General features: G+C 46.5%; 1 protein-coding gene, 1 long non-coding RNA gene and 1 pseudogene across 3 annotated transcripts; 1 reads left to right on the top strand and 2 right to left on the bottom strand.

Moving 5' to 3' along the window:
* The first annotated feature begins 10,543 nt into the window (after window positions 1–10,543).
* Window positions 10,544–12,567, top strand: LOC101696847 (ribosomal oxygenase 2 pseudogene; annotated as a pseudogene).
* Window positions 12,568–16,175: 3,608 nt separating this feature from the next.
* Window positions 16,176–31,777, bottom strand: Gprc5a (G protein-coupled receptor class C group 5 member A). 2 transcript variants are annotated; one of them, XM_004845855.4, is made up of 4 exons: window positions 31,621–31,777; window positions 19,329–20,257; window positions 17,373–17,431; window positions 16,176–17,091 (listed from the first exon to the last, which is right to left on the bottom strand). In XM_004845855.4, exons 2-4 carry the CDS (start codon window positions 20,248–20,250, stop codon window positions 16,999–17,001), a joined length of 1,074 nt encoding a protein of 357 aa, XP_004845912.1. In that variant the 5' UTR covers window positions 20,251–20,257; window positions 31,621–31,777; the 3' UTR covers window positions 16,176–16,998. The 2 variants fall into 2 exon arrangements, with proteins under 2 accessions (XP_004845912.1, XP_087070202.1); XM_087214076.1 differs by lacking the exon at window positions 17,373–17,431.
* Window positions 31,778–39,698: 7,921 nt separating this feature from the next.
* On the bottom strand, window positions 39,699–46,372 carry LOC110349433 (uncharacterized). The gene is made up of 3 exons (XR_002395380.2): window positions 46,000–46,372; window positions 43,973–44,152; window positions 39,699–43,646 (listed from the first exon to the last, which is right to left on the bottom strand). It is a non-coding gene; the product is annotated as an uncharacterized LOC110349433 (long non-coding RNA).
* Between the last annotated feature and the right edge of the window lie 24,807 nt (window positions 46,373–71,179).

Genomic DNA, 71,179 nt, shown 5'->3' on the forward strand with positions numbered 1-71,179 from the left:
AGATCAACGCTGCTCCAGCCGTGCTGGAAAATGTGATCCCTGTGGCCATTTAACAAAACACCCTCTCAGGTTTGGAACCAAGTGGGAAAAGTTAATAAAAAGTCTCCAGTCAAGCTGGCCATGGTGGCCAGAGGATTGTTGCAAATTTGAAGCCAACCTGAGCTACATAGTGAGTTCAAGGCCAGCCTAAATTATATAGCGAAACCCTTGCCTCAAAAAGCACCAAAACAAAAAAAAGCAAAAAGTCACCAATCAAGGAGCCAGTCATGGTGGTGCACACCTATAATCCCAGCTACTCAGAAGGCTGAGGCATAAAGACTACAAATTTGAGGCCAGCCTGGGGAACTTATTGAGACCCTGTCTCTAAAAAAATAAATAGAGCAAGGATATATAGATCAGCACTCTCCAAGTTCAGTTCCCAGTACCACCAGGGGGAAAAAAAGCAATCAAAAAATAGAGTCTTTCATTGCTCAATCACTTTGCATACCACTGTCAACCCTCATAAACCCACGAGAGGGACATGAGAAGGGTGTGACAGCCACACAAGCCTGGGAGCCACAACCTCCTGGGAAACAATTGCCCCTCTTACACAACAACATGGGGTCTTAGGGCAGACAAACCACATCAGCCTGTTTTCATAAGATTTTGACATGTTATTCACTCATGGACTTTTGAGTAAATTTTGATTTTTTAAAAATATTGTGTCAGATATGATTTCTCTAGATGACTGATTTTTTGTTGTTGTTGTTGTTATCTTGAATTCTGTGCCCAAGATGAGTCCCTTCCCCTGGTCCCAGCCCCACTGATAAGATTTGTTTCATGGAAAAGAATATAACTGGACCTGCACGTTAGAATCACTGTGACAGCTTTAAATGCTGTCTCTGGCCAGGCCTTACCATGGACCAGTTAAATCAGAATTCCTAGGAGTAGAACCCAGTAGAACCCATAGCTTTTAAAATCTTTCCAGGTGATTGTTTTGCAGCCAGAGTTGCAAACCATTGCCTTAAAGAGGTGTTTTGGATTTGATGTAAGGAATGAGGAAGGAAGCAGGAAAAGTTAGCACATTGGTTTGGTTCCCTAAGTGCATGATGATTCCAATTTCTAAAGGCCGTAACCCAGGAGGACGGTTAGGAGGAAAAACAGATATGAAAATAGAGAGGACAGCAAATGAGTTTATTTTGAACAAGTTGAGTTTGAAGTAGAGATGCAGAGACAGATCAGTATGTGGCTGTGGAGTTACAATAAAAACAGAGAGCTTGAAAATGCAGAGATGTAGTGCAAGGTGAAATTGTACAGGTCGCACATGAAAAGGGCCCACACGTGCCTCCTGGTGGAGCCGGCTGCCCAATCCGAAAGGGGCTCCCTCCTGATGCCTCTCTCCATAAGTGGCTTCCCTGTTGACCCTAGGGGGTCCCCCACAAGATCCCTCCAGAGGGGGAACCTGAGTACTGTTTGCAGAACCACTTAAGATAGCTCTGAATGAATCAGCCAAGGGAACGTACCTAGCTAGATTCTTCCTACGGGTTTGGGTTCCAGGATGAAAAGGCAGCTCCTAGGACTGGCCAGGAAGACTGATGGATGTGTTACAGCACAAAAGGCTCAGCACAGGTTGGGAGCCAATTAGTCAAGGCAAGGCGATGGCAGGGAAAGAACTTTATTATGATGATCTAGCTGACCCAGAAATGGAGCAGCATCTTGTCCTAAAGGGCCATCTTCCCTGGAGGCTGATTTAGAGGTGGTTCATAGGGAAGACAGGTGATTACAGGCTGGTGGGTGCCTTCTCTTACAGGGAGGTATGTGTGGCCAGATGAGGCACGTCTGATCCTAGTCATCATGCTTTTTGGTTCTGCAACTCTAAAGAGCAAAGATCACACTATTGCCTCAGGCTATTCTTGTCACTCACTGATCAGTTTGCTCATGTGCAGTTCCTGACACATTACACAAAGGACAGACTAAAAGACAGAACCTTACCTCAAGGTTCTTGCTAATCACCAAACTCATGGTAATGAAAGAAAACACAAGAGATAGATAAAGTTAAAATCTGCTCTCACTGCTTTGCTTCAGATCCACAAAAGAGGACAAGTGTGGCTAACTAACCAGTGCCTCCCCCAAACTGCCTAATCTGAAGAATCAGCTGGGATGCTTCTTACAGATATAAACTCTCAAACTCAACCAGATTTACTAAATCAGAACCTCCAGGAGAAGGTCCTGAGACTCTCCATTTGGGATAATTACCTATTGTGCCAACCTGAATAAGAAACATCCAGCTGATTGGCTTAGCACGGTTCTGGGTTTGACTTAGTGGATTTACTAAAGATGGAAGACCCGCTCTGGGTGTGAGTGCCACCAACCAATAGACTTGTCGCCTGAATGGAATAAACAAAGGGAAAAGAAGGAAGGCTCGCTTCTGTTTCTTCAGAGGACCTCCAGTCTTTGCCTTCTCCTTGGATGTCAGTCTTCTGGCTTCCAGTGCAGACTCTTCAGCTTCAGCATGAGATATGGACTCATATGAGGCTCTACAGTGAGCCCCAGGCCTTTGGCTTTTGACTAGATCCTCCAGATCTCCAGCCGGAAGACAGCCCTTTTGAACTCTTCCACATCTACCCATGCAGGCAGCCATTGTAACCCAATCTTGTAAATCTTTATATATAGATTTTATATTAAATCTGTGTCTCTACTGAGCACTGACTGGTAGTAAATTATTTTTTAAATTTTAATCGACATGTAGTATTTGTACTGTGTGACGTTCCAATGCATATATACAATGTGTAATAACCAGATCAGGGTAATTGTCATATCTCCTCAGTCCTTTAGAGACTATTTTTAGCAAGTGCCCAGGTGATTTTTAAGTCTGTGAGTTTTGGGAAACCATTTTCCCATTGACAAGGATAGGGTTCTGGTCTGGTTTGTACCTAAGACCATCCAAGCTTTTCTAATTTGGGTGGGAAGGCAGAAAGCGATCAGCCTGCTATGGTATGATCAGTGAAAAGAGTTTATGAATCAGCCCTGTCCCTGGGGACATTTGGCTTCCAATCTGCATCTTCTACCCGTCCACTGCCTTGTCGAGTGTAGGGTTCAGCATGCCTGCCTCCCCCACATCAGCCCACGCTGACCCTGGGCTCCTCTCCAACCGCAATTCGGGGAAATAGATTGTTTGAAAAGGAAAATATTGCCAGAAGGAGCTTATGTCTCAAAACTTCAGGAAGATAAATCCTCTCTAAGCTTATTTAGCTGGCACGTCTCCATTTCCAGTTTGGTTTATATAATGGAAAGGGTCCTTGTTCATCTATTTTGGTTCAAGTCAGTTTAGAAAATTAATGCATTTGAGGGGAAAAACACAACTGATACTTGGGAGGGGTCAATCTAAAATGCTTCTCTCTCTTTCTCTCTTTTTCCCCCTTCAAGGGGTGCTTTTCTCTTTTTCATATTTGAAGTTTGTTCTTGTGCAGTTCTCTTAGGAAACTGCACTTTCCCAAGCTTAACAAAGAAAAGCCTAAGGGAAATAAACTGGGACGTGATAAAATGTACTCAGCCCAAAAAGTAAAGAATTTCCTTTCTTTCCTCCCAGCCTCAGGCTTATGAGCTGCTTCTATCACATTGGATTTAAGTGTTCTTATTTAGAAACAAAACAAAACCAAACCAAAAACTGATGGCCGATCAGCTGAATTTCATCAAAATTATTTGAATACAAATTGGTATTTGAGTCACTGGAGCAGATAAGAGAAATCTGTGAGTTGCATTCTCTGTTTAGGAAGCCATAATTCTGATTAGCTTGTGATTTTTTTCTTCTAAGTATTCTTTTCCCCGCAAAGTTCACATTCAAGCTATGTATGCAGGCACTGAAAGAGGCCCAGAGAATATAGAAGAAAACAAAATAACATCCTATATTCCTGAAACAGAAGAGTGGGAGAAAAGTAAGTCAACAAACAGACACAAATTTTCTCTGAAGATCCACTACTGTGGGAGTTCAGCTGTATTCGTCAGCTTCTCATTGCTGTGACAAAATCTGAGAAAAGCACCTTATGAGGAGAGAGGATTTCTTTTGGCTCATGTTTCAGAGATTTTAGTCCATGTTCGCTTCCCACCCCCTGTCACCTGGGGCCTGTGAGAGGGCGGAATATCACTTCAAGGAGCATGTGGTGGAGGAGACCTGGTCACCTCAGAGCAGCAGGAGACCAAATGAGGGGGCAGTGTCCCCATCAAGGAGGTCCCCCCTGGCCCAGCCACCCAGCCACTAGGCCCCATGCCTTAAAGGTCCCATCACCTCTCAACAGCACCACAGACTGGCAACCACACCTTCAATGCAGGACCTTTAAGATCAAAACCCTAACAGCAGTATTAAATTGACGGATCATAAGAGGCCTCACCAAGTGAGGAACCTCTGAGCTAAGACGGCCATGAAGAGAAAGAGTTTCGAGAAGATTCCAGTGGGAGGCAGGTAGAGCTGAATTCCCTCTAGGGAAGGGCTGAGAGGAAGACTTGGCTTTGCAGTGAGTAGCTGAAAGCATGGCCCATTAAAAGAATCTAACTTGAAGGTCAGAAAGCAAGAAGGGATGCTAACAAGAGAGAGACAGACAGACAGACAGGCATATGGTGGGCTTCTCCAAGACATCTGTTCCGTTGGGCTGGAGCAGCAGGGCAGGGCAGAGGTGGTCAGAGCCTCAGGCTGGCTGTCCCTAGCAATGAGCAGCACTGGCCATTTACCCCATGTGTCTTTGAACATCTGTATGGTTTAAGAACCCCATAAAGAGAGGGGGTTTGGGAGCCCTACTTAATTAAGTCTTTAGGCCTGAACCAAACTGAGTGTTGTGAAAATCTACTTGGGCCTAACTTCCACTACGCACGTAGGTTATGTTACCTAATTTCTTCACTCTATGAATTCAAACTAGACCACACCCCTGGCTGAAGGAACATCTGGAGAAAAAGGAGGGATCCTGGAAACTGAAAAGGGAGGTAATGCCATTTGTTGGTGATAAAATCCAAAGAGGACATGAAAACTGAAGTCCCAGGGCTAGGTCATTCCTCCCAAGGCAGGGACAGATGGTGGCAGCAGTCTTGTGCAGCCACACAATTTACAGTCTTGTTTTGCTACTGATTTGAATGGAAATATTTTTTATTTGGCATGATAATATGTATGTACATGTACAGTGAATATAATGGAAGGGTACTGGCTTCATCTCACTTGTAGAAATGACTTTGTACCTTATAATTAATCTGATCTACGTGTATGGGGCGAGTGGGCTGCAGGTTCACACACAGCACCAGCAGACACTTCATGCACAAACCAGATATTTCTGAGATTCTCCAAGAGCATGAAAAGTTCTCCACTGCTGCTTTATACAAGATAATCATTTTTCTTTCTACCCTCTAATTTTCTCTTAAAATTAAGTTCAAAAGACACATGTGCACACATACACACACACACACACACACACACACACACACACGAGCTTAACCCTGGTGACTGAGAGAGATACACAGATGCCAATTTGGTGTGTTTGGCGTTGCCACCAGGCTTTTCAGGAAAAGGAAGGGACAGAGGACCCAGCCAGTGCCTTTGGGGACAGGGGTGACAGCACACTCAGAGGAACCACCTTGTGTGCATGCCAGTGTCTGTGCCTCTGGAAGCCGCTTCCTCTCACCCCATCCTGCCTCTTTCAGGAAGCAGGGCCTTCTGGGAGCATAGAGGAAATGCAGCCACAATAACTGGAAGCGGATTTAATGATGAGGCCAAATCCATCTGCCCACTTTTACAGACAGCTCATGACACTCAGGGAACTGTAATGTAATATGTTCCTGAATTTTTGTTCTTTTTCAGCTTAACATTTTTTTCTTGATTATTTTGCCAGGTCCCTGGCTTTACAACTCTTCCTCCTACTCGGCAGCTCTCTCCTGTCCTTCACTCCCCTCCCAGCTGCTCTGCTGAGGCAGCCCTGGGTCCCTCCCTTCCCTCCCCATAGGTAACTGCATCAGGTGCCCCTTGGCCTTCATCTTGCTTCCCGGGTTCATGAGCTTGGACTCCAGATGACTAAACACACTACACAGGTTCAACCCACAAACCTTTTTGATTTTGCTGAGTAACACAAACCATAGGGTTCTTGCTTATGCCATTAATCACCTTCAAAGAACAATATAGACCGGTTTGGTGGTGTTCTTGTCATTGTACTTTCAAAAAAAAATTGTAGCTTTTGTCTTAAGAATCTAATCAGGCAGCATTTCAGGCATTAACTATATGTACCTGAAAGTAGAGCACACTGATTTTTATAAGATTCAAGTACCTTTGTGGAGGATTCTATGTTATCCCTATGTCCATGATGATGTTAAATATAACATGTACTCTATTTGCACAGCACCGTCCTTTCTAAATCAAGGCTGGGAAGAGGAAAATGTTCTGTAAAACACAAGCACCAGCCAGAGGGTAGATTATGACATCCAATAACCACACTTCCTGAAAGGCGAAGACCCATCAGAGAGCAAAGAGCATTTCCATTTTCACCTGAAGGGCAAAGGAATTGCTTGGGCTGGAGGGGGATGAGGAGTAAGCTAAAGAGTAAAACCCATAACCTGTGTGTGCAAAATCCAAGGGGAAACGTGAATAAACTCTCTGGCTGCACTGGCTTTTAACTGCTTGCTTTTAGTTGACTTTGAAAATCACTGATTTTGGAGGTCATGCATCCAAGCAATGTATAATTACTCTCCCCCTAACTGCTCTGCTGTGGGTACTGGAACACCTCAGCCATGTGGGTCATGGTGGTAACTGTCGCCCAGGTTACTTTAGGGGGACTTGAAGGCTGCTTTTGTTGGAACCACCAACTCTTCACTTGGGCCTTTGCAGGTATCTGACGGGTGATATCAGAGGACCAAAAACTCCACCCAAGATCATGCTGATGCCTCCATTTTTAAACGTGCGTCCCATGAAGAGCTATGAAGATTTAGTCTTTACCTCCAGTCACCTTTCCATGCCTCAGACCACTGGCTTCTTCAGCCCATAAGTGCCTGCTGAGCCCTATCCTGGGACAGATTTGAGCCTGGCTCTCCCATGCCACACACCTGGCCACCGTGTGAATAAACTCTCCCTTCTGCAAAACTTGACTGGCATACTGCATGGTGGGCAAAACAAGCCTAGTTTGGTCACACATGGTCCTTATACTCAAATACCAAGAATAAGAACTTGGCGGGTCCAAACCCTAAGAGTTATGAGGCTCTTTGAACCTGTTGGGTCCAGGTTTGCTCCAAACACAGAGTTCCCTACATGGTCTCCAACACAGCATCTCTGAGCTTGAACATTGCTAGTGAGAGAGAAGCAACACAGTTTTGAGCCACTGAGGCACCTGCTATGCTGGGATTATTAAAGACACCTGAGAAGCAGCACATTGCCACTACTTAGCCTCCTTGTGCTTCAGTCTGCAGGTGTTAAATAAGAGGGGAATGGCAATAATAATAACTCATAAGGTTTTCTGTGTATTCAGTTGTATTATATAATAACACTGAAAACAGAGCCCGGCACAGAATGAGCACACAGCAAATATTAGCCTCGATGATGACAGTGTGCTTTCCAGTACCTGCTCCTTTCTGGGTTAACTCTCCAGCCGCATCAACCAGTCTGTAGATCACAGAGTTTTAAAATAGCTCTTCTGCTAAATGCTCCTCCACAACAGGGAGATACACAGAAATGGATTTAATATTCTGATGCAGCGTAATGTTCATGCCCAGTTCAGCGGGAACAGGACAGGCCTTGACCTAGACTTCACCACGGTATCAATGCTGCCTGTGGCTGCTCTGACTTTCTGGTGGCTGCAGCTCAACACTGGCTCTCAGCAGTCTTACCAACATCTAAAACTACCCAGTCTTTTTCATAAAAGCTGCTGCCAGACCAAGCCTCTCCAACATATATTTATATAACTATTTGGAGGGCATGAATTCATTTACATCTATTAAGCTAAATTCCTGGTTTGCTATCGTCATTCTAGCTTACTGCAACACATTTGTGTTCTGGTTTTATTATTCAGTCTTTCCTAACTTTTTTCATATCCAAACTATGATAAGGAAGTGTTATTTTATCCAAATGACGGATAGATGTATTATCCAGACATACCCAAAGGTACAGGCTTACAGATACCACTGGAGACACTGACCTAATAAAGGATTGACCTGTGACTCCACCTAACTTAATGACCTTTATCCCTGCCTTTTGCTGTCTTGCTCATAAAGATAGCATGCTAAACTCAAAACATACTTTTCCTAGGGCTGAAGATGTAGCTCAGTGGTAGAGTACTACATAGCATGCACAAAGCCCTGAGTTCGGACCCCAGCACCACACACACACACACACACACACACACACACACACACACACTCTCTCTCTCTCTCTCTCTCTCACAGATCTAGAATTATTCTTCCTTAGAGGAAAGTAGTATCTTTACAGAATTGCAAGATATGGTGCTGGGCCCTAGCACAGCTACATGGAGTATTTTTGGTTTTGGTTTTGTTTCTGTGCTTGTTCTAGGATGTGTTAGTTTTGTTGTGTTGTGATATCAAGGACTGAACCCAGGGCCTTTGCCCTGAACTATATTCCCAGCCCTTTTTATTTTGAGACAGGCTCTCACTAAGTTACTAAATTGCCTAGGCAGGGCTCAAACTCAAGATCCTCCTGTCTCAGCCTCTTAAGACTGCTGGGATTATAGGCATGCATCATCACAGCCAACCAAGGGCGATTTCTGGTTTTTTGTTTTGTTTTGTTTTGTTAGCTGAGTTGACCAATCCAGCTGCATTGATAGATCACAATATGGGAGAAGGCCTGAATGACAAGGCCCTGGGACAGGACAGTCGGTGAGACACAGAGCTGGAAACCAAATCCCATTAGTTTCACCTTCATGGCTGCTGAAGACCATGGCTGGATTTGGTGTTTCAGACACGGACTGGGACAAACAGCACAGGCTAAGTCACTGCAGCCCAGCAGTCACTTTAAGGCCTTCCCAGGATGGCCTTGCATCTGCTCCCACAGGCTTCACAGGAGCGAGGATGACGGAGGAGTGCACCCCCAGAGGGAGCTGTGGCTTCACACAGAGGAAGAGAAGGGATCTGAGCGTGGGTTTTGTTTTTTGGGGTTTTTTTTGGGGGGGGGGGTATGGGCATCGAATTCAGGTCCTTGTGCTTTCGAGGCAGGTGGTGGAACCACTGAACTAAATCCCCAGCCCTGGATGTAGGTTTTGATTCAATGTGGGATGGAAGGTTATCACACTGGCAGGTGAGCTCTGCACATTACTTTGGTTTTTGTTTTGTTTTGTTTTGTTTGGTACCGGGGATTGAACCCAGGTCCTTGCGCTTGTGCAGCAAGTGGCGAAACCACTGAGCTAAATCCCCAGCCCTGCATTACTTTGTAATCCTGCCCTTGACAGCCCACTTGCCCTGAAAGCACATGTTCAACGGACTTGGGGGCTGTGGGAGGGACAGGGATTCACCAGGAAACACTGGTCCCCACCCGGCCTGTTCTGCAGCTCACATGCAGAGGGGAGAAGGTGACCAGAGGGGCAAAGAAAAATGAGGGGAATGTTTAAAATACGTCATGGTCAGGTTATTGGATTCTTTACTCAAATACTTCCTTGGGCAAAGTGTCTGCCGTACAAGTGTTGGCCGTAGAAAGATCGGAGAATCATAAATCTAGATCTGGTTGTATTAACTCCATGAGCTCTGAGTTTCCTATGAAACCAAGGCCACAGAGGCACCAAGGGGAAGGTTTCCGTCCCCTCCCCAGACTCCAAGAGTATAGCACTGGAGTGTTCCACTCTGAAGCATCAAGAAAACTGCCCAAATCTAGAGGATGCAGAAATAATTAGGGTCGGGCACCATTACAGCTGCCTCCCATTGTACGCTTAGGAGCTGAGAAGGGAATTGTCTTGCTCAGGATCAAAGGGATTCCAGAAAACAGCCACAGGTCGGACCATAGAATTTCCAAAGCCAGCAACCTACAAACCGGAAGCTGATTCCCAGAGCCTGGATGGCAGCAGTCAACTGGAGACAGATTTTCCTGAAGCGGTCACCTCCCATTCCGCGTGTAAGATTAGAGCGGGCCATCAGCAAATCCGCAGACCCGAGCAGCAACAGAAGGAAGTGGGCAAGGAAGGAGAAGAGCAGCAGGACCGAATTCCATGCTCAGCTGTCACAAAATCCAGAAATGAAGGAAACTCAGGCTGCATGGCGGAAATTGAGTTTCACTGCTGCATTTGCAGGGCCAGGCTGCGCTCTTGGCTTTGGGACCCTTCTCCTGGACAAAAGCCAGTTCTCTCGACACATAAATACTCAGTGACGATAGCACCGCCAGCAGCTGAGGCCGTGATCTGTAAAGGTGCCAGATCCGCACGCAAATGGGCTGGAAATACCTCGGCGAGGGTCACAAAACTAAGACAACGGACAGCGAGAGCAAATTCTTAAAGACGGAGGGAGGGGAGCGCGAACAGCTCGTAAACGCAACCCTTTTAGAACTGGACGTGCAGCCCCGCCCCGCCCCGCCCCGCCCCGCCCCGCCCCGCCCCGGCCGCCGCCGCCCGCTGCGCTCTTGGCTGCGGGGAGCGGGACGAAGCGGCGCGGCAGGCCCGGGTGGCACATCGCGCGGGTCGCCAGGAGGCGGACCTGTGGGAGGGACCGCGGGGTTCGCTCCAGGAGGCCCCAGGCCCGACCGCCCGGCCAGGGGTTGCGGAGCCAGGGACGCGCACCGGCTCAAATGTTAATTCTACTTACTCAGTCTTCAGTGTAGCCGAGTTACAATGGCAAGAGAGAAGAAGAAAACAGCATTCGTGCAATTCTAATAACGCAACAAAGTAGGAGCCTTGGCCTTTATAAATCTGCATTTCCTCCTTGTTTTGTCTTGAACGCAGAACAATGCCAAAGAAAGTGAAGCCTACCGAGAATGGGAAGGAAGAGGGGCCTGTTCCCAGGAAACAGGTGAAGGTGGGGACTGTTGGTGGGGCTTCCACCTTAAACTTGGATGGCCCCAGTGGTCTCTTCGAAAGTTGAATCTCACCCATCAAGACAGAGACTCTTTTCAAGGAATTCTGGGAGAAGAAGCCCCTCCTCATTCAGAGGGATGACCCTGCACCAGCCACGTATTACCCATCTCTCTTCAGGCTAGCGGATTTGAAGAGTCTGTGCAGCCAGGGTTTGTACTGCGGAAGAGATGGGAATGTCTGCCATGTGTCAATGGGAAAAAGGTTTTAAACAAAGATGGCAAAGTGCACTTTCTTCAGCTGAGAAAAGGGCAACAATTCAGTTTCACCAACCTCAGATTCAAGGATGAGCTTTGGAGCGTCCAGGAGAGGCTAGAATGTTACTTTGGCTCCTTGGTCGGCTCAGATGTGTGCATACCCCCTGCAGGATCTCAGGGCCTACCTCCACATTATGACGATGTCGAGGTTTTCATCCTGCAGCTGGAGGCAGAGAAGCTCTGGCGGCTCTACCCGCCCACAGTGGCCCTGGCACGCGAGTACAGTGTGGAGCATGAGGCCCGGCTTGGTGCGGACACATGAGTTCACACTGAAGCCAGGTGATTTGTTGTACTTTCCCAGAGGGCCCACTCATCAGGCAGACACTCCTCCAGGCCTGGCCCACTCTACTCACGTGACCATCAGCACATACCAGAACAATTCATGGGGAGATTTCCTTTTGGGCACCGTTTCAGGGCTTGTGTTTGATACTGCAAAGGCAGATGTGGAGTTACGGAGTGAGTGGAATACCACGGCAGCTGCTAACGCAGGTGGAAACATCAACTGTTGCAACAAGATTAAGTAGCTTTCTGAGGACTCTTGCAGAACAACTGGAGGGCACTAAAGAACTGCTTTCATCAGATGTGAAGAAGGATTTTGTAATACACAGACTTCCCCCTTACTTCGTAGGCGATGGAACAGAGTTGTCAACACCAGGTGGAAAGTTACCGAGGTCACAGCATAGTGAGACTGCAATTTAGAGACCACATCATCCTCACAGTAGGGCCAGATCAGAATCGATCCGATGAAGCTCAAGAAAAGATGGTTTACACCTATCATTCTCTAAAGAACAGGAGACACACACACACATGATGGGAAATGAGGAATCAGAGTCTCATGGACTTCGCTTTCCTTTCTCACATGTGAATGCACTGAAGCAAATTTGGAACAGTTCAGCTATTTCTGTCAAGGACCTGAAACTAACTACAGGTGAGGAAAAGGAGAACTTGGTATTATCCCTCTGGACAGAATGTTTAATACAAATACTTTAGTGCCTTTCCGGAAGCAAACAGGGAAGATGGAAGTGCCAGGTAGATACTGTTGTGTTGAGTCCACCCACAAAATAAGAGTACTGGCCATACACATGACCCAAGAAGAGAATATCACCATCCCTTACCTTGCAGCGTGTCTGTTAGACATACTTGTACTAAAGGGCACGTGGGAGAAAAAAACGTGAAATACTAGGTGTCCCAGAATGTGACCAAACCATGCTTTTGAAAGTTATTTAATCCAATGTGTTAGGAAAGGCACAACTCCAATAAATGTGTCATGTAGAAAAAATAAATAAATAAATAATAAATAAATAAAATTGGACGTGTTTGCCTCTCACATCTCTGCTTCACGCCCTTCCCAGTAAAGCAGCTTTCCACGTCTGTTTTTTGAGAGGCTTTAAATCCTGAGAGTTGAAGGCTGAGGTTTTACCGCCATCTAGTGGTATTGAGAGGTATGGCAGCTTTGGACGCGGCCTACAGGGAGCCCAAGGCCCAAGGTCTTGCTTGTTCTCATCTGAGGAAGATAGAGGTTGTTGAGCTTTACTTCATTATCACCCATTTAGTTCAAAAGAGATGTCGCTCTTGTTCTAAGCTATCAATCAACTGAAGTCACCGAAGGACCTGGCTGGGCTAAATCTTCACTTTCTAACCTCCCCTCTCCTGAGTAAGAAATCCTCTTCATTCTCAATGTAATGATTCTCAGATGCTGAAACCCCAACCCCTGAAGTGTCCCCACGTTAACAAAAGAGCTTATTTGTATGCAGAAATGTGACACCCGAAAACAAGCAAACAGCCCTGTGGGGTGACAAGCGCTGCTCAAACAGGGAGCTTTCTTCTGCCCCCTGAAGGGACAAGAGTTCAGTGAGGCAGTGGCCTATGTGCTCCAACCCCGGACACCACTGTGCCTCACAAGAGACAAACATTTGCAGAGATGGAGATGGGTGCTGGTCCCGGGTCTCCTCCAGTGTGTGAAGAAGTTGGCCTGAGGAGGGAGGCTGGGACGGCACAAAGGCCTGGCAGGCTCTGTTCCCTGAGGAGACTCAGAGCATTGCGTGCTTTTACCATTCATTCATCCCTCCTTTCTTGATTGATGGTTGAAGACCAGAGAAAGAAAGACCAAAAAGATATAATGCTATGCACTCATTGGGTTCTTGAGCACCATTCCAGGCTTATAACACCCTCCTGAGGCAGGTCATAGAAATTCCAGTCTACCCTGCCTTAACCTGGCCATAAACTTCCTGACTTACTGTTATGATTTAGATCCAAACTGTCCCCCAAAAGACTCGTGTTCAGAGGCAGAGCTTTAGAAGGTGATTGGACTATGGGGGGGCACTGACTTGCTGTTGGAAGGTGGGACTTGGTTGGACTTGGTTCATCTTCCTCCCTGGTTCCTGCCTTTTCTGTCTGTACTTTCTGACTGCCATGGTGTGAGCAGTCAGACCTTTCACCATGCCCTTCCTGTCTTGGAGCCAGTCACCCATGGACTGACTCCTCTAAAACCCATGAGGCAAAATAAACCTCTTTCTTTAAGTTTCAGATGCAGGTATTGTGTCTCAAAGACGAGGAAGTAACAGGCACTCACCTTGTCTGACTGTCAGTCATACGGCCCTCCTTATTCCACAGGGCTCCTACCCCATGCCCTGAAATGCCTCACAGAAGGACCCAGGAGAATCTGAACAGACAGCCCATGCTGGCTTCCCTCCCACCCGTCTCTCAGCAGTGTTGTTATTAATCATTCCTGTGCAGTGAAGTCTCCATGAACCCCAGAAGGACAGGGTTCAGAGAGCTCCTGGACACCTGGACACATGGGGTCCCCAGAGGGACCAGAGAGGGGAGCCTTGGGCTCCTTCCTTATACGTCATGCCACACATCTCCTGATCTGTGTCCTTTGTAATGTCCTTCACAGCAAGCCGGGAAATATGTCTCCCTACCACTCAAGCAGCTTAATTGAAACTCCCACGTACAGCTGTGGGTCAGAGGTACAAGTAGAACAACCAACGTGGGGCTTGGGATTGGTGTGTGGGAGGGGCTTGGGCGCTGAACCCCACCTGTGGAATCCGACCCTGTCTCCAGAAGAGGAGCGTCTGAACTTAATTGAGTCAGAGGACGCCCCCAACCGATACCTGCTCCAGCTTTGCTTGCTTGCTGGTGGGAGAATCCTCACGCCTTTTAACATCACAGAACTCTCGAGTCGATTGGCGAGTCAAGAGGAGGAAAGCTGTACTCTTCCCTACACAAAAGGGACTGTGTATTTCTCAGGGTCCTGCTCTGTGTCAGATGGCGAAGGGGAAGCCGCAGTGCTGTCTCCTGGTGACGACTCACTGGGTCCTGGTTTCTTGCAAATTGGCACAGTCTAGAAGGATCTGTATGACTGGCCAGTCCCCTTCTCAGTAAATACTCAAGGAAGGGCCAGTGGTTTAGCTCAGTGGCGCCACACCTGCCTTGCAAGTGCAAGGTCCTGAGTTTGGCCCCCAGTACTGGAAAAAATAAATACATACATACATACATACATACATACTCAAAAAAGCTAATGTTACTGCAAAGTCTATCAACTAAATCTTTGTGGAATGTAAGCACCCCTAATCTATAATTCATCATGTCATTAATTCATCTCACCTCCGTCCCACATCGGGTTTTTTCTTTTGTTGTTCTTGTTTTGTTGCTGTTGTTGTTGTGTTGGCTTTTTGCGTGGTTGGTTGTTTTTCGTTTTGGTTTGTTTTGGTTTTGGGGGTGGGGGGCGTTGAGACAGGATCTCACTATGTAGCCCAGGCTGGCCTTGAACTCACTATGTAGCCCAGGTTGGCCTCAAACTCACAGCAATCCTCCTACCTCAGCCTCCTGAGTGCTGGGATTGTACACGTGCATCACTACACTCTGCTGTTGTTTTATGCTTGAGACACAGTCTCACTAGGTCATCCAGGCTGATCTCAAACTGCAGATCCTCCTGCCTCAGCCTCCAGAGTACTAGGATTACAGCATATGCCACCACACCCACTGGTCTTTTTCTTCTCCTTCTCCTTCTCCTTCTCCTTCTCTTCCTTCTCCATCTCCTCCTTCTTCTTTTGATGAAAAACAGAATGTCAGGCTCTTTGTGGGTAACTTTCTAATTTAGCTACAAATTTGTAAATGTCATTTGGTTTCTATGCATAGGGATTTTCTTTTTCTTCACTAAAGAGAGATATCTTCTGCTTCATAGAGCTATTTCTTGGATTAAGTAAATATGTTTGCTTGTTTGTTTTTTCCTCCTGTAGGTTGAAGCCAGGATCTTTGCGCTGAACTACAGTACATACCTGGCCCTTTTCAAATTTTTTTAAATGTTGAGACAGGGTCTCACTCAGTTGCCCAGGCTGGCCTCAAACTTTTGATCCTCCTGCCTCAGCCTGCCAGGGTGCTGGGATTAGACTGCACCACCACGCCCAGCTAGAAATGGTATTTTTGAGGTACCATGTCTGCCAAGAGACATTGTGAGCCAATTCTACCAACCAAGAGCTCTGGATATGCCCTCTCCTGTGAGCAAACCTCAGATAAAACATGAGATTGGCTGTGAGGTGGCCCTGTCTTCCCAGGGCTGCCACGCCTCTCTCTGCTGCAGCAGCAGCACCTCAGGAGCCATGACCCTTCCCAGCTCCCTTACCCTTCACAGCCTCAGAACCTGGGGCTTCACTTGTCTTACAAATAACAAGGGGAAGGAGAGGCATGGGAGAAGCCAGGAGAACTGGACCTGGGCTGAAGCTCCAACTTGCGGCCCAACAGGGGAGCCTGAGGTGTCTGCCTCAGCGCCAGGCACCCACCACCTGTGCTGGTGTGGTAAAAGCCACCACCAAGGCTGGGGGTGTCGCTCAGTGTTAGCTCACCCGGCCTGCATGAAAACCTGGGTTCCATCCCTAGTACCTTAAAAAAAGAAAGAAAAAAAAAGAGAAAAAGGAAGAATCTGCCACATCTTTATTGTGAATCCAGGTGAATAACTTACCACACAACAAACGTTCCCTCAAGTGCAGACAATCCCCAGGCACAGAATTTGGGAGGTGAGCACAGCGCAAATCTACTTACAGAGGCTGAAGGCCAAGGGGTGGGACAAGGACCTGAGCCAGGAACCGACCTTGAGAATAGCGCACGGCTCTCCTCACCAGAAGCTCGGCTTGTCTGTGCCAGTGAGGTCAGGTAGGATGCCCGGCAAAGCCAGTGGGTGCAGTAGGTCGGGGGCTGAGAGCAAGCCTGTACAGGAGGGGTGCCCTGTGAGCTGGATGTAGGGAGCTGCGCAGGCCATACGGGAGGAGCAGCTTCAGGGTGACCTTTAGCCTGGCCTGGGTAGGAAGGCGGGGAGGGAGCTGGCTTCCAGTGTAGGATTAGACTGGCATGGGCTGAGACCCAAGGTGGCTGCTTTTGCTCAAAAACGCAGTTCTGCTCTGGGCCAAGCAATCGTCACAAAACCCACCCTGGCTTGGGTGAGTCGGCTCTCTCGAAGCTGCACAAGCCAGCCTGCGGCCAGGGGACCAGACCTCTAGTCACACTGAGAGAATAGGAAGAGTCTGACCCTGAGTTGCCCGAGAATTCCACTCCAAAGAAGTATCCTAAGTATGGGACAAAGGAAAAGCAGGACAGTGCCGCAAGGAACTGGAGTCTTATTGGCTGCCATCTGCGCCAGCGAGCCCTCCTGTGACGGACGTTCTGTACGGTTCCAGAGGATTCCAGATTTAGCCCACAGCCCTTTGGGCTCCCCACTGGGTCTGCCACTCTTCAGAACACAGCTATCTGCCTTCTTTCCTTCCTTCATAGTTATTGTAAGGGCTGGGCTGAGCCTGGGCCCGTGGGATGGAGAAATCTTTTTGAGGAGCCCGGTTCTGAAAAAGAAACAAGCATATCATGAAACCCACACAGTTCCCAGCCAATCTAACAGATTCCCAATCTGGACAGAGTCTAACTTCCTTCCCCCTCTCCCAGTCCCTGCGCAGACCCCTCCCTGTCCTCCACCCTCCACCCAGATTTCAAGGATGAATGAAGACAGGTCATCTCTCAAGGTGGCCACCTAGGAGCCGTCAGAGTGGTGCCAACTTCTGCTGCCAAAGGACAAATGTCCCTGGGATGTGAATGCTGTTTACAAGGAAGGAGAACGAGCAGTCACCTGTAGCTGGAAATGGGTGGAATAAGGAGCATACAGCGTGTCAGGGGACTCTTCAAAACCTGAAACAGAGGGAGATGAGAAATTAAAGTATTAGGGGGCCCCCACCTGCTTGTGCATTACATCACTTGGAGGTGTCTGTGACAGCCTGCCCCTTTGTCTCTCTAGTGGACTTCAGGTTTCTTTCAGGAGAGTGCCCTCAAGCCCAGAAGCGAGGAACCAATTCAGCACAATGCTGGTCCAGTGAATGATTAGCAGCGTGTGGTCACCAGGGAAACCCCTTTCCAAACTGTGGACCAGCAGCCCCACCTTATTGTAGGACCACTGAAAAAGCACATTTGAAAAGTTATTTTTAAAGTATTTTCCCATAGAGAGCTGACCAGGGGTGGAACCTAGAGCAAATCTCATAGGGGATTTACCGGCTTCCTTAACTGCCTGACAAGGAAAACAAAGGAAGAATTTATGAGCAATTGGTTTCTATGTGTTTTGGAGGAAACCAGGGGGCTTTAAACTTGGAAACAAAAGAGTCAATACATGCCATCATCATGGAGGCAATTTTAACCAGTTCGTGTATTTCCCACCAAATTTCCTGCCTGATGTGCTCAATGAACCCTTCTATATGTGAGATATTGTGAGGAGTATAAGGATTAACTAGAACCATCCCTGCCCTGTGACTCACCCTGGAGACTCAGGAATATATGACAGACACAAATACCTAGTGACTGAGACACTCTGATAAGAGCATTTCAAGGTTCTGCAGATAATGCAGGCAGAGTAATTCCTGCGGGAGACAGGGGAACACTTAGTTCTGGGAAGGAAGGAAGAAAGCCAAATCAGCCAGAGCTAGCCACGTTTTCACCCCAACACAGAGGCAGGGGGAAGCGGGGTGGAAGCCTTCCTACAGGTCCCAGGATGCAAGGGATCAGGAGTGAACAATGAGGGGCCCTGTGGGGAGAATAAGCTAACAGTGGCCCCAAAAATGAAAGCCAAGGAGTCAGTAGTAATGGATAGCAAGGAGCCCCAGAGTGAGGTGACAGAGGAAAGCCCCAGGAATGCACAGGAGGGGTGGGGTGGGTAGAAGATCTTCTCCTGTCCTCCCCACCTGCCCAGGAGAGAGGCCCAGCCGCAGGGACAAACCCCAGGTTCTAAGAGAAAAGAAAAGACTGCCATTTAGCTGGAGCTGAGAACCAAGTCTTGAAGGTCCCTCATTCCTGCCCAGAAATAACACGCATGCGTGCACACACACGCGCACACACACACACACACACACCACTGGGATTACATTTCAGGATCAATGTGCCCCCTGCAAACCAGTGAACTGATCCCTACAAGCGAGGGCAGTTTCCGGCTCACTTCACTCTCTCCTCTTAGGACAACATCAGCAAGAGTATCTGCTTTCTCACAATGCCAGGTAGGAGCAAAATTCATCTGATTCTTTAATGTCACGCATGATCTCCCCCCCCCCCATGGGGCCTGAGACTCGTAATCCAATGTGGCCATTGATGCTAAATCGGAACCCTCAGCAACTTTACGAAGATCCCTGCTGGTTTGTGACAAAAGGACTCTTTCCTCTCCTGTATGTGATCCATCTGTGATCCCGGCCTGGCTCTCTGCACTCAAACTTACAAAGGCTCCACGTTTCTGGAAGGAATATCTACTTAGCTTTTAAATAAAGCGCACTGCAGCTGCTCGCTAGGATTGTTTCCTTTCCTTTGCCCTGTCTCATTTCAGTTGAGAGACACCTACATGGTGTTGTGTGGAAAGCACTAACTGAAAGCCCCAAAGGACAGCTTCTGGTTCTACTTGTTTCTGACTAGGTGATTTTAAGCAAGGTAGGAGCCTCGCAAAAACTCTCCATTCTCTCAGACGCTTAATCTGGAAAGATCCTGCATATTCCTCACCGTCATAATATCCTACGATCCCTTCCCCATCCTCCCACCAAGGGTCTCTCATTCCTACCTGGAGTGATTTCCTCTTCAGAGTAGGCTTTGTTCTCTGCACCACAGCTCTGCTTCATGTGTTGGGGTTTACAAAAAGCATCTTCCACTGGGTAATCCATGGGGTTTTGCTGCTTTGGGAGCAGCAGAAACTCAGGTAAGACATAAAACAACAGGAAAACCCAGCCATTGACAACCAAGGCTGTGCCAAGGATGGCATCATCCCATTTGGGGTCGAGGGTGGAAATCAAGAGCAGGATGATCCATGCCACCCAGACAGCGAGGGAGAAGATCATGGTGAGGCAGATGTGGGCCCCGTGTTTCTTCCAGCCAGCGAAGGGGCCACAGAAGGTGAAGAAGGACACAAGGAAGGTCAGCATCATCAGGAAGAGGACGTAGATGAGCAGCATGACAAAGTCTTCATTTCGACGGGGAGCAGAAAGCTCAGAGAAGATATTGACATTGGTTCTGTTCATGGTGAGGACAATGTATTCAACAGCGATGACATCCTGCACCAAGCTGAAGCCCAAAGCCAAGCCCAGAATCACCAGCCAGGACAGGGGCCTCCTCCCGCGGACGAGCTTGGCCAACTGGAAAGCATGGGCCAGGAGGCAGGAGAAACAGATGGCAAAGAGGACGCCGAAGAGGAAGAAGCGTGTGGGCCCCGTGTCCCCGTCCAGTTTGATGATGAAGGCAAAAGTGAGGCCGAAGACCCCTAACACGCCCAGGAGGAAGAGAAACTGGGTCGGGAGCATCTTGCGCCTGTTGGAGTCCTGCACCTTGCAGATAAGGACCAGGAGGGCGAGCATGAAGGCCACCGAGGTCACTGCCCCCACTGCTGCGAACGTCTCGAGCACGATGCCCCAGCTTTCGGCCAGGTCACAAAGTCTGTGGTACCTGGAGTCCAGGTTTGAGCGGCAGCCATTTGGGGCGGGTGTGTTCATTCTGATCCTGCACAGAGACAAAGTGGGGGGCAGGGGTGAGTCTCCTAACTCCCACAAGCAGAGGACTGAAAAGGATGAGGGGGCATTTAGCCAGCTTTGCCTTACCTGCTACTTTTTTTTTGTACTGAGGATTTAAACCAGAGCCTTTGCGATAAAGTACATGCCAGCCCTTTTTATCTTTTATTCCCAGAGCGCTGGGATTATAGGTGTACACCACCACACCCGGCAAATTTGCTACATTAAACTGTTGATTTTTTTCCCTACATCTTGTGGCAAATTGTAAAGGCAAGTGAAGGGAAGAAACAAATTTCATACTCCACGCTTCCTCCCACCCAATTTAACTGTGTGACTCTTCACCTTGAGGCCAGAGGACCCAATACTCTGTAAAGGTAGGTAGTCCAGAGCCTCATTTCAAAAAACATATCAAAAATAACCTGCCAGGGTCCCTGGTATTTTGGGCTAGTGTTTTCTTAGGGATTTGTGAACATGGAAATAGCTAAGCTTGAAGTGAACACTTTAATCATAGTTGATCAGTCTCAAGTCTTTTCCCACCTTTGGCCCCATTTCAAATCTCACTTGTAAGCAGGAACTGCAGAATTGTCTACAGAAGGCCTAACATTCACTTCTGAGCCCCAGGATCCTCTTCTTTGACTCTGCTGTCTCATGTTGAAAGGATTTTTCCCTCTCTTTAGATTCTCAAGGATGCCTCAACTAATGCCGAAAAGCTATGGGAGGAGACACCCTCTCCATAACCAGCCCTAAATTAGCTACCTGTACGGAGAGAGGTCCTGCATAACACAAAAACACTGGTAATCCAACAAAAATTTTTACTACCTAACACATTTGTTTTTACTGATATGAGTCAGATTTTGACTTCCAATCATCTTACTTAGATAATTAGCCTAATTTCATAGAAACCTTGTGAGGTAAAAATTATGCTTATTTTACAGATAAAGAAATTGAGACAGGAAGATGTCAAGTTACAAGTTACACACACACACACACACACACACTTCTTCGGTTTTTGGAAGTGCTGGGATCGACCTTGTGCATGCTAGGCAAGTGCTCTACCACTGAGCTACAACCTCAGACTCCTGAATCCCAGGATCCACACTCTAGCTACTACAGGTGCTCTCATATAGATGAGTTCTACCTAAGTGGCCTTAAAATTCGATCTGTTCCTTCCCACCTTCTCCTCCCTTCCTCCTCAGATGCCCATTATGGTCCTGATTTCACTTTGAGTTCAGCCCCAAGAAGGCTAGGAGCCCCCACTTAACAGATCTCCACAGCCAGGTAATAAATTCACCCACTCGGGATAATCAGGAATCCCTAGATGTCCCACAACTGGCTTCCTACACCTCCATCCTTAATCCCTCAGGGAAAAACCTCCCTCCTCGGCCCTACACCCTCCTTGCCCCTACACCCTCCTTGCCCATCATTTCACTGCAAGCTCCGTGTCATCTGAATCCTAGAGATTCGGGGAACAATGAGAAGATAAATTAGGAAACTGGAAAAGAGAAAGGAGTTTTCACACTTCCTCAAAACTGAGGGCTCTCAAATTCCAAGGTCAATCAATCTAAGAAAAGCTGTTGGAATTCAACATTGCTAGACATGGCTATAACCCTAGTGGTTTCTGAATAAACTGTGTATTTTGTCTGGATTATTTTACTGCTTCTAAGCTTCTAATACACTCTTCTTTTTGTTTTCTTATGTGTTATTTGGGTGTGGAATCTTTTTTCCTTAGTTTTTGTCTTCTGGTGAGGTGGCTCGCCCATTAATGAGCAAAGGGAGTCAAAGCCAGTATGGGAAGTTCACAGAGGTTGTAGAGATGCACAATAAATTCCCTCAGCCTCCTCTACAGTCAAACAGGGACAGACAATGTGAAGCAAGAAATCAGAAACAAGCCTAGTGTGGTGGCATGCACTGTAATCCCAGCACTCAGGAGGCTGAGGCAGGAGGATTGCAAGTTCAAGGCCAGCTTACTATATAAGGAGTCCCTGTTTCAAAACACCAAAAATAAAATAGAAGGAAAGAAGGAAGGAAGGGAGGAAGGAAGAAAGGAAGGAAAGAAAGTGACAAGATTTAATGTTTTCCATGCTTTGATCCAATTCTTTTCTATCCCCCACTCCTCCTTTTTGGAATGGGAATGTTTATTCTGTACCATTGTAGCCTGGGATTCTGTAACTTGTTTGTTTGTTTGTTTTTTAATTTTTATAGAGGTTCACAGCTAAGAGTTTGCCTTCAGTCTCAAAAGAGACTTTGACTTTTGAGAAATGCTGGAACTTTTGAGACTCTGGGGATGGGGTTATTGAATTTCTGTATTGTGTTAGGTGGAATGATGAGCTTATTATTGCCTTTATTTGGATATTAAGTATGATTTAAGGAGATGTGTTTGGGCATCAAGCTGACAAGGGGCAGATGTGACAGTTATGCTTGTCAATTTGATTGGCTTGGGAGCTGCCTGGGGGATCAGTAGCACACTTCTGGATGTCTGGGTGGGTCTTGGGGTATGGCATTGGGGTCTGTAGCTAGTCCTTGGCCCCTTCCCTCTCCATTTCCCTGCTCTGCTTCCAGGCACAACAAATAAGCAGCCTTGCCCCACCACGTCTTCCACCGTGATGTTTCTGCCTTGGAGCCAGCTGATCAGATTGCATATTGGATTCTCTGAAATCGCAAGCCAAATAGACCTCTCTCCTTTACAAGTCATGTGTGTGGGGTAATTGTGCCAGTACTGAGAAAGCTGGACAACTTACTGAGAATTTGTCACACACACATGCGTGTGCACGCACACACACACACACACACACACAAAGTTAAAGGGCTAGGGATGGTGCTTAGTAGTTCAATCCCTAGTGCCACCAAAAAAAAAAAAAATGCAAAATCATCTTTTCAGTTAGATGAGATAGTCATACCAGAATTATTTTATTCAAATAGCAATTAGGAAAATCAGATAGATAGACAGATAGATAGATAGATGCCATACACACACATATATATTAAAACTGGGTGTCGTCACACATGCTTGTAATCCCAGGACTCAGGAGGCTGAGGCAGGAGGATTCCTGTGAGTCCAAGGCCAGGCTATATAGTGAATTCATGTCCAGCCTGCAATACATAGTCAGACCCCTGCCTCCAAAAAAGTGCATATTATGTATATGTTAGACTATTATGTGTGGTGTTTTAGAATAAAATAATACCAGATAAAGTTTAAGTCTATCTTTCAGACTTTTTAATGAAATTTGGCTCTCTGAGCTTAACTTAATTTTATAGTCATTCATTCAACAAATATTTACTGGTGCGGTTAGAATTAGGTTTACCCCTCACCACCACTCCCAACCACTATGAAACTTGATGCCTAGTGTGAAGTATTAAGATGGTAAAAACTTAATCAACTATGGTGTTCAGAGAGGGGCCTTTGTGAAGTGATTAGAGTAGTTAAGGTCAGTAGCGTAGAGCCCCCATGATTGAATCCTGGTGGCTTTGTAAGAGGGAGAAAGCCCAGAAGAAACACAGGTACAGACCTGACTCCCTGTTTCTTACCGTGTGATGCACCCTTAGCCGCCTCCAGACTCTGCGTGCAAGAAGGCCATCATGGGATACAGCCCCTCACCCTTGGACCATGAGCCAAAATTTTTCCTTAATAAATGTATTCAGCCTCAGGTATTTCATTATAGACACGTTTCCCACTCCAGCCACAGACTTTCCACCCACGCCCTTCACTGTGGATCTGTCGCCTGCCCGCTCTACCCAATGGACCTTACACCAGTGTGCAGTGTACTGAAGGCAGAGCATAGACAAAAGACTGGGTTATGTTCCACCTCTGCAGGATGGGGCAAGTGAGGAACAGGAGGGAAAGGAAAGAGATTCAGACACAAGCAACCCCTGAAATGCAAGTACCCAAAGTCTGACCTGCCTTGCTCCCTGGAGGTCCCTGTGGGGAATTGAGAGAGGGCTCGCCATGTTCATACCACAAATGTATGAGAGGAAGAATTTTGTTCAAGGGCAGAAGGAAAAGGGAAGGGACAAGAGTCCTGCGCACTTCATTTGTTTCTTTTCTCCACATCTCAGATGAATCACCAGGGTGGTATCTCGGAGGAAAGGTGTTTCCCTTTATCCTTTGCTCTTTTGCCTCCCCAAGGCTCCCTGCCAACTGCCACTTCCCCACCCCTCAAGGTATTGCTGTGTGTGGACAAGCAGTTGTCCTCATAACTCCCTGATGATCATGAAGGACTTTGAACCTGTTGACTTTAAGCCCTGACAGAGATGATGAAGCAGTTGCCCAAAAGTCAGTGCTGACAGAGGGACAGGAGACCCAGCTTGGACCTCCAGCCCCTCCCTTCTTGCATGGCTGTGCAGAGGGGAGTTGTGTCTTGGAGCATCCTGGCTTCCACAAACCAAGATCCAACAAAAGCAATGGGCAATGGGGACGGAGCGAAGAGAAAATCCAATTCCCCTAATTTCACCTCTACCTCCCACCTACCTACCAATCAAGCAAGAAGACAAATGGCCCATGAAATGCCTTTAAAACATTTAAAAACAAACAAACAAAGCAGATACGGTGGCACACATCTATAATCCCAGCACTCAGGAAACTGAGGCAGGAGGATTACAAATCTGAGGCCAGCCCAAATCACATATTGAGACTCTGACAAAAAAAAAAAACTTTAAATTTTTTTATTATAAAAATTTTTATAGCTGGAGCCCAGATATCCATCACTTGGTTTCAAAAATTATCAACATAGGGCCGGAGATTTAGCTTAGTGGTTCCGCTGCCTGCCTCGCAAGCACAAGGTCCTTAGTTCAATCCCCGGTACCAAAAAAAAAATTATCAACATATCACATTGAGGCCATACTCTTAAGTGAAATAAATAGGACACACATGTGTAAATACTGAATCGCTTCTCTGGTGTGAAAAACTAAAAGTGCAAATAAGAATCAAAATGTATAATTGATAATATGAAATAGGAAGAAAAGGTCTAAAGGAATAGGGGAAGTGCGAGGCATAGGGGAAAGGAAAGAAGGGAAAGGAAAAAAATATGAGAAAAGGAAAATATTGGAACAAAATATTTGTAAATATGGAGGGTATGAGAAAAGGAAAATATGGAAACAAAATCTATGTAAATATGAAGGGAGGGCAGGGGAATGGAGAAAAAATAAGAACCAAGATACAAGATCCCAGTGAGGAATGTAACTGTATTGCATACCTAAAATGTACCAATGAACTTAATGGGAAAAAATGATCAACATATGACTAATTTTGCTTCAACTAATTCCCCACCCCACTCACTAGATTATTTTTAAGCAAAGCCCAGATATCATTTTTTTTTTTGGTACCAGGGATCAAACTCGGGTCCTTGCGCTTTTGAGGCAGGCAGTGGAACCACTGAGCTAAATCCCTGGCCCTGATATCATATAATTTTATCCACACTTTAAAAATTAACAATATGCTTCATACTGTCAAATATCCAGTTAGGATTTGGGGGTTTGTTTCACTTTTTGGTACTGGGGGTTGCACAGGGACCTCCCTCATGCCCTCACCCACCCAACCACACCTGCAGCCCCACAAATGCCTTTTGAAAAAGCCTCTTAGTAAATACTTTTCATCTGACTAATGTTTCTGGAATTACCATTGTAACTCACCACTATTAACCCGCCTCCACCCCTTCCCCAGCGCAACAGGTCTGAAATGTCATATGTCATAAGCACTTTGCACCTAGTTGGGAAAATAAAACTCACCAGGGCCATTCACAAGCCAGCCTGTATTGAAAAGGTGCTGTGAGCCCAGAGAACAGTCCAGATGAGGGAAAGACGCTGGGAAGGTGGATAGACAAGGACATAGTTCTCAGAAACTGAAATCACTTGGTGCTGCCTTAAACCCCTTTGGAATGAGTCTGGGCTACAAGAAAGGTTTTTTAAAAAGCAAGTGGTTGGGGAGAAGAAGAGAGAAAAGAAAATAAATAGGAAGAAAAGGAAAAAGGGAGTGAAGAGGACAGGGGATGACTGGGCTTGACCCCAAGCTCTTTGTTACTCCGAACCCCTAGAAAGAATGTGTTTTAGGTGCCACAATGTGTGTGGGCCAAATATTGAACCTCTCAGAATCTCTGTCCCCTCTGCTCATGCCCACCTCCACTGGGCAGCTCTGCAAAGATAGATACCTCCAGATCGCATTGTCCCATCCCCTTGGTCTCCTTCTTGCCCCACCTCTGGTCACCAAGAGTATGTGCCACAGACTTCTGGCCAAACCCCAAACCATGGCTGGAAGGAAGGTTGAAGTATCTGAGTGCACATTGCAGGAGGGACACCAGAGGAGAAGTCTACTGAAGGACAAGGCCAGAAGTGACTAAAGCAGTTCTGACCCCAGTCGGAGACTTGACCACATGTGGCATTGACTGGTCTGCAAAGACAAATGCCAAGACTTCATGAGCCTCCCCGAATGGTTTCCTATCTGAGATTCCTCTTCCGCACCAGGGAGGTGGGGAAGCCACCCCAGGCTGCCGATGCTTAGGCCTGGAAGGTTGCCCAAGGGGCTCTTTGAGTGAATTACTCTAGGACCCAAAACTTTGCTAACAGTTGATTTCCTCTTCCTCTTTACAAGATTTACCTCATTCTGTCATCTAAAAATGATGACCTTCCTCTTAAGACTGCCTGGGGAATGACATCAAATAACTTGAGTGTTTGTTGAAGCTGAGCCTTTCCACCATCTCAGCCAAATAAATCTGTGATTTTCTAGCATTTCAATTCTTTTCTCTATTCTCAAACACATCATACAATCAGTAGTAATAACAATAGTCACAATATAATGATGAATAAAGATAATGACAACTACTACCACATCCTGAGCCGGGCACTTTGCTGTTTATGTTTTAACATGTATTGTTTTTACATGTTTTTATATATATCATCAAATTTAATATCCCTGCATTCTGTTTATAGGTTCACTCCTGGAGATCTGAAGCTATATGTCCAGGGTCACATGAGAAGGGAGCCACTCCATAAATAGTGACAATGATAATCCAGTCTTCCACTCCATCTCCCAATCACCGCCCTGGTCCCTAAAGCTTTTCTCCCTTCCCCCATCAGATAGTAAAACTCATGCTTGCTAAGAAGTCTCCAAAACAAGCAATCCTACATTTAGTTACTCTTCCTTTCAATCAAGAAGCATTTAAATGTGTAGTTTGTGTCAGGCACCACGCTAAGTGTACACACCATGTATATCAGCGTGGCCACTGCCCTGTGGGGACTCATGGAGTCAGTCACACTGACATACAACTTAGGGGTCACAGAGTACAGGGAATGCTGGGTGCACGTGGAAAACCTCTTCTACCTCATGCAGGGGGCACTTTAGAGAGGAAACCCAGGAGAAGGGGCAAAACAGATGAACAGAGAATGGCAGGGGGTCTGTATGAAGGCAGAAGAGGGAGGGCCTGAGAAATGGAGGAATTCAGGTTAATTCCTAGACTTCTGGTTTGGGCAACTGAGTGCCGTCATTGTCCCATGGGAGATGAATGAGGAGAGATTTGAAGTTCAGCTTTGGTGGACCAGAGATAAATGCAGGACATGCAAGTGGAGCCATCTGGAAATGACAAGAGCTAAGTCCTCCTGAAAGTTTATTCTGAACCCTGTACTCTTTCATTTAATCTTCACAATAACCCTCCTATAATGCCCCCTTTTTACAGTTGAGGAAACCGAGGCACAAAGAAATTAAATCATTTGCCCAAGACTACATGACTCTTAAAAGCTTGTAAATCTTCCAAGAGCATTTTCTATCTGGACAGGAATTTGGTTGTAATTTTTTTAATTGAAACATTCACCATATTTTTTGAACACACTTTGTAAATGATACATATGATGAGTCAACACCAGTCAGACAAGAAGCTTCATAAGAGAATAGAAAAGGTCTATTTTTTGGCATCCTCCTTGCTATATGCTTTGCACAGTGGTTGCTGAGCAAATATTTTGGACCTAGAGTACCCACTGAATATTTACCCAAAGCAAGTTATTTATTAGCAAGTGTGAGTAATAGGGAGGAAAAACTTCTGAGGATGAATATATGCTGACACTAATCCTCATATTTTTGTCCAGGCTAACCTCTTCTTAGGGAGGAGTCCCACAGAAATTTCTGTGCCCTTGATGAAGAATTAGTTAGTTATATGGGGAAAATATCCACAGAGAAATCTCTCAGATCCCCTACTCTAAGTAGGCATCCCAGTTCTGATGACATAAAACTGATGAATCATGACAACATCAGATGAGCAGCACATGACCAGCATCACTGAATTGAGTTTCCATAGTTACTGAGAGAAAATAAACTACCATAGCACTGTAAGCAGGCCAAAACAAGCATCACAACAATGTTCATTCCAGTTTCCGCAGTTTCCTGGGAGTATTACCATCTTCTGCTCATTCTGAACAGACCATGTAAACTTTAGATTAATGTGAATATAAATTAAAATATTGGAAATCATTTTTTTAACTTAAGATTTTGAATGAAGCTTCCAAGTCTCCTAGGGCCAGAATTCTAAAACATAAAATGTCCAGAAAATAGGAGAATAAAGTGAAGTCATCTACAGATATCTGAAAGCTCCTCAAGATCCCTCATTTAAATACAGATTTCAAACTATAAAGGAACCTAAAGGAGGAGAGAGAGGGGAGGAGGTGGGAAATGAGATAAAAAAAGGGGGAAGTTGTGTTGTGTACATGTGCCATGTCCCTTCAAGGAACAGGACATTAAAAAAAATTAAGGGTAAAACATTTACATTAGATCCAACAAGTCCAAATTTAAACTTATCACCTGTCCTTAAAAGCTGGTATTTTAAGCCCTGAGAATGGCATTACTGTCTACTTAGTTGCCTGGTAGATCTAAAAATACAATATACACAGACAAATGGGGAAGAAGCGGGGAAAAGCAGATCATGTAGCCTAAAATTAGATGACAACAGCAAGCAATTACCACTGCAATAAATGTAAATGGTAACTTTTATTTTGAGAACACTAAATTAAACTATTATACCCACAAGAACCTCATCTAAAACAAAGGAATTGAGAAACACTGAAACACATGAAGGAAAAAAATAAATGCAAAAGAAAGAATACTCACATTTATTACTGTTTACCTAACAGACATTATGAGTCAGGCACAAAGTTAAATACCTTGCTGAAGATAAAAGAATTAATCAGGATTTGACATTTTAGTGACACACCAAGTTGTAGACAAGACAAAAAAAGGTATTATATGAACCCAAAAGCTTCCTTCACAGTTAGGAATAGTCCATGTTGAAGATAAAACTGTCATTAACTTTCATGCACCAAATAATATAGCACCAAAATATTAAAAAACTATGGATATAGAAGGAAAAACCAAAAGAAATACTCTAAAGATTTTAAATACTTCATTATAAGTCCTTGGCAGATGAAATACACAAAATGAGTAATATTACAGTACATTTTTATAAATGTCTTATGGATACTCCACGGGAAATATTCTCTATCTTCGTATCTTTTTAAATCTCTATGGCTAATCATGTAATTCAGATCCTCTGTATCTGTGGTCGGCAAACTCATGTTCTACCAAGGGGCAATAAGCAGGCTCTGTAAGCCACACCTTTCCAGCTACAAGCAGGCAAAGGAGCATTCATGCACTCCCATTAAACCTGATTCACAAAGAGAATCTGGGCTACATTTGCTCCATAGACCATAGTTTGCCACCCCTGCCTTATACAACTGCTTCTGTGTAAGAGGTCATGGGATATTGACCAAAATTGAGCATACTTTAGAACACGAGGGAAAATCTGAAATTCTAAAATAAGAAACGTACAGACCACACATTCTAACCTCAGTGGCACACAAACAAGAATAAAAGTAGAAACAAACGCAACTACTCTGAAAGTCAAAGGCCCCTTCGAACAAAAATACCTTCAATTTATCCTTTACCATAATACCACAGCATTTCCTCAGCTCAATCTGTAGATTTTTAAATAGCTGTGGACCCAGAATGAGAAGAATAAAATCACACAGTCAAAATTCTTCTCCACTCTCTGTAAATCGTCGATTACCACTAAGGAATAGAATATTTTAAAAGCAGCTTCTAAAGGAGACTCCCACACCAGGTGTGGTGGCACACGCCTATAATCCCAGCATTGGGGAGGCTGAGGCAGGAAGATCGCTACAAGTTTGAGGCCTCCCTGGCCTACATAGTGAGTTCAAAGCCAGCCTGAACAACATAGGGAGATCCTGTCTCAACAAACCAACAGATAAATAAATAAATAAACAAACAAACAAGAGGCCTAAGGCACATGTGCAGATATAGAGGAGCTAGAATCTTAATACAGGAAAGGAGCCTGAGGTCTCCCCAGTTCCCCTTATAAGGAGCCCAAGGCCCAGGCCTTTGTCTGAGGACTGGTGCAGGTCCCTGTGCAGGCCAATAACAAGCAGGCTCCTGGACTCCAGGTTGAGAGCTCTTCTTAGGAGGCCACACCGCCCATTTCTGCTCATTCCTTTCTTCCCCAGGGACCCTGCTCTCTCTATACCCTTGAAGGAGCCACTCCTGGCTCTAGGGCTTGGCCTCTCCACCCTTCCTCCCGCTTCCTTCCCTCCTCAGCACCTCACCCTCCCAAGAGCTGCAGACCTGCATGTGAAGTGGCTAAAGAACCCCCTTTCCGGGACGACCTGCAGCCCTCCAACAGGTGTGGCCCTGAGCAAACCCACTGAGGAGAGCCCTGGCCTGCCGAGGAGCCAGGCACGAAGTCAGGAAAGGGCCTCCAATTCCTTCACCTGCAGCAACAGACCCAGGCTGTTTGCTGGTCCTTCCCAAGGGCACTGCAGGGCCGTCTTGGGCATCGAGGCCTATCCCAAGGGGAAGCGGGAGCAGGGGCAACGAGAAGGGGGTGTGGCCGCCTCTTCCTTCCCAGAGGAGGACACTGGCGCTCCCCACCCCGCTTACAGAGCGGAGCAGTGGATTCCAGGTCTGTTCCTCACGATCCAGAAGGGCTGCTTGTGGCCGGAGAACAAAATAAATGGAAACTTCCTTCTCGGTTCAGCAGCGGCTGCCACCCATCTCCCCCCACCTGTCCCCGCCACCAGGGGACCAAGCCCTTCCTCCTCGAACATCTTTTCTTCCCCCAAAGTGACCCCAGAACTGCTCTCCTCCTGCCTGAGCAGGATCCGCCCACTCGGAGTTCCGCAGGGTGGATCCGAGCAGCAACTCTGACCCTGGTCATCTTTTTACGCTCTGCCTGTATTCTAGCCTGGGAAGCCCAGAAAACCAATTCTGCGTCGAGTTAAAGTAGAGGAACTGGGCTTGTGCCGTGTGTCGCGCTGTCCCCTTAGCCAGCGCTGTCCGCCGGATTTCTGCCTGTCCCGCGCCCCACTCACCCCGGTGAGATCTCGGCGGGCAGCCCTGGAGTCCCGAGTCCGGCGAACGCGCCCGGCCGGCCGTGCAGCGCGGTTATGAAGGCTGCGGTCCCAGGCCGGGAGGGGCGGGAGAGGACACGCCCATTCCAGGTCCAGGCCCTTCGGGCTGTTGTGAAAACAGAGTCACCGTGCCAGGGAGTGTACCAGAGGCTCCTGACGTCAGAAGCAGTCGGGCTGGGCACCGGGCTCCCCTGGCACTCGCGTCCCCCACAACCCGAGAGAAAATCCAGCCAGCCAGACCTAGCAGTGTGCGCTGAACTCCAGGGACAAGCCGGGCCTTCTCCCCCTTCCCTTCCTCAGCCTTTCTCTCCGAGGTGGGAAGCCAGGCCTCAGAGAAAAAGGGGGAAACACCTTCTCCGGGGGCCCCAGCCAAAGCCAGGTAAAAGCCAAGAAAAAAGTTCCAGGCCTGCTGCAGTTATCTGGGCAAGGCCACTTGTTGCTTGTTGCAGCTGCGGTCAGATAACCAGTCTCATCTCTGGGCTCCTGCTTCCCCTAAGGCTTGGCAATGCAGGCTGATGGGAACGGGACGCCAGACACAATTATGAAATTCAGAAATTTGTCTTCGGTGTCTGGTTCCCCCTCCCCCTGCTCGCTGCCCGCTCCTCTTTGGTTATCAAGCCGATTCTCTAAAACTTGCTTTTGTTGACTTGTCAAACAATCCTGCAGTGGCTGCTCCTGGGGGTCAGGGCCCGGCTAGGTTCCACCCCAATGCCTCGTGGGAAGGCTTTAAGGTGCTCCTCTGCAGGTGAGTTAATGGGGAAAGGCCTAGCGCTACCCAGATTTCTCCCCCAGTCTAGAGCACTTTTGAAACGTGATGCCTCACGCATGCGCAAGGCCCTGGGTTCAATCTCCACACTGAAACAAAGCCCTGTGACTTCGGAGACCGTGCCTCCCCCTATGTTAGGTTTTTATTTCACTCCGTAGAAACCACAGCCAATACCTTGAGTCTTGAACACTTCCCTTGAGGCCTGCAGGCCAGGGAGCTCCAAGCCCACCTGCTCCACTCCAAGGATTCCAAGGGTGTGCCAGGGAGGACGTTACCCGGAGACGAGTGGCACAGAAAACAACAGAGTTTGTAGTGTGCCAAGTTAGGGTGTGCTCTGGACCTCAGCATGCTCATCTGTGAAAGGAAGAGGTTGAACTAGACCACCACTGTACACAAGAACTATAATCAAGCCACAAATGCAAGCCACGTACGCAATGTTACCTTTTCTAGCAGCCACATTGAAAGAAATAAGAACAAACCAGGTGTGATGGTGCAGGCCTCTAATGTCAATACTCTGGGAGGCTGAGGCAAGAAGTTAGAAAGTTGGAACCCAGCCTGGGCGATTTAGTGACTTTTCAAAAGCCCTGGGTTCAATGGGGCAAGGGGCAGGAGGTACTTTTTGGCAGTACTGAGAATTAAATCAATACATTCCCACTGAGCTATATCCCCAGCCCTTTATTTTTTATTTTATTTTAAATTTTGAGACAGAGTCTCGTTATGTCACCAAGTTACCCAGGCTGGGCTTGAATTTATGATCCTCCTGCCTCAGCTCCCTAGAGAGCTGGGATTATAGGCTCGTGCCACCACGCCTAGCTTGTTATAATCATGTATATTTCATTTAACCAAAAAGATGCCTGTGTTACTTTTCTCCTTGCTGAAACAAAATATCCAATACCCACAAGTTAAGGAAGGAAAGGTTTATTTAGCTCACAGTTTGTAAAGGTTTCAGTCCATTACTGGCTGGCTCCAAGGCAGGCTGGCACGGCGAACAGGCATCACAGAGGAGAAACAGTTCATGGCAGGCAGAAGGTAGCAAAGCAAGCAAGGGAAGACCACAGCTCTTTCTATCCCTTATATCTTATCCAGGCCATTTAGGGTGGACAACACTCAGACCCTTAATCCTAGTGGCCTTGAGCCTAGCATTGCACCAGGAATCAACCCCAGCATCACACACTCTAGATGCAGTCACCTCTGAAAAGCCCCACCTATGACTGCCTGAGGCTTTAGGGGGACATCTAGACACAAGCCATAGCATGATCATTTCAGTATCTAATCAGTGTTTTAAATAGCATGGAACTGTTTTGCATTATTTTGTGAAACCATGTTCCCAACATCCCAGTGATTATTTTATTCTTATAGAGCAGGTCAGTTTGGACCAGCCACATGTCAAGTGCTCAGAAGCACTGTGTGGAGTGCCTGCCACCCTGGACAGCACAGAGCTAGTTGTCCCTGAGGTCTCTTCCAGCTCAGCTTTTTTAGGCTCTGAGTCACCATGTATGGGGCGAGATTCCTGACATCATACGAAAGATGACAAGTCTGAGAAGGAAGCAAAAGCAGAGGCAACATGACTTTGGTGAGTTCATCAGCCCCATGTTTCCTCCTAAGGATAAGAAGTTCAGGAAAGCAAGTGAAAGCATGGTGAGCGTGTTTTATTTTCCCTGTTGATCATTGCTGCCTAGATGGTATCTGGCTGCCTGGTCCGGGGTGCGTGAGAGAGAGGGCAGGTATGGGATGCTCGCTCCAAAGCAGCCAGCTTTGGTCATTATTCCGCACTTTGCCCTTCACTTTGGATGTCCACCTTGGGCTGCTGTGTAAGAATATAATCTCTACCCTATAGGAGACTGCACACTCCTCAAGGTCCAATCTATGAAGTGTTCGCGCAGTGCCCATTTGGGGTCCATGCGCCCTGGAAACAGTGGCCTCCCTGACCATGCTCTGCAGAGCCCCTGAAAGGACACCTGGCCGTTGTTTCTGTAAGGCCCCTGGAGGCTATGACTCAGCCGACTGCATCTGGGACCGCTGTCCTTACTCCCACGTAGAATCCTAATTCCTGTCTCACCGCCATCTCCCAACACCACCACACTGGGGCCAACCTGACTCATTCACCAATGATTCCTCATGATCCAGGGCTGCAGAACCTCAGGCCTGGGTCCTCCTTTTTCTCCCTTCACTTCCTAACCCCCCACCTTCTTTTTTTTTCTTCCCATTCCTGGGGATTAAACCAGGCTCTTGCATATGCTAGGCAAGCACTCTACCACTAAGCTACCTCTCCAGCCCTTCTTATTTCATTGTATTCTGTTCCATCCCATTCCATTCACTAAGTTCCCCAGGCCGGTTTTAAACTTGCAATCCTCCTGCCTCAACCTCCTGAGTAGCTGGGATTACATGTGTTCACCACCACACCCAGCTTCTCTCTTTATTTCTTCACTGGCAAGGTGGAAGATGCCCCTATCCTCCTCCCTGACCTCAGTTAATTGTCATTTTAAAAGTTCTTGAGTTGACAGGAGAAAAGCACAGGGGAATTACATTTCTTTTTTTTTTTGGTACCGGGGATCGAACTCGGGTCCTTGGGCTTGCGAGGCGGGCGTCGGAACCACTGAGCTAAATCCCCAGCGCAACATTTCTTCAGGTCCCTACTCTTTGGGAACTGCTATTGTCGTGAGCCACAACTCTTGTCACATTCCCGCTAACAGGGGCTCTTGATAGTCAATCACTAAACAATGCAGGAAGCATTTGAGAGCCAAGCTCGAACCCAACATTGTAGGGAATATCATAGAAGCGTGAGAAAGAGCCCACTCGCTTTCCACGTTCTGCAGGGAATTTTTCTGTTTTCTTGGTCACTCAGCAGCTGTGGAAGTGTGCTGGGGAATCAAAAGAAGTTGCCTTAAGGAGCTCTGGTGGGGAGATGGACGGTCGTCAAGCAAAAGCCAGCGTGATGTGTCAGATATGACACCAAAGGGGTACACAAGGACCACAAGGACCATGGCCATGCGCAAAGGGCCACAATCAAGACCTCCCGTGGTGCTCAGGAAAGAAGGGAGAGGCCTAAAGGATGAGCAAGAGTTTTTCAGATGGAGAAGGGAAATGTGGCAGAGACCAGGAAGGGCATTCCAGGCAGAGGGAGCAGCGTGCAGAGTCCCAGAGGCAGGTGACAGCCGGGGCTTGATAAAGTGTGAGCACCAAACACAGGAGGATGTGAGGGATGCAGCCAGCATGAGATGGGCCCCAGGTTCACCTTAGAGCCTGAAGGCCAGGGGACCTCGTGACGTGGTGTGCAGGATGGCGAGCCAGTCTAAGGACCCCAAATCCAGTCGCTGGTGTCTTGAGCAGGGTGCAGGACCCCACAGCCGTAGTCCCTGCTCCTCAGGAGGCCAAGGAGGATCGCTCGGGCCTCACAGTTTGAGGCCGCCTGGACAATGAGGTGATACCTCATCTAAATCAGTAAATTCACTACTTAACTAATGCTGAAAAATAGCTGAGGGTTTTTTTTTTTCAAGAAGAAGAAGAAGACACAGAACTGGACACAGCGGCGGTAATCCCAGCACTCTAGAGGCTGAGGCGGGAGGACTGCAAGTTTGAGGGAAGTCTGAGCTGCATCTGTATTGAGACCCTCTCTCCAACAAAGCAAAACAAAAGACAGAGGAGACAGGCAGACAGAGGAGAAGGCCGTGCGGAGACAGAAGCTGGAGTTCTGCTGCCACAATGCAAGATGCACCAGGGAGTGTGACAGGTGGTTTCTCTGCAGCAGGGCGGAAGGAGCAGCCACGCACACCTTGCCCGCAGCCTGGCAGCCCCCCAGCTCCTGAGGGAGGGCGTCCCTGTGGTTTCTAGCCATCCAAGTTGTCATACCGTCCTTGGTTTCGGTGGCAATCTGACCGAGCCAATATCTGCACCTCCACAAAGTGGACCCCGTTTGCACCCAGGCCAGCCTATGCCGGTTACCGAAAGCCCTCAGAAGGGCCCACCTCGCCCAGCAGGAGTCTCCAGGGCTTCATCTCCAAGTGGCCCTGGTTCTGGGCCCCCAGGCAGAAGGCAGAGGAGAGGGGGTGAAGAGACATGACGCTCAAAGCTCCGGAATGCAGTCTGCAGGGAGCCGGCACTGCGGTCAGCACAGCAGCTGGCTGCCCACCAACTCTCCTCTCCCCAGCGTCTCTTATCAGGCTATTTTAAAAATGCTCTGGTTTCAGCTCTGACCCTCGCCTGTTCTGGGACTGGCTTTGAAAGATTGTGCTCATTCCCAGGATCTTCATTCCAAGGAAAGTTATAGACTGAAGCCTCTGGGATAAAACCAAAGAGGTGCCGCTAAGTTACCCCAAGTCCGGGTTTGGGAACCCCAAAAAGAGCCTAGACAGGTTCAGTGATGTGAAACACAGTGTAGCTGCAGGACTGTCCCCTTCCCACTCCTCAGACAAAGGGAGACACCCGTCTCTGCCCCGACTTCTCTGTCCCTCCCCGTCCCCAGGGAGGAGGCGTCAGGAAAACTACAGCAGCCCAGGGCCGCTCTCATCTCAGGTGCACTCTTGGTCTGGCCCACAGGCCAGTCAGTCTGTCCTCCCAGTCTGTGCTGTTCAAAGCCTTTGGTGCCTGACCTCAAGGCCATAAAGTGGAAATAACTTGGAGTTAGGAAGAACTGGCTTGAATTCTCCTTTATAGCTTAACCAGTGGTCTAGTTCCTCATCAGAAATAGGGGCATTTGTCCTACTCAATTCACGAGGTTGTGGTGAACATCAAATACAATTCCATCCAGCACGTGGGAGATCTTCAGGAATATTCACTCGTTTGCTCCTGGATTTCTGCCACTGAAAGCAGGAAGAAAGCTTTTGGAGTCTGTACACCAAAGACAAGCGATGGAGCTGGTATAATTACCTTTCAGCAGCATTCCTTTGTCAGGCCCAGATAGCCCTGTACTTTCTGTGTGGCTCATCCACCCCAAAAAACTCATTCGTACTAACATGTTAAAGGATTAAAAGAATTTCCTTTTGCCCTTCCAGGGGTATGTGATATTTTTTAAAAAGGCTTTAGGCGGGTGATTTAGCTCAGTGGTTCCGCTGCCTGACTCACAAGTGCAAGGACCCGAGTTTGATCCCCAGTACAAAAAAAAAGAAAGAAAGAAAAGCCTTTAAGGTGAGCATGGTGGTACATGCTTGTAATCCCAAAACTCTGGGAGGCTGAGGCAGAAGGACTGCACATGTAAACCCAGCCTGGAGAACTTAGCAATTTAGCAAGACCTGTCTCAAAACAAAAATTAAAAAATAAGAGTTGGATATGTAGCTCAGTGCAAAGACCCCAAGTTCAATCCACAGTACTGCAAAAAGCAGGGTGGGAGGGGTCTATTATTCCAACTGAACAATAAAAAATAATGAAGTACTAATACACAGAGAAACGTGGCTGGCTCTCAAACCATTGGGCTGAATAAGAGAATAACAGGGTGTGTGCTGTATGTATCCAGTTATATAAAACCCCAGAACAGGCAAGGTTAACCTGCGGTGGCAGGAAACAAAGCAGTGGTTATAGCGGCACAGTTTGTAATAGCTAAAGCTTGGAAACAGCCCAAGTGGCCATCAACTGGAGACTGGATAAAGACGATGTGGTTTTTCTATAAAATGGAGTACTACTCAGCCATAAAGAATGAGAAACTAGAGACATTTATAGCTAAATGGATGCACATTGAGGCAATACTCTTAAGTGAAATAAAGAGGACACACATGTGTAAATACCAAATAGTTTCTCTAGTGTGAGAAACTGAAAGTGTAAATAAGGATCAAAATGTATAATTGATAATGTGAAATAGGAAGGAAAAGTCTAAAGTAGTAGGGGAAGTGGGAGGGGTAGGGGAAAGGAAAGAAGGGAAAAGAAAAAATACGAGCAAAGGAAAATATGGAAACAAAGTCTTTGTAAATAAGAAGGGATGGAGGGGTTGAAGGGAGGGCAGAGGAATGGAGAAAAAATGAGAATCAAGATATATTATATAAAGGTACAAATTCTAAGTAATGAATGTCAGCATATTGTATACCTAAAATGTACCAATAAAATTAATGAACAAAAAGAAACAGGGCCAAGGATGTAGCTCAGTGGTTCCGGCCCCTGCCTCGAAAGCAGAAGGATCCGAGTTCGATCTCCGGTACCAAAAAAAAAAAAAAGAAACAAAGCAGTGATTGTCTGGAGCCAGGACCCCGGGGGGCTGAGGATTTCCTACAGAGGGACACAAGGAATTTCTGGGGGTGATTGGCATGTTCAATACCTTCACTGGGGTGCATGTCACACATCTGTATTTGTCAAAATCCAACAAACCATATCCTTAAAATGGGTGGATTTTGTTGTGTGTAAATTGTACATCAATATTGTTTATTTTGGTTCAATTTTTGCAGTAATGGAGATTGAACCTAGGGAGTGAGAAACTACTTCCTCAACCCTTTTTCTTTATCTTGAGACAGGGTCTCGCTATGTAGTCCAGGCTGGCCTCAGACTTGCCATCCTCCTGCCTCCGCCTCTCCAGTAGCTGAGATTACAGATGTGCACCGCCACACCCAGCAGTGAAGCTGATTTTAAAAGAAAAAAAGGCCTTTTAAAGTGGCTGATACTGAATACCCCCAAAATTAGTCATAAGAATAGACTTCTAAGGAAGCTGGAGGATGACAGAAACAGGTCAGGAAGGACATTTCAGGAGAAGGTGTTTAGACATCTGAATATTTAGAGTTCTGTGATTACCCATACACCTGCTTGTTTTTCACTCCGTGGTTCAAGATTAGGATATTTATTCATTTAACAAATACTCGTATTTAAAATAGATACTGGATAGCTCTGTGCCGGGCGCCCTCTCCAGGGGACTCTGGATCCCAGGCAGAGGGAACCTGGGTGCTGGGCAGGAAAGGGGAGGAGGAGTAGGTGGGGGAGCAGTGGGCAAGGGCAGTGCGATCAAGCGGCCCTGTCATGCACGCGAGGCCTCCGGCTTCCTCCTGGTGCCCGGGAGCCCCTGGAGGACGGGGCGAGACCCGAGGCTCTTCTTTTTTTTCTTTTTTTGTACCAGGGATCCAACTCGGGTCCTTGCGCTTGCGCAGCAGGTGGCGAAACCACTGAGCTAAATCCCTGGCCCCACCACCACCACCACCACCGGCCGAGGCTCTTCTGTTAAACTTGCGCTGTGCACGTGTGCAGCGCCTGACTCCATTCACCCAGGGAGTCGGTCGTTGTACATAACACATCTTCCTCCTTTTCACTTCCCTTCGCCCTCCCCCGCCTTGACAGTTCTTGACAAATGGCCTTGTTACCTGGCTCCGGACCCCAGGGGGAACTTCTTTTACCTGGCTTTGGCCGGGAAGCCCCGAGGTGAGATGGTGGCCACCTCCTTTTCCTGAGCCTGACTCCCATCTCACGGGGGAAGGGGAGAAAGGCTAAGCTGAGGGGAAAGCTTATCCCTCGGGGTCAACAAAGGAGCTGCTAGGCTGGGGTCTGGTGCAGGTGCGGGCAAGGACACCAGGTGCGGCTTCCCCCGGGAGGTGACAGCTGCGGCTGGGGCCCCACCCCTGTCTTGAGTGCCAGTCCCCAGGGAGTCTGAGGCACTGGGCGGGCCGAGGTGGGCCCCCACCCACTCACCAACCACCTCATCCAGGGGTGACTGGTCCTGGCCAGAGGCTTTGGCTTATTCCCTGGCACGATGACTTTATTTCCGTAACAGCACAGATGAAGAAAGCAGGAAAAAGCCACCCGAATCTGAACAGTTTTGAAGATGCAACCAATAGTTTGTTAATGGGTTGAATGGGGAATATGAAAGGGAAAAAAATAGACAAGGACAACCTCAAGGCTCTGGGGGATTTGATATAATAAAAAAGAAAACTGTTTTTGTTGCACTTGTTAAGAAACAAGCCAGGCTGCGGATTTAGCTCAGTGGTTCCACCTCCTGCCTCGCAAATGCAAGGTCCTGAGTTCAATCCCCGGGACCAAAAAAAGAAACAAGCCAGGCTGGGTAGCACACACCAGTAGTTCGAGCCCAGCCTAGCAAGACCCTGTCTCAAAATAAAAAATAAAAAAGCTGAGCATATAGTCCAGTAATAGACCACATCTGCTTCTACAGAAGGAAGAAAAGAAACAGCTAGGGCCCTTATAACAAAATTTAGCTCAGTGTTTCTGTCGCCTGCCTTGCAAGCACAAGGTCCCAAGTTCAATCCCCAGTATCAAAAAAAAATTAATATGAGTTTGCCAGTCCATAAAAAAGTTCAGAATAAATCAATTCAGAAGCACAAATGATAACATTTTCCATCATGTCCCTTTTTTTAGACAGGGTCTCCTTATGTAGTTCAGGCTGGTCTTGAACTCGCTGTGTAACTCAAGCTGGCCTTGAACTTGCTGCAGTCCTCTGGTTCAGCCTCCTGAGTGCTGGAATTACAGGTGTGCACGGCTATGCCTAGCTTCCATTTGTTCTCAGCTGGGCCATCTTCCAAGATTTGAAGAAATAGATGGGTGTTTGTTTGGTTTCCCCACAACTGTCCACAGGTGATGATCCATTTAGATTCCAGTCTAGAATCACCAGTTCCATCCCAATATTTATCCCCCAGCAATTAAGATAATGTGAGAGGAAGGAAAACATTTCTGCTTACATAGCGTAGAGGAGTCTTAAATTTGGAAGGCAGGGAACACCTTCACTTCTGAACTTTTGTTCCCAGTAAACTGGTTTTCCAGGTCCCCAGATATCCCTGGGTCCCTAACTGGCTGGGCTACAATCTATCAGGAAAAAAATAACCTGTCCAAAATTTATAATGGAACCCAGAAAAAAATCCTACCAAGCTGGGCAGGTCAGTGGGTCATTCCTGTAATCCCAGCACCACCTGCTCCTTTACTGGCTGGGTCTGTTTGGGGTGTTAGTAGGGACCCTGGAATCACAGCTGAAAGGCCTAGGGCTGGCATCCCACAGGGGTCCTCTGCCTATTTTCCAGTCCCCAGGCCACATCTAATGCTGGTTCTGTCCCCGTCCCAGAGATGGCCCAAAAGCACCAGTGGACCCAGGGTACTGACTGATTAATTGCCTAATTCCAGGGCCAAGAGGGGGACTCTCCCGTGCAGACTCTGGGCTGGTGCTCAGGAAGCGCCACAAGTCCTGCCATCAGGGACACCCACAAGAGCAGCGCCTAGTCAGCCCTGGCCTTGCCAGGCAGGCAGCAGAACAAAGGTGCTATTGGGCCCTCATCCATCTGCTAGCCGTTTCCTTATTTCTCCTGCACTACCCCAAACCACGACTGCTTGGAGACAGCTTTTCAAGAAGCCAGCAGGTGTGGCCTGGGAAGGACCCATGTAAACAAGCACAAATAGAGCAGGGTATTGAAAAGAGAAGATGTCTAAAAGGGAAGCGGTCTAAAGAGGAATGTCCCAGATATTTCTGAGCCTGATGACTTGGTTTCCTCTAACAAGGCTTGTTCTAAATCCCGTGAGAGAAAACTTCAGAACTGAGACCCATGGGAATTTTGTTGTCCCACTACAAAAATGGATGTCTCTCTTCCCACAAAATAATAACACTGTGCATGTGTGTGTGTGTGTGTGTGTGTGTGTTTGTGTGTGTGTGTGCCTATATGTGGAGAAGGACCATCCTGAATAGTTTCCAAAAGGCCTCTCTCCGCTGGGTCCTGTGCAGTTCTCACAGTGCAGTTATGATATCAACACATCCATGTACAGCAAAAGCCCCGAGCTGGCTGGGCATGAATGCCAAGTGCAGTTCATTCTTTAGCTATGTGACCTTAGACCGACTATTCAACCTCCTTATGACTCAGTTTCCTTAGCTGCAAGTGCAAATAACAGTACTTGCTTTGCTTTTCAAACAGCTTAGCAATGGTATTGGACAGAAGGACACTTGCCATATGATATGGCTTCACTAACCGGTAGCATAAGGAGAGAGAAGTGAGACAAATGAAGTTCAGAGACCCCAAGTGGCCCCCTGTCTTAGGGCCCAGTTCTGGTTGACTGGGATCCAGGACCTTTTCCCCTCTATCACCCTTACTCCCGTAGCACAGGGTTTATGACCTGGTGCTGTGGACTGATTTGCGTCTCCTAAAACTCATATGTTGAAGCCCCAGCCTAATGTGATGGTATTAAGAGGTTATTGGGTTCAGATAAACTCACGAAGATCGAGTCTCCATGAAGGGATAATTGCCCTCGTGAAAAGAGACACCAGAGAGCCTCTCTGTCCCTCCCTCTCTCTCTCTCTCTCTCTCTCTCTCTCTCTCTGTCTCTCTCTGTCTCTCTCTGTCTCTCTCTCTCTGTCTCTCTCTCTGTCTCTCTCTCTCTCTCTGTCTCTCTCTCTCTCTCTCACACACACACACACACACACACACACACACACACACACACACACACAAGATGGTAGCAGTTTGCAAGCCAGGAAGAGCGTCCTTTCCAGAACCCAACTATCTTGGCACCCTGATCATGGACTCCTAACCCCCAGAATTGTGAGGAAATAAATATCACCCAATGTATGACATTTTACCATTCCAGCTCTGGAACACTAAAACACTTGAGGTCCATGGACATCTACTCCACCATTCACACAAACCGGGACCCAAAGATGAGCCTCAAGTTGAAAAAGCCTCTTTATTGTCAGAAATATGTGTGCAATTTCCTTGAGAAAATGTCCTCAGCTTTCATCACATTCTCAAAGGATTCCATAGAGAGACGAAAGGTTAGAACCACCATGAACCTATCGCTCTTCACATTTGTACTTCCCGGGGCAGCTCAGGTTTTCCCCAAGAGGCCCGTGTGACTCTCGGTGTTAGAAGGATGCTTACACTACAGGAGATGTAAAGGCTATGTCAGTGACACGCCAGCAACAGGCTGAGAAAGACAGGGTTGTTCGAAGCTAATAAATATTTCCCTATTTGGCACTTTGTCTGAAGTCTACTTGCTTGCTACAAAGAAAATACATCTTCAGGTGGCAGGATTTTTTTCTCACTAAAACACCTCATGGACTCGTCATCAGAAGGAATAGATTCTTTTTAACCAGTTTAGTTTGTACACAAAGTAGATGTTCCTATTTCCATTTTTACAGATGAGGAAACTGAGGCTTCAAGAGGTAAGTACCTGCTGGGAGTGGTGGCACACGCCTGCGATCCCAGCACTCTGGGAGGCTCGGACAGGATTGTTCGAGCCCAGCCCGGGCAATTTAGCAAGAGCCTTTCTTAAAATCGAAAACAAACAGGGCTGGGGATGTACCTCAGCATGAAGGCCCTGGATTTAATCCCTAGAAGAAAAGAAAAAGTGGTGCACCACCTACCCAGCCCAGCCCCCAGCTGCAGGACTAAGCGTCATCCACAGCATCCTTCTGCCCCCATGAGGCTCGCTGGCCCACTTGTGCCTGGCTCTGCAGCACCACTGCAGGCTGCGCCCTCTGCCATCTTCCCCAGAGGACCCAGGGCCCCCTGCAGCCTTGCCCCACTGAGCTCATTAGCAGCTGGTGCTGCCCAAGGCCTCCGTTCCCATCTGCCTCTTAAGCTGTTAGGCTTGGCAGGGGTGGCAGCTCCTCCCTTAATTTCTCTTTCCCAGGCAAAAACTGCTGGCATCTCTTACCAAATGCCTCCACTTCCACTCACAGCTTGTTTTCCATCATTGGGGTTTGGTGTTATTATATATTTCCACACATTCTAGCAGGGAAATACCCAGTGCCGTGTCTTTGTTTGGTCATTGACCTCATTTCTCAGGTTCTAGCTCGCTGGTCATCAGAAGGGCTTCTTGGGAGACCACTCTCATCTAGAAGAGGGGAAGGAGATAGTCTGAGGGCAGGACCTCCTCATCCTCCCCTAGTTCCATGTCTCCCCATATTTTCTCTGCCCTCTAAATGTCTTCCCTTTTGCTTTCTTTTCTTTCTTTTTTCTTTTTTTTCTTTTGGTGGTACTAGAGCTTGAACCCAAGGCCCTCAAACTGAGCTATGCCCCCACCCCTTTTTTCTTTTATTTTATTATTTGGTTTTTTGAGAGAGTCTCACTATATAGTTTAGGCTGGTCTTGTACTCATTATGTGGCCCAGGTTACCCTAAAACTCATGCCAATCTTCCTGTCTCCTCCTGAGTTCTGGGACTACAGGACAGTGCCACCATGCCCGGCCATTTTTTATTTTAGACAAGGTCTTCCCAAGTCACTGAATTGCACAGGCTAGGCTACTTATGATGCTCCTGCCTCAGCCTCCCAAGCAGCTAGAATTACAAGAATGCACCCCCATGCCAAGGACTTTCCCATTTCTAATCTACTCCCTTGTCATTTTCCTTTCATGGGGACAACAGCTGTTAAGCATCTTCCTTACCCCAGCATTGTGTACAATATTTGCTTTAGATAAATTGTCTGAATCAATTTTTCCCTGACAGGAAAAAGCTGATAGACACATTCACAGCAAGGCATTGTTGTTTGTTAATGTATTATTTTTCTTTGCTGTGCTGAGGATGGAACCCAGGGCTCATAGCCATAATAGGCAAGTGCTCTACCACTGAGCAGTTCCCCCCACCCCATGGAAAGGTTTATAGGACAGAGTAAAGTTCAATGGCTGAAGCCCAGATCACCCTAATGAAACCAAAGACCTATTTCATTGTCAGCGTAAAGAGTAGCAGGCGACCAAGCGAGGAAAGAAAGGAATAGCTGGCCTTAGTTTCAGTTGGCTGGAGGTGCCAGCCCTGTGCGAACGTGACTTACACTTTCAGGTAAGTGTTTATCTCAGGTCTGCAAGACTCTGTGACAAGCAAGGTTACTCGGTCCAGTTCAGTGCAGTGCTATTTATTAAGCACCTGTTGTGGGCAGGTATTGTGCTAACCTGTTAACACAAAGATCTCTACACCAGTAAGCCACCTGAACTCTTAAACTATGCAAAGTTAATGTCCTTGACATTTTTAAATTTCATATCTGAGATTTTCAAGGGTTCTTCAACTCATTAGAGGTTCAGAATGACGGCTTTGTAAATTTAAATTATAAGATAAGCCCACAGATTTAAGACACTTGAAAAAAGAATGAACATACAAATGGATCTAATTTCTAAACACACACAGCCGGGTGTGGTGGCGCATGCCTGTGACCTCAGCTACTCAGGAAGCTGAGACAGAAGGATCTCAAGTTTGAGGCCACCCTGGGCAACTTATTGAGCCCCTGGCTCAAACTAAGATGAGAAAGCTGAGGATGTAGCTCAGTGGCAGAGTGCTTGCCTAGCATGGCTGAGATCCTAGGTTCAAATTCCCAGTATCAAAACGAGGGTTTTTAATTTAAAAAGTAAATAAACAAATGCAAAGAAGAAATCCCCTCTTCTTGTTACAATCTACAAGGGAGGCATACTGAGCTGCTGTGGAAGGGAAGGACCCTGCACCTCCACTCCCTGCTCTGGTCCCCTGCTCACCTCCCTGCGAGTGTTGTCTAAGCTACACTGAGGCATTTGGGCAAATAGAAAGGCCCAGGAAGCGGCCAGTCTCTTGTTCAGGCCTGTCCCTTAGGTGTTCACATACTCTTACTTTTTACAAGCCAATAACTAGTTTGTTTCCTTGGCTGGATCTGCCCTGAATGAAGGAAGTCATCAAGACAAACTATTTTAAATAGACACACACATATACTACTTATATTTACCTATGTTTTTCAAGATGGCGTCTGGCTCCACCACATGGTTCACTCACTCGTGCGTTTACTCATCATTCATTATCCTGCCAGGGGCCGCACTCTGGAGACCTGGTCCTTAAACCCCTCGCCGTCTACTGGAAGAGACAGACAATTAAGCGCAAGGTTACAGAACAGTGAGTTACATGGGGAATTCAAGAGAAAGGCAGAGCTTTCTCCTGGAGAGATAAAGAAGCCAGGAGAGGCAGGAAAGATGAGCTGAAGAACAGGTTAAAACAGAGATAACAGGGACATTTCAAACAGGTGTTGCCTCTAGGGCAGCCTTTCCTTCCTGCATGCACCGCTCCACAAGTCCTAACCCAGTGGCTCTGTCTGCACACAGCCTTCCACCCAGTGATGTCTAAGGGACAGTCCAATCACCCACAGGGTGTGGCCCCAGAATGAGAAAAATCCTTTGCATTGCAAACATTCTGGCTGGGAGGAGGACGCTTAGAGAAGGGGATCCTGAGTCAGGCACTTTGTGAAACAGTCCGTTTACTCTGTAACCCAGGGAAAGCCAGCCCTTGGCATGAGGTATGGGAGTGAAGCCCCTCTGACCCCTAAATCTCTTGCCAGAAACCTGTCTGCTGCCTCAGGGTCCACCATGAGTGTGAATAAGAGTCCTAATGTTTCCTGACATACTGGTGTACTAATCTGGCCATTAAGTCACTGGTGATCCACAACCAATCTGCATAAATAAAACCCAGTTCTCCTCTGTCAGTGTTTGCCAGCTACGCTCCTCCCTCTGAGACCCTTCACCTGCCCCTGTGAAAGCCCAGCCACATCTGGCCCCAACGCCCTCAGGCAGAGGCAGGAGCATGGAGCCTCCTGGGTCAGGACAGCTCTGCTTCCTCCAGCGCACTTCCAGGCAACCAGGCAGGGTCCATCCTGTCCTCCAGAACTTGGTCAGCCCCTCCTTGACAAGGCTGCCTAGGGGAGAGATCTCGCACAGGTATGGATGAATGAGAGGCTTGGAACTGGTAAGCAGGAGAGGAAAACAGAAAGGCCTGGAAATTCCACTCCAGCTGTTTGCCAGTGTGGCTTTGTGATGCAGTATGGGAAGGGGGGGCTGGCAGTGGCAAAGCACCCTGCAGTGCTGGACATTGTTCCTGTTTCTGTCTCAAGCTTTAAATATCCAGCGCCATAGGTGCCACTTGCCGCATGCTATGAGAAGGGCTGGCCACGAATTTTCCCATTCAGTCTTCACAACAACTGGATGAACTGGGCAGTCTTTGTATCTCCATTTTACAGGAAGGAAACTGAGGCTTAGAAACTGTGAAGTGAATCCAGCCACAGTGAACCAAGTTCCACCCCCAAGTCTCCTGGCCAGAGAGTAGATGTCATCATACCCTAGGTGGAAGCTGGTCGCCTCTCTTTCCAAGAATCTCTGTAGATTCAATCCAGGTCACCCTGCCCCAGTGTAAGGCCAACCTGGGCCAGCCCTGCGGGTGGGAAGTGGCCCTCAGGGAGCTACTGGCTCACACAGAGCCAGGCTCCTGCCCCACGACTTTCGAAGGACACCAGGACTGAGATGGCTCCTCGCACGGTGTGGGATTGTGTTCCTCTGAGGGGAGAAAAGGCTCCTGCCAGCTCCTACCCCGCAGGCCAATCTGGTCTTTGCAGGGTGAACGCATTGACCAGGCCTGGAAGTGACCGTAATCCTGACTATGTTATTCACTGAACAGGTGGTTACTCGTCATTTCTCAAACGTCAGCTCTGCATTGGGCTCATGCTAGGTCCTGATTAAAATAAAAACAGAAGCAGGGCTCTTGCCCTTTACCATGGTTATAATCTAATTTGAAGCAGGGACAAAGAAGTGAATGTGTATTGCTCTGTAGGAAATGCTGTGAGATGCAGCTAGGAGTTAGACTGTCTGGATTTTAATTCTGGGATTGGCAACTAAGTGTATGGCAGTTGTTTAAACACTGCAAACTTCAGCTTCTGCAGCTATAGAGTGGGAACAATAGGACCTGGCTCTTAGGGTTTGATGAAAGAATTAAACAATTAAAGTGTAAAATGTCTGACCCTGGAAGTGTGCTTGGCCGGCTCCTACAACACTAACTTGCAGTCTTGGGTCAGACTTAACGCGTCTTCCTCAGCTTCCCAGTGTGTAGCTGAGGGCTGACACAGCTTCCAAAACCTGCATCTGTCCATCCACACAGGGTGCCTGAAAACTCTGAGTGGTGTTGTGAGGACACTGAAAGAACAAAAAACCTTCAGAGGAAGTGAGGAAGTGAGGCGATCCCAAGAGCAGCACGTGAGTGGGGAGTTCTTCGGTGCCTGCGCTCCCTCTGAGGTCTTCAAAGCGGACACAAGCAACCTACAAGGCCCAGAATAGAGACAGGAGGCTTCCCACCGAGGGGCGACCTGAGTTACACCTTGAAAAGTGCTTAGGACTCTGTCAGTCAATCCCCACAAGGAACCAGGTGGTCATGGGCAAGCGAAGAGATCAGAGAAGACGCTGCAGGCACCACCACACTCATTCCTTGTACGTTGCCCCTTGCTGTCTCCGATGTCTTTCCTCAGGAGGCCCTTCTCCAACACCGGGGTCTCCCATCCCCAGTGCCCTCAGCTCCTGCCCTCTGCCCATCTGCCTCACTCCAGTCCGGGGCCTCCAAGAGCACAAGCCGCATGACCAGCCTGTACCCACAGAAACTGCCAGTCACATCTTACTAGTGCTTGGCATGCTAATTAAACCAGAAAAAGCAAATAAACACTCCCAGTCTGACCCTGGGGAGAACAGATGAGGCAGTTAGCTATGAGAAGATGGGGTGTAACCCTAAAATAAAAACCAGTAGAGCTAGAAAGAACTCTCCTTCGAAGAGAATGCCCCACCTTGCTCAGTTTCCCTCCAGCACAGTAATTCCCAGGACGCATCTGTTTATACCAGCAAGTGCAGGCATAAGCAATGGAAGTGAAAACCGTACCTCCCAGCTACACCATCTCTGTCCAGTTACTCACAGCTACTTATCTGTCTCTATCAAATAACACATATTAAACTGGCACCTCAACAAACAAATAAAATCCGGTTAATTTCCTGGCAGGAAATCCCAGTGTAGTTAGTCAGCAGCTCTAGTCCCTAACCAGCATGGTGAACTTTAGCAGGCCTACCTTGCTCCATGCCCATCAACAAAACCTTACACCAAGCCACTGCTTCTCTCTCCTGAACCACTGCACCAGCTTCTCACTGATCTCTCTGTCATTAGTTTTTCTCCACCAAGAATCCTCACTCTGGAGACCCTGAGCATAAAGATCCTTCTGAAACCCCAAATCTGGCCTACTCTTCCTTGCTTAAATCTCGTAACCTTGGGGCTTGTAACCTTGAGTTTAGCTCTGTGGTTAGCATGTGCAAGGCTCTGGGCTCCAAAAATAAAAAAATCTGTCCCCCTTTTCCTGTGCTGTAGGAAATAATTGAAACACCTATGTACAACGTACAAAGTCATTCATGATCTGACCTGCTTACCATTCAGACCCAAATCTCACTGCTCCTCGCTGAAGTTCGATGTTCCAGCCATGTTCACGTGCCCAGGGCTCCCAGGACAATACTAGTAAATGCAACCACAACAACCAACATTTGGTGAGTGTTTTCTATGTGTGCGGTATTGCTCTAAAGCAGCAGTCTCCAACCTTTTTGGGACTGGGGGCCAGTTTTGTGAAAGACGATTTTTCCATGGGAGTGAGGAGGAGGGTGGCTTCAGGATGATTCAAAGGGCATGCAACCTAGATCATAGAATTCACACGTATAATTCACAGTAGGGTTCATGTTCCTGTGAGAATCTAATGCTGCTACTGATCCGACAGGAGATGGAGCTCAGGTAATAATTTGAGTGATGGGAGAGGCTGCAAATACAGATGAAGCTTTGCTGGCTAGCCCTCCACTCTCCTCCTGCTGTTCGGCCCAGTTCTGAACAGGCCAAAGACCAGTACAGGGCTAGGGGACCCCTGTTCTAAAAAATTCTTATCAGCTCTGAGGATGTAGCTCAGTGGTAGAGTGCATGCTTAGCCTTCATGAATCAACTAATTTAGAGCTTTACTAAATCTTTATCTATATCTTTATCTTTTACTATATCTTTACAGCTATACTAGACAGGGACTATTGTGTTAATCAGCTTTCCATGCCTGTAACAAATGACTGAGCTAATCAGCTTATGGAGAGAAAAGTTTATTTCAGCTCATGGTTTGGGATGTTGAAGTCCATGATCTGGTGGACCTATTGCTCTTGGGCCTCTGGTGGAAAAGTAATGGATGGCAGTAATGCATGGCAGTAATGCATGGCAGAGCATGAGTCTGGGAAGCGAAAGAGAGGAAGAGGAAGGGGCTGTGTTTCCACTATCTCCCTCTAGGACACACCTCTAGTCATCTGAAGACCTCCTGCTAGGCCCTGCCTCTTAAAGATTCCACGGCCTCCCGAAAGCATCAAGGGCTGTGGGCCAAACTTCTAACATATGGGTCTTTGGAGAACATTTATAATCCAAACCATATCATCTATGATTACCTACATTTCACATATGAGAAAAGAGACACAGAAAGGTCAAATCACTATCCAAAGTCACCCATCAAGTTAAGTGGTAGAACCTAACTACAACATGCTAACCAATCCTGCATCTCCTGTCTGTCTATCTATCTATCATCTATCTGAGTCCTTGTACAGGAAGTTCCCTTTGCTTGGAAGAACCTTTCCTCACTTCCCCTTTCTCTTCTCCAACTTTTCCTCACTTGCAAACTCCTACTCTTCATCTGAGTCCCGTCTACATACCTCCTCCTCTAAGCAGCCTTCCCTCTCCCTGAAATGGCGGTTAGTCTCCAAAGATGGCCACCAAGTGAATGATGCCTCCCAACAGTCATGCTTATGGAGTCTTTTACACACTTCATCTCAGTTGAGTTGACCTCATGACTCACAATGCAATAAGGTAGCCGTGATACTGAGTAACTTCCGGGGCTGGGTCAGAGAAAGCCTTGTAGCTTACACCCAAGTCTCTTGGAACCGTCACTCTGGGCCACCTCAGACGCTCTCTAACTACTTTGTGCTGTGAGGAAGCTAAGCTAGCCAGGTGGATGAGCTACAGGGAGTTGGAGAGATGCCCAATCAGTCCCCACTGTCCAGCCAGCAGAGGCCAACCGCTAAATAAGTGACAAGGAAGCTCTTTGGGACGTCAGCCCAATTGAACCTTCAGGAAACACCTGCCTCAGTCACCACCAACTTCTACCATATGGGAGAACCCAAGAAAGAGCCCCATAGCCAACTAAGCCCGACCAACCCACAGAGCTCAGAGGTTTAGTAATAAATTGTCACTTAATGCCCCTAATCCTTAGGGCAGGTTACTATGTAGTAATAGATAACAGAACAGCCAAGGATACAATGGTAAACAATAGGTTGTGTCTATTATCAAGGAAGTCTTAGTCTAATGGCAAAAGAAGTCAGGCAAACAGACAAGTAGAAGGTGCTGGGATGACTGGGTGGTAGGGGAGGGTTAGGAAGTGGCTGTCTAGGCCCTAGCACAACTGAGCTGAAAAATCAACCAAAGAAATTGCTTAGCATGGTCTATAAAAGCAGCAGTTTTGAGTTACATAGAGTTGTGTTTGAATCCTGGTCCTTAATTGGCTTATGTGTGGTTCTGTTTTGTTGAGGTAGTGGGGATTGAACTCGGGGCCTTTGCACTGAGCTACATGTCCAGCTCTTTTTTATTTATTTTATATTTTTCAGACAGGGTCTCACTAAATCACCAAGTTTCCCGGGCTGGCCTTGAACTTGCCATCCTCCTGCCTCAACCTCCCAGAGTGCTGGGATTCCAGGTCTGCACCACCTCACCTCATTCTTAATTCACTTGTTGAGTGACCAAAGGAGATTTTCTTCTCTGAGCATTACTTTCATCATCTATAACATGGAGCCTACATTTCTGCTCTATCCCCTGCCCAGTAGTGGGATTCAGCCCAGGAGCACTTTACCATCACTGGCCTTCTTAAACTTTTTAAAAATTTTTTGAGACAAGGTCTCTCTAAATTGCCCAGGTGGAACTCAAACTTGTGATCCTCCTGAGTCAGCCTCCCTCAGCTCTGGGAATAAAAGCATGTTACACCACACTCAGTTTATAATGCTTGATTTTGACAGTAGTATAAGGATTAAATTAAGTATTATTATACTGCCCATCACACAACCTACTATACGGTAATATTCTCAATATAATATTTTTAAATGTTTATAGCTAACTACAGAAAAACAATCTGGTCCAATAGTAACCTGGGCTTTTCAAAGCTTAATCAAAGTAACAATAGAAAATACCCCTTGTTGAGCTAGGAGTGTAGCTCAATGGCAGAGCACTTGCTTAATGTGTGTGAGGCCCTGAATTCAATCTGTAGCACTACAAAAATAAAAAGAAGCCAGGTGTGTGGTGGCACATACCTGTAATCCCAGCACATGGGAGGCTGAGGCAGGAGGATCACTGTGACTTCAAGGCCAGCCTGAACTACATAACGAGATTCTGTCTCAGAAAGAGAGAAAAGAAAACTTGTCCCTCTAGACACTGAACTTACCTCCTTGCTATAGATTTTATGACTAAATTATTAATTATTAATTATATTCTGCTTGAAATTCCGTATGTTTGGGAGATGATGAGGGGGGGATTGTTTCTGATACTCTGCCTTATACGGAGCAGGAGCCTGGCCTGGCCACTCCTCAAGGGCAGGACATGGGGTATGAGGCCTGTTCATCCTCATGTCCCTGTGCTGCTAGCTGCTTTCTAAATTTAGATGGATGAATAGAAGTATTCACCATAACTGAGCACAAACAAAGTACTCAGGCCAGACTTAGAATTTACCGGGAATACCCTATTTTCTCCTCCTAATTACCCTATGGTACAGATCATGTAGTTCCTTCTCACAGAAACCTTTCTCCCGTGTTCAGCACCTGGGTTAACATTCCTTGAAACACAGACAAGGGGTGTGAATCGATTTACGGCCAGAGAGAAGATGCACTGCCACACAAAGTTTATCTCCTAATCCTTATGTAAATATGTGAATAACCTTTGAAAGTTTAGACAAACTGGTGGGGGGAATAGGGCTAACTGCCCAGTACCAGAGCAGACTGAGGGCCACTCATGTGGAGGCCTTTGGGATGGGATATTTGGATTTCATGAGTGACAGGAATCCCCATGGGGAGATCAAACCAGATATCAGTAGACTTATGCCCAGCGCCACTGGTGTAGAAACAGAAGTCTCTCTGTTTTCACTTCCTGTTCAGGAAGGGATGAATGTACCTGTCACAGTCTGAGTACAATCAAGAGGCAGAAACCACACAGTAATTCAAACAAGGGAAGTTTAATACAAAGAATTAAAAGATAAGATAGTGTGACTATAAGCAATAGTGAGAACTCTAGGGTACATTCAGGGTGAGGGGGAGTAGCCCCCCAAGTAAACTTGGGAGTGAGGCCCCCTCCAAAGCCTGGGGGTCAAATCCAATGTTAGAAGAATCCAAAGGTGTGGTTCAGCCGGCTGGATGGCAGAGAAGTGGGCTGTCCAGGCCAGAATGGGTCCCCCATCCCTGGCCAGCCAGAACCAACCTTCCAGGGAATGGGTTTGCAGAGCCTGGAGCCTGCAGCATCCACATGGGGATGATCACAGGAAGGTGGACACACAGCCCGGGTGTCACTGCATGCTCACTTAGGGCTGCCCGTCTGGGGACACAGTGGGTTAGATGCCATCAGATGTCCTGAAAGACCTGCACTGCCAGTGAGCTGTGCAAGAGCAGGAAAAGAGAAACAACGATATACCAGAACCAGGAAGGGGAGGCTGGAATCTCCTCCTGCAACTTCTGCTGTTGCTCTCTACCCATACCATGGAGCATCATTCACATCACAGAGAAGAAATGCTTAGGGCACAGCCCCTTAGCACCAAGCAGGTACTGAAGGGTAACTTTGGACCTGAGAAGTCATAAACTGATGGAATGAAAGGAAAACAAATTTAAAATACTCCATAGCAAATGAAGAATAAGCATGTACTCTTGTCCTTCTTCCTCTAAACATTAAAACAAAGATTCTTTTTTTTTCTTTTTTTTTGGTACTGGGTATCGAACTCAGGACCTTGCATTTGCAAGGCAGTTCAAAGAAGTAGGTATGCATTTTAAACCCCCAGGTCTGCTCTGCCTGGTGGCAACCTTACAGTCTGAAGACAGATCCCAGAGCGTCCTAATTCTCCCAGTGATTCCACAGAGTTTCTTGTCACTGTTTACCTACAGGCTCTATCAAGATAGACAAGATTCCAACCTAAACCACCTCCTACTTCTCCCTGAGCATATCTTATTTAGTCAAGCTGTCTGAATGTCTACATATAGAGATCTACCTTATAATTTTAGACCCTGGTGTTACAAGGGTCTGCTGTTTCTAGATTTGGAGGAGGGTGGGGTTCTGAGATAGGCTCTTGCCATGTAGCCCAGGCTGGCCTCAAACTCAAGATCCCCCTGCCTCAGCCTCCCAAGGGCTGGGATTACAGGCGTGCCACAGTTTATGTCTAGAATTCTATCTACAACTGCATTTAAATTGTGTTTGCTCTGTTCCAGTGCAAACAGTGGACAGAGTCCAGGTCTCCTCATTTGTATCCTAAATGATTTGTCATATCTAAGCCTTGAGGACAATTTCCTTCAGAAAACATGAATTAGTTTCCTAGAGCTCCCAATACAAATTACATAGACTTGGGGGGGGGGGGGAACAAACAGAAACTTATTTTCTCAGAGGTTAGAAGTCAGAAATCAAGGTTTCAGAAGGACGAATCTGCAATGCCCTGTTCTCAAGTCACAATCCCAGGTAGGGGAGATGAGGACTTGAACGCTCCTCTTCGGGGAGAGCAGTTCCACCCGATCCACAGCACCAGATTCTCGTTCCACTTCCTCTGAGCACCAGTGAGCCACGCACGCGCCACACCGACTTGCCCTCCCAGGACTGGATGAGAGATGGGAGCAGCGCGGAAGGAGAACGTCCTGGATGTGGAAACCAGCCTCCACATTCTGGTAGAGGAGTTGTCCAGAGGTTTTGGAAGCGGTCGGGCAGCGGCGTAAGGTGGTGAGTGGTTTGCATGCGGAGTGCGTTGGGGAGACTGTCACTCCACAGTGCGGGCTCGGCTAACCCACCCCGCAGGCGCTGTCGCCGTATCTGGGGCTGGGGACCTCTGCTCTGGACACTGTATTTGGTTTGTTTATGTCTCAAGGTGACTTCCAAGCGGCCTGCTTACTTCTCCTCCCTCACGTGCACCTCTTGCCTCTGCGCCCCTGTCCTACCTTCATGTCTGTCCGTGTCCTCTATCCCTTGTGGGGTCTCCTTCACTCACTCTTCAATGCTCCCCACACGTATTTCTCTCGCTGCCTGTTCTATATTGGGGACTCCGCTTGGTGCTGAAAATACAGTGTTGCATTAAAACAGAGTCAGTCTCATTCCTCCTGTGGTTTATAATCCAGTTACAGAATCAGATAACAATCAAATCACCAGACAAAAGTAATCCTATGGCAGGTGTTAGATATAAAGATGGAGCAAGCTGCAGTAGCTCCCAATAAGATTTGATCTCATCCATGTGAGGCAAGTTTCTCTGAAAAGGGGTGTTCTTGAGCTGGGAACTGAAGGGGGAATAGAAGTTGTATAGGTAAGAAAGGCAGAAGAGGTAGAAAATAGGATGTGTAAAGGTCCTGTGGCAGACAGAACCTTAGAGCCTGAGAGCTGACCAGTGGAGGCAGAAAGGCAGGTGAGACGGGAGCTGGAGAGGTCAGTACCAGATGGAGCCTTCTAGGCCATGCTAAGGACATTTGTCTTAATCCGTTCTTCAGGGAGTAATGAGAAAAATACTGGGTTAGAGGAGGTAATATGACAAGCTTTGTTCCACCCGCTGGGGAACTCTGGAAAAAAAAATTGCTGGTTGGCTGGGCATGGTGGTTCATGTCTGTAATACCAGCACTTGAGAGGCTGAGGCAGGAGGATCACCAGGAGTTCAAGGTCAGCCTGAACTTCGTAGCAAGACCTTATCTCACAAACAAACAAAAAAAATTGGTGCCGAACCCCTGCTTAGGCTGACAGGATCACCTGCCTTTCTGTGAACTCACTCACTCTGTATTGTCTGTGTCTCTCCTTCCTCAGTGTACCAGCTGTGACCTTGAACAGCCTACTTCTCTGAGTTTTAGCTTCCTCTCCTAAAGGAGAGATGCTGACAACAGCTACCTTAGAGAAATTCTGTGCAGATTAAATGAAGTACTGAGCCAAGCATTTGCCACAGAGCACGGGCTCAGAAATCTTAGCTGTTATTGTTTTATAATTACATATTAAGCATTGCATGATCAATTGGGTTATCCTTTAATTACTTATGCCATATTATCAACACTCGTTTTAATTCTCCTGAATTATTCTGCAACTGTGCACTTTTTAATTGCAACTCTCCAGTGGAGACTGAATGCTGACCTAAATCCTCATTGACTAATTCACCTCCAGAGCGGGCCTGCGTGCACACACCTTTATTCTTAGCAACACTGCAAAGAAAGGAAGCAAGAGAGTGAGGCGGGCAGGTGGAAGGAGGCGGGAGATGGGATTTGGTCCCAGGGATGAGTGTTGATCTTCAGGGTCAAGAGGTCCAAAGAGCAGAAAGGGCCGGAAGCAGGTGTCACCGTCGATGTCACCCTCACCCTCAGGGTCAGGCTCGTCTCTGTCTGGCTTCCTAATCAGCAGCACAGACACCCGCTCTCAGCTCATGACTGATTCGTCTAATCCTCACAGAGCTCTGGACGGTGCTTTCAGCATTGCCCTGTTTATGGTGAGGACAGCACGATGGTGCTGGAAGCTTAGGAACTGAACTGAACCCAGGCTCTTTGCACTGAGCTATATCCCCAGCCCATTTGGTTTGTTTGTTTGGTTTTTTTTGGGTGGGGGGGCTTTGTTGATACAGGGTCTCCCTATGTAGCCCAGGCAGGCTTTGAACTTGTGTCCATCCTCCTGCCTCAGCCTCCCTCGAGTGCTGGGATTACAGATCTGTGTCACCATACCCAGGCCCACAAATGTACATTTCCCTGGTGTAGAATAGCAGATGGAGCTGTTCTCCTATGACCCCTCTCACACCCACAAGGGTGAGGCCTGGGAGGTCCTTGAGGTGCATTTCCCAGGGCTATCCAGGTTTGCTCATCCTCACTGCCCCCCGAAGCTGGAGATTCTGCTTCATTCTGTGCATCGCACTGTGTTTTGTGCACTTTGGCATCTGATAAAAGCTAAATTAGGAAACCTGAGTGTGGCATCGTTCCATTTATTTTGGCTTCAACCATGCAGGCTCTACCCTCATTTTACAGCTGGTTCTCAGTGCTTAGAATGTTTTTCAAAATCAAGGCTGAAAAGGAAAGGGAGCCAAGCCATCTACATTGAGTTGGCAGAGAGGTGGAGGAGGAAAGGAAAGCGAGAGGGTCACACACCATGTACCACAGTGGCAGAGCTGGAGTCAGCTGCACCAGCCACCAAGCCAGGCTGGGATGCACAAGGTGTGGCAAAGAAGATGCTACCTAGCGGAGGTTCTGAGCTGAAAATACCAGAGTGAAAGGTCATAACTCTTTTTCCTCTTAAACAGACACACACATGCGCAGGCGCACACACGAAAAGTCAAAACAATAAGGGTAAAAGCTAATGGGCAGGAGAAATTTGGGGGCAGCAGAAGTGTTCTAAAATCAGATTAATGTGACTTTGCATAAATTGAAAACTCATTGAACTGTACAATTAAAATGGAGAATTTTGCCAGGTGTGGTGGTACACACCTGTAATCCCAGCACTCAGGAGGCTGAGGCAGGAGAATAGCAAGTTCAAAGCCAGCCTGGCCTACCTAGCAAGACCCTGTCTCAAAAGACCAAAACTTAAATAACTAAAATGGGGGGATGTTATGCTATATCAATTCTACTTTGGCAAGCTGTTAAACATTTTTAAAAATTAAAACACAAACAAAACCACTCAGTGATGCCCCAGATCAGAAAGAGCAAAGGTGAGGTGGGATGGGAGGGAGAGGAGAGGTATCTGCCAGAAAGCCCAGATCAGCCTCATATCCTGCATTTGCTAAACGTGTACAGGCTAGAGCCCAGAAGGTGTGGCCAGGGGTAGAGCACTTACCTCCCTAGCATGTGCAAGGCCCTGTGTTTCATCCCCAGCACCACAAAAAAAAAAAAAAATCAAATGTCCCAAGCCATGAGGAAATGGATCCTATCACTAAATAATAAATGGCATCAGCTTCTATAGGTTTCCATCCCTCTTTGACCTAGCAATTATCAGTGCAACAGTTGCTTTGTAGTAATTTGCATACTTCTCTTTCACTCCTACTAGGCTGCAAGTCCCAGAAGGGTAGAGACGGTGATCAGCCGTCTGTTTATATAGTTCACAGTCCTTCACATACCTAGTTGAGATATCCATTCAATAAATTATTTGTTCATTTTATTTATGTGTATTTATTTTTGGTGGATAAATGCATTCACATTGTTCAAAATTCAAAAGTCGGTTAAGAGTTTATTAGTGAACAGTCCTTTATCAGCCACCTAAGTGCTTAGTTTCCTCCCTAGAAGTATTAATGTTATCTATTTGTTGTGTATTCTTTGAGAAATATTTCATAATATTCAAATAGATATATATGTACATACACACACACACACATATATATATATATCCACTTACTCTTTTTAATATAATAACAGTATATTACATGCTAGGTTGTGTACATTTCTTCAACTTCCAGTAGTAACTGAAGTAAACAGGGATGGAAGGCATAATGGGATTAATCCTGAGGGTCTTGGGAGAAATTGGCTTCTCATTGTTAATTCTAGGTCTCTGGGGAAGTTCAAGATGATGAAGCAGAGAGCGTTACAGCTTGGGTTGAAGGTGATCCTCTTAGCAAATGAATGGAAAGCTGTAAAATCCCTTAAATTCTGAAGTCACGGCTAAGGGAGGAGTAGCATGGACAAGGCTAAGCACCCTGCAGCTAATCCTAACTGAATTTAGGGTGGAGCAGCAGGAGATGAGGACAGCCTCAGTGGTCAGCACAGGGCTGGCACATAGCAGGAATCCTGAATAAATGAGTGGATGAGTGAATGATTGCATGAATAACTGTCCTCAACTGATCTCAACTGGAATTCATGATGTAATTATGGCCTTCGACATCTAACACTGTAACACTGTTGTAGATATCTATCTATAGCTATATCTATATCTGTTATGGCTTGTGTTTAATTTCCCCCTAACAGGCCCAGGATATAGCTCAGTGGCACGATGCCTGCCTGGCAAGCAAAAGGTCCTGAATTTGTCCAGTTTCAAATGGGAATACAGACTGTCTTGGGAATTGAACTAGCGACTATTCATGTTGCATTCTAGCAAAGAATTTGCCTACATTTTGTCCCTGTCCTAAAACTTTATGCAAGGCTGAGTTTAAAAGCAACAGACTACTTCATCTGGCAGAGCAAATTGAAAGGTAGCACCACATTCAGGCAGTGCCCTAGGTATTGCTGGCTGCTTCTAGCTAGATTTGCAATGAGAATCAGAAGCAAAAACCAAGCCAAAAGATTTGAAAAACTTACAATTTGGCTGGAAAAGAAGCACGTGTAAAGTTGGGGGTCAAAGAAGATGTGGTTACTAAAGAGATTAGTGCCACTGAAAGGACTCTAAGTAAGCTAGGTGTTATGGTTTGTATCTAGATGTCCCCTCACAGCCTTATGCAGTCAGAACTTTTCCAAGGTAGCTGGATCTATAGAGTATGTGATGCTAGGATTAAGGATGTGATGCTGGGATTGATTTACAGTACAATGCTAGGATTAAAGGTGCCCCACCCTCAGTGTGAGTGCTACCTGTCCTAACGGTGGGCGGGTAGTGGGATGGAAGGAGGACTGCTGTTGTTGCTGCTTGTTGCTTGCTGCTTTTGCTGCCCCCTGCCTTCTGCTTTCCATGCCATGAACTGTTTTTCCTCCTCTGCAATGCTCCTCTGCCTTGGAGCCAGCCAACTAGGAACTGAAACCTCCACAAACTGTGAGCTACAATAAAACTTTTCTCCTTTAACTTTGGGTTTTGACTATTTTCTCAGCAACAAGAAAAGTAACTAGTACACCAGGCATGTGAGGATGTGCCTGCAATCCCAGCAGCAGTCAGAGGCTGATGCAGGAAGATCAGGAGTTTGAAGCCAGCCTAAGCTCCTCAGTGAGTTCAAGTCCAGACTGGACTACATAGCAAGACAGTGGCTCAATAAAAAGAATACAGATAAATTTTTAAAAGAGAAAGAATTCATGTACTTTGTATGGGGACTATAGAAAACATCCCTTAAGGGCATCTCTGTGAGACCCCATCCATCACAGACTCAAAGGTGTAAAAGTGCAAACTTTTCATTTGAGAGCAAAGTTCCTGGGTCCCCTGCTTGAGCAGGACTGACTAGGGAATTGGTTCCACTCAGCCATCCAGCCACTCAGAAGTTGCTACAGCCATGATCCAGGGGGGCCTCTCTACTGCTCCCACTGGTGCCAGACTGTGGCATCATCCTTTGGATGCTGGTTTTTCAGGCATGCGGAATGTAAGAGTTGCAGAGTCACGGAGGCTTCTACTCAGATTTTAAAAGAATGCCTGTGAGTCCAGACAGTGTGGAATAGGTCAGATTCCCTGCAGGTAACACCTGAGAGGGCAATACACAAAGCTGTGAGAGTGAAACCAAAGCTTCAGTAGAAGCCTCTGGAAGTTGGAGATGCCAGGAAATGTGGAACATCTGCCAAAGAAAGCCACAGGTAGTGAACAGAGAGTACAAGTGAAAGGTTATGTGGGTTGCAACTGACAAGAGGAAGAGCTGCCAAGCCCCTTGGACCTCACATCATGCAACTACATGCCCTGGGTGCTGGACATGGAGGATTTAATGTTTGTCCTGCTGGGTCTCAGTATTGTTTTGGTTTGATTACTTTCTATTCCCCTCTCTTCCCCCTTGGAATGGGAATGTTTACTCTGTGCCATTGTTTCTTGGCAGTCTGTATTTGCACTTTGATTTTTCCTGGGGCTCACAACTAAGAGTTTGCTTTAAATCTCAGAGGAGACTTGGGATGTGGATTTTTGAGAAATGCTAGGACTGTTGGGACTTTGGGGAAGCAGTACATTTTCAGTTGTACTCAGGATAGTTACATCATGTGAGGCAGAATTATGACCATGTTATTGTGTTTATTTGAATTTAAGTATGGTTTAAGGAGATGTGATTGGGTATTGAGTTGACAGGGAGTAGGCTTATGATGGTTAGTCCTATCTGTCTGTCTGTTTGTTTGTTTAACTGTTATAGATAGAATCTTACTCTGTAGTTCAGGCTGGTTTAAAACTCACTATGTAGCCTAGGGCTGCCCTTGAACTCTTGATCCTCCTGCCTCAGCCTCCCAAGTGCCAGGGTTATTGTTGTGTACCACCAGGGCAAGATCTAATGGTTAATCTTTGTCAACTTGATTGGATCAAGAGATTCCCAGAAAAGTGATTGGGTTGTGAGAGCACTAACCTCATCAATGCATTAACCAATCGATGAGTTGATTAGCTGAATTCACTATTAGAAGCTGGGCCCTAGTTGGAGAAAGTAGGTCCCTGGCAGTGGTATATCTGTCCCCTGGTCTCCTTACTCTTTGGCTCTTTCCCTTTGATTTCACTTCCTACCAAGAGGTGAGCAGCTTTCCTCCTTCACACTCTTCCACCATAATATTTCTCCCTTGGAGCCAGCTGAATAAACCTCTGAAACTAGGAACCAAAATAAACCTCTTCTCCATTAAGTTGTGTATGTCAGGTATTTTGTGCAAGCAATGTCAAACTGACTGACACCATGGCATTAACAGTTAATTCAATCTAGTTGACCTTTATAGAATTTCACATTCAACATTTCCAGGGTACAGATTCTTTCAAATTGCTGACTGAAATGAACCATGTTATAGGCCATAAAAATACTCTCAAAAACTGGCAAAGGAATAAACTCATACAGGATACATTCTTTGACTAAAGTGGTATTAATATAGAGATAAGATGTTAAGAAAATCCCCAAATATTTTAAATTAAACAATTCTTCAAAATAATTCTAAAGTCAATAAAGACATCACAAGAACTTTAGGAAATTTTTCAATCAAAATTATTATAATGAAAATACAATATCAAAATTAGTAGAATAAAAAAATTAGTAGAATGCACATAAAGCAGTGCTTAGAGCAAGTGTGTACTTTTCAGTGCCTGTGTTAGGAAAAGATGGAAAAATCAATGATCTAGGCTTCTATCTTAAGCTGGAAACAAGTAAATAAAGTAAAAGGAGCTAATCAGAATAATAGCAAAATCAATGCAATAGAAAAGAGATAATGAAGAAAAGTCAGCTAAAATGTGGCTCTTTGTAAAGAATTCATAAATTCCTAGAAGACACAGCAAGAAAGAGAAGTAGAGGGAGAGAAAAGAGAGGAGGAAGAGAGGGAGGGTGGGAGAGAGAGACAGAGAGAGACAGAGCATCCAAATTACCAATATCAGAAATTAATGAAGGATCATTCCTTAAGATCTTACAGACATAAAAATTATAATAAAGGAATGACATGAACCAATTTTGCTCTAATGAACTTGACAAATTCTTTGGAAATACAGCTTACATGCAAACTGACAGAAGAGGAAATAGAAACTCTGACTAGCTCAATATGTATTAAAGAAAATGATTTGATAACTGAAATCCCAGACCTAAACAGCTTCACTAGTAGTTTCCATAAAACATATAAGGAAAAATAGTATCAATCTTACAAAAATTTTTCAAAAAAGAATAAGGAAACATTTCTCAATTCATTTTATGAGGCCAACATAACCCTGACACCAAATCCTATCAAAGATATTACTAAAACAAAAAGTAAAAAAGTACAATACACCCATATAATGGAACACCACTCAGCAATAGAAATGAAGTACTGACATACACAACACGAATGAAACTCTATCTCAATCAAAGAAGCTGGACTATTAGAAAAGTATATACTTAATGATTCCATTTTAACAAAATTCAAAAAATGCAAACTAATTTGTATATTGACAGAAAGCAAATCAATGGTTTCCTGGGGGAGGGTTAGCTAAAGAGAGAGAACCAAGAAGAGGCAGGAGAGAAGAGGAAGGAATCCTGGTGTGGTGGGGCACACCTGTAATCCCAGCACTTGGGAGGCTGAGGCAGGAGAATTGCCATGAGTTCGAGGCCAGCCTTCAGTCCATAGTGAGTTCAAGGCCAGCCTGGACTACACAGCAAAACCCTGTTGAAGCAGAAGGAGGAGGAGGAGGAGGAGGAAGAGGGAGGAGGAGGAAGGGGGAGGAGGAGCAGGAGGGAGCTAAGAGGAAACATTTTGGGGATGGCGAGCATGTTCACTGTGTTAATTGTGGTCCTAGGGTTATGGATGTGTGCATATGTCACATATGTCAAAATGTATCAAATAGTGCACTTTAAACATGTGTGGTTTATCATATGTCATTGGTAGCTCAGTAAGTATGTTGAGAAGTGATAGTAGGGGGTGAGATTTCCCATGAGAAAAAAAAATCCATGGTAGAAAAGAGCTAAAATCAAGTCTGACAAGGTTGGGAACAACGGGAACTCTTACATATTCCCAGCACAGATGAGGACTTAGAAAACTGAAAAACACACTCCAAACCACAGGGCCTCCCAAGGCGCAGGGCCCAGGCCAGGGCCTCCTTTGCTCAGGTCTAATGGTGGTGGTGTCAGAGATCAGAACATGGGCGTGTAGAGCCCCTCACTAATTCATCCCTCCAGAGGAAGTCCCTCAAAAGCAGAGAGGCTTCACACGCCGGGTGGCCCAGCAACAGGAAATGTCACTGCACACTCACATGGACTAATCATAACTTCTGATAAGCATGCGAGGACCACTCCAAGTTCTCAATATCTCCGTCCAATACAGAGCACTTGATCTTTATGTTGATCTTATTGCTGGGTGGAGACAAGTTTTCTTGGGCCGGGGATTTAGCTCAGTGGTTCCAACACCTACCTCCAAAGTGCAAGGTCCGGAGTTCATTCCCTGGTACCAAAAAAAAAAAAAAAAAAGACAGGACTTCTTCTAGGCGCTGGAAACAGTGCAAATAGCTCACACGTCTTGTATGAACTCTTAAGAAACTGGAGAATAAGTTCTGGTTTGAAATCAGAATTTGGAGGCCTCACTTGGTTCTAACAACCTGAAAATTTAAACACATTAAGGCTGCATTCGAGTTTCGTTTGAAAATTAATTTCAGAACAATACATAAAATAACGCTTTTGAAAGTCTATTGTCTGAATAATTCCATAGAACTATAGTCTCACGCTTTCTTGATATCACACCTGTATTCAACATAGCATTTTTAACATGTGTCATATTTGTATATATTTATCATTAGTGAGACTTCTTGTATATTATAAAAATAGAAATGGGTGAGTTAAAATAAATATAAGTAAAAGTTCTAGAGCCTTCCTTCTGCACCCCAACAAATTGTCATGCCATCTATTTTCTCCTGCATGCCTGTGCCCCACCCCTCACCCCAAAATACTCCTCTAGGTCATAGGGAAGAGAAATGACTCACAGGCCATAGGCTACTCACCAACAAGTGACTCAGGGTGTGTAGAGAGAGCAGGAGAAGGGGCAGGAAATGACTGCTGGGCTGCTGGGCACCATAAACACTGAGCTTTATGCGCAGCTATAAATCTTAGCATGACGTCCTTTTCCCCTCCCCTCTCTCCCTGCACCCCACCCAGGTGCGCTGTTACAAACCTCAGCCAGAACCTTGTCCCTGTGGCATCTTCTGTCCCTCTGCGGCTGCCCTTAGTGACCATATCTGAGTTCCCTGGGATGCAGATGCCACAGCAGGGAGGTAGAAGTGTGACTGACCCACATGCCTCCCTTGACAGCCCCCAAAACATGGGCATTTATTAAGAAAGTTAAAACACATTCACCTCGATATCTCCTGCCATTCTTCTCAAAAAGAGGTTTCAGTTTTGAAGCTGCTGGTCCTGAAAAGCATTTTGTCTCTGCCCCTGGCCTCTGATGGACAAAAATTCCAACCATATTTTTTTAACATGAGGAATCTGTTTGAATGTCTCTCTAAAATGCTACAAGCTGTGGGCATATATAAAACAAACACAAGTTTTAAAACTTAAGTATCCTCCAAGGAATAATGAACAAAGTCTAGCTGATCACCAAAGTCCTCTCAATCCTAACATTCTGACTTTGTGTGGGGTTTGTTGTGAATATTATGGCAGAGTCCAAATGTCAAATCTATTTCTTTTCTATTGACTTAGTGGCCATATAAAGCCATGGTGAAGAGGGGTATCCTTCCCACGCCTTCTTACTCCCAGCCCTCCAAGGTCCACCAAAACTAACAACACAGAAACAGAAACCACAGATTAACTATGAAGTGACCAAACCTCAATTTCACGTTCTCAGCATAAGCACACCCTGTACAATTCCTCAACACCCTCTGGCAAGTTAAGGAAATCATGGAAGAGAGAGTGTAAGAGATGACCAAGCTGCTTTTCTCACATTTCACAAACAAGCTTTTCTGTTCCCTGGTTTCCTCAAGAAATGAGTCATAACAGCCAGTACATAAAATAGAATGTGCCCAGCACCCTGAGTGAGAATCCGTACCAAATGCTGACTCTCCCAGGCCTTACTGCGCTGCATCAGTGGTTTAGAAACAAACAACAATCACAGTTGTACAAAGAGAAATATGTCAAATAGGAAGCCTTATGAGAGTCCCTGGTCTCTTGACCCACCCAGAAAACACAACATGGTTGTTGGTTTGAAGTTGGTACTGGATTTAATAGTGTGGCTTAGAGAGTTTTGACAATGTCAAGTGCTGAGCAGAAATGTTTCTTGCCCAAAGGAACGCTGAGGGCGTGTGGGAAATAGTAAGTTCTGCCTTCTCTATTGAACAGGAATGACTCCATCTTGGACTCCAGGACAGACCTTCCTGAACACACTGAGTTACAGAAAATGCCCACTCTGTTCCAATCCTGAGAACACAGCTACAAACCAAAGACGGCTTATCACGGGACCCAGGAATTTTCTGGTCTCCACGTCCCCCTCCACTCTGCTCTCCCTTCCCCTCAGCAACCCCTCAGATCCCCCTTGGGCCATCTGAACTAGCCAATCAGGATAGACTGTGAACCTCCGAGCCAGCCAATGGGAAAGAGGTCAGCTGCTCCTCCTCATCAGGGATAAAAGGGGCACCCCTCCTTTGTCCTGCCTCACTGCTGGGGTGGGCTTGCACCCTTTTGCAAAAGTAAAAGTAAAAGCCTTGTCAGGATTTCTTGATGTCTAAGTGCTTTATTATCTGCACTGACAAATTGAGTCTGGGGCTCATTTCCAACAGATGAGAGGGCAGTGTTCAAGTCCACAGGAGTGGAATTCCCCAGTATTTCCTTTCTTTGGTGGGGTGTGAGGGTGAGGTGCTGGGGACTGAACCCAGGGCCTTGCACATGTTACACTCCCAGCTCCACGGTCCTGTACAGTATTTCTAACCCGGACTGACCGCTGCTGCTACCCAGTCACCACGCCTGACTGCTGCTACTGCTCTTCTGAATCCAATAAGACAATTCCCCATCACGCTGGGCCAAAACCAAAATGAATGGCGTGGCTCACCAGCCACTCGGCACCAGGCTTATTTGGAGGGCTATGGACCAAGCCTACTGGACCTACCAGTAAGAGAGGGATCCGGCCGGTGGGAGGAGATGAATGGTGCAGAGCAATCTACACTCATAAACAACATGCCCTGGGGTAGGCAGGGAGGAACTGTCAGTATTCCCAAACCGTATACTGTGGAAGGTAGAGGAGGGAAGAATCAGAGCTAGAGACTTGATCAACATCCCAGGAAAGAAGGAAGGACAGACTTTAGAAAAGAATAAATCTGTTTATAGCTGAATAGGAATCAACACAGACTTTATTTGCTTGCTTATTTTTCACTGGTACTGGGGATGGAACCCCAGGCATTGTTACACACTAGGCAACCACTCAACCACTGAGTTACACCTCCAGACATTTTTTAAATTTTTGAGACTGGGTCTTGCTAAGTTCCACCAGCTAGGCTCAAACTTGGGATTCTCCTGCCTCAGCCTCCCAGGTAGCTGGAATTATAAGCATGTGCCACCGTTCCTGATGAACTTTCTTACTGAACTCTCTCTGCTGTCTGAATTTTAGTTTATGTCAGTCTTCCCAACCCCCATCTTTGGATCAATCTAGCCAGACTTCTTGAAAGCTGACACCCTTCAAATATCTTCCGGGTGGTTCTCATACCCGCCCTGACCACTACCTTAGTCACTGTGGGCCACATGCAATACTGAGAGCCCTTTTAATCTGCACTCTGGCTCAGTCCTCACCCAGTTAATCACTCTTTCTGCCCAAAACTCTTTCCCATGGAGGTCATCTTTTCTTCCTTCTGCCATCTACTGGTAAAAATGAAAATCTCACGTTCTCTTATGTGGCTGTTGTCAATTTAAAAATAGATTGGACTCTGAATGCTTATTTGCATAACTTGTTATGTGGGACATATTTTTTCCAAAGGAAGAATAATGCTGTTTAGTCATTTATTCAATAAGCAATTTATTAATTGAATACTATAACATGGAATTATACATACATACCCTGATACAAGTACACACATTCAGTGTAAGAGAAAACTTAGAATCAAATCTGGTTGCAAATTTTTACTTAGCCCATTGCCAGTTAACTGTATGACCTAGGCAAGTCACCTACCCCCTGCAACTGTAAAAATAAAAAAAAGTAATAATGGCTAGAGTATAGTTCATTTAAACTTCACAACCCTGTAAGGTAAGTACTATGGTTCTTCAGACAAAGAGATTTAAATTCAAAAAGACTGAATAACTTGTCCAAGACCTCACAGCTACTATAGGGCAATGTGGCCACGGGCTGCACAGTGTTCAGGGGGAGTACTAATATCCATCTTTCGTATTTGTTCAAACAGCTAGAGTCAGTGTGTGCAGTTTCAGCCAATGGTAGAACTGGGCATCCACTGTGATGGGCCTTGGAAGACGTTGGTTACATTCGTCATTAAGCCACGGTCCCTGGCCTGTGGGGAGCCAGCACAATCACAATACAACACTAAGACCGAGCTCTCCATGGACACCTGATCTTGCCCTTCAGTACTGTCCTCGAGTACATGGCACAGTGGCTGGGAGATGGCCCACAGTGGAAGGAAAGGAGGCAGAGAACAGAATTTTATACACTGGGCTCCAGCCTGTGAGGAAGATGGGACAAGGGGTCTCATATCCGTATTAACAAGTGAGAAAAAGCTCCGTGAGGTTCAGGAAGGCACAGGTCACAGCAGCAGAGGGAATCAGTCTCCTGACCAAGTCTTCCCACTGTGGCATCCCTGCATCCTTCCTGATCCTCCAGCCCTTCAACAGGTTGTTCAAGGGCAGCAGTGACGGGGTGGACAGCCCTTGCTTTTGGAAGGTGTCAGGCGATCAGGTGGCTATGGGCAGACAAAAGCTCCAAGAATCTGAAGACATTCGAGATGGCACGGCCTCTAGCTGACCCCATTCTCTTCCTGTCTCCTCCCAGCTCCCACAAGTCAGTCCTTACCCTCGGTGCCACGGCTGGTGCTGTTTCCCGGGCCTCAAGTTTCTGCAGCTATTTTTAGCTGTACTTTAAGTGCGTTCCTGAGACAGGGGAGGCCGGAAAAGGAATGCAGGTGTGGGAACCCCTGAATCTCTAGTGCCCCGTCTGAGTCTCTTGCTGCTCCGGCCAGGTGTCTCACATGCTGACATATTCCCCACCCCAAAGCTAGATCTCATTTCAAGACCTCCGTGAGCTAGGCCTTCTTGCATGCTCTTCATGCAGCATTAGGGACACAGTTTTGACGCTGTTCTGCCTGCTTTTAATGACCTGAATCCCTCCCTTCTTTGTAAGTGACACCGCACCCCCGGGCAGTTCTTTCTGATCCCACTTCCCGGGGCTTTGAGGGCCTTGGGCCAGTGGAAACTGTGGGCAGGAAGCTGCCTGGAAAGGTCTCCGGCTAGTAAGCCAAACTGGGATATTCATGTTTTTGAGACTGAGGCAGAATCACAATCTAGGTGGCTCTAGACCCCTAGAAACAACTGGACCCCTCTGAGTGCCCTGGATTCCAGGCCCCATGGGGTCCCAAGGTCTTTCCTAAGACAGAAAGGTGTCTTCCTCATTCACACTTGCAGCGCCACGGAAGTAAAACCTGGCACACACTGATCATGAAGCTATTATGTCAACTGCGTACAAGGAATACTCTGTAAGTTACCTTTATGATTATATAAGAAGAGGAAATTTTTCTCTGGGCTGCTGTTACGTGACTGCTACAAGATACTCCCTTTATTAAGTCATAAATGTTTACATATTTACTCACAGTTGGGGAGAAAGATTGCTTCAAGGTTCAGTTTCTTAAATTAGAAAATGTAGAACTAGAAAATTATCAAATCTAGATCCTTTGACATACTGACGATAAAGGCAATTTTCCTTTCATTGAAGAGAATGTCATCTTGCATGTTTTATTTCTGCATTTCCCATCCCATACTTCTGAAGACCTATCTCTGTCTTCTCTACTTTCTTTATAACTAAGTCTACCCATCATTTCTATTCTACAATACAATCCTAAATCCCAAAGAATGTACAAGGCAACAAAGACATCCTGTACTGGGTTTAGTGTCCCCCCAAAAATTCATGTCTACCCAAAACCTCAATGGCCCATATAACTGGAAATAGAATCTTTACCCATGAGGTCATACTGGATTAGGGTAACCCTAAATCCAGTGACTAGTCCTCTTCTAAGAGGGCCATGTGAAGACACAGAGACCCACAGGACATAAGCCCACGCAAAGATGGAGGCAGAGGCGGAGACGTGCTGCCACAAGCCAAGGGCCCCAACACTTCCAGCAGCCACCAGAAGCTGGGAAGCGTTCTTCTCCAGAGGCCTCAGGTGGAGCCTGGCCCAGTCAACAACTTGGTGCTGGACTCGGAGAATCCAGAACTGTGAGATAATTAATTTCTGCTGTTTTAAGATACTACCAGTTGATGGTATTGTGTTCCAGCAGTTGTAGGAATGAGCACACACCACAGCAAGTTTCAACAGCAAGGCCTCATAAGAGGAGGCAAGCGAGCACCTGTAGGGAGGACCCAAAGCCTTGCTCTTGTCTACGAAAGGATCTCATGTACTTCTGTACCTCCTGCCCTTCACAATGGCCACTTTGCTTTTGGGGGTTTGGGGTTTTATTTTGCTCTTTTATGGGGCTGGAGATTGAACCCAGGTCCTCTCACGTGCTACACAAGATCTCTAGCACTGAGCTATATTCTCAGCCCTTGGGCAGTGGTTTCCAACCTGTTTGGAAACCAGACCCCAGGTCAGAGACCGCTGCCTATAAAAAAGTTCAGATATCCTCCAGGGTAACTCCAGTCACTCCTGACCCCCCAGTGGTACCCCAATCCAACTTCAACTTGCTTCTGAAGTTCACCAGTAAGCTGAATCAACAACCACCATCCATCGGCTCAGAGATAAACTTGCTGTCCATCCAGAGCTGCCCTGAGGTCCCATCAGTCTCCATGTCTGTGGAGAGTCAGCTCCAAGCGGTGGGCACAATATGTAAGTCACAAGTACGGCCCCACTCAACTACCTGCCTGAGTTTCTACCCCTTTCTCCTTTTCTTTTTCTGTGTCCTGACTCCTCTAATTTACCTTTCAAATGTAGCATAATGAACAGCAATGAAATTCATAAGAAACTAAATAAGCCATGTGCTATATTTTGTATTTCTATTCACAAACCCCAATATCCACAGGGTTCATCTTATCAGGATGTATCTGGAGTAGAAAGCACCCTATTTATTCAAGTAGTACTGGGGATTGAACCTTGAGCACTCTACCAATAAGCAATATCCTCACCCCTTTTAGGGAGAGGTCTTGCTAAGTTGCCCAGGCTGACCTTGAACTTGCAATCCTCCTGCCTCAGCCTCCCGAGTCCTGGGATTACAGGTGTGCACCACCACACCAGGCTCACCTGTATATTTAAAAAGTTCTGCATGAAATGGATCAGCCTGGGACAACCACAGAGAATGTTACTGCCTTGTAATTTTCTCACAAAATACTGCAACTTTTAGAACATACTTTCCTTCAAGATGCACATGGAAAGTTTCTCTTCTTCCCAACTTC

This window comes from Heterocephalus glaber, unplaced genomic scaffold (assembly GCF_053883595.1).
Source record: "Heterocephalus glaber isolate CG9 unplaced genomic scaffold, H.glaber_assembly_v1.0 deba00001444, whole genome shotgun sequence".
Classification (NCBI taxonomy): Eukaryota; Metazoa; Chordata; class Mammalia; order Rodentia; family Bathyergidae; genus Heterocephalus; species Heterocephalus glaber.

What these genes read in the sequence shown, in the direction of transcription:
- Gprc5a (XM_004845855.4), bottom strand. Translation starts at nt 20,250, where the DNA reads ATGAACACACCCGCCCCAAATGGCTGCCGCTCAAACCTGGACTCCAGG. An exon ending in TGAAGAGGAAATCACTCCAG is followed by an intron (nt 17,432 to 19,328) that starts GTAGGAATGAGA and finishes CCTCTGTTTCAG; the next exon opens with GTTTTGAAGAGTCCCCTGAC. An exon ending in CCACCCATTTCCAGCTACAG is followed by an intron (nt 17,092 to 17,372) that starts GTGACTGCTCGT and finishes TTTCTTTTTCAG; the next exon opens with AACCGGGCTCCTCAAAAAGA.